Raw genomic sequence first — 58840 nt, forward strand, 5'->3', positions numbered from 1 at the left:
CCAATCACATCGCGTCACTGCAGCGGCCGTTACAAACAGTGTTGCCACGTCGGCAGTTTTCCCACGGAATTGAGCTACTTTCACACTGTTGCAGTGGGTTGTTTTTTCATGTCCGTGGGAAAGGTGACCTCAATAACGTGAGATTTAGCCACTGGAATGCAGATTTTACTGGAGGATCCCTGCCAAAAAACATGTATTTTACACCCCAGAATGCGATTTTTACTGGGGAACCACCCTCAAAGCGCAATTGGGCTAGTTTTGTGTATCAACTGGGTGGGTTTTGTTGCGAAAACCTGGCATTGGTTAAATTTTTCTTTTTTAAAAATTCAAGTTTCTCTTGACTGAAAAATAAGTTTTTAATGTATTTGAGAATAAAAAGCAACATTTATGAGACCGTTGTGGTCAGATGTCATTGGTGATTTCAAATATGAAATTTAATCATAAGGTAGTTTAGTGAAGAGCTGAGGGGAATCTGATGCTTGATTAATGAATTTGATGAATCAGTCTATACTCACTCGATGTTATCAGATTAATGAATGAGTGCACAATATGATTCCTCCCTAAAATTAAGAGATCTTACAATATATATTTGACCTTTTTTTTTGCTATTTATTTAGGCTATATGAACATGATTTGTAACACAGCAGCTTCTAGAGACTTTTCTAGAGTTTCATTAAATCAATTTATTTTTATATTCATTAAACAGGAAAATGGTACACCATATAATATCATCTAGTAATAGATAAATGCAGTAAAGCGGTATTGCTGTTTGCCAGGAAGACACTAATCAGCTACTTATTCATCATTTATATTTGTCTTTCATTTATTTTTATTATTTAATTAGTTAAATACATGAGACTAAGACTACCGAGTCATACATGAATGGTCAAAAATGCATATCAATTATTTTCAATTAAATAAAAAACAATATACCACACGGTTAATACTTTAGATGGCTTCATAGTGGATAAAGTTGGAAGTTTGAGTCCGAATGAGCATGAAGGGATTGTCCAGATCTTTGGACAATCGTTCAGGAGATCCAGTGTGAGTGAAGCAGCAGGTTAAGACATTTTAGTGATCCTTAGTCTTGGTTAACAGTCATACTGAAAACTGATGGAGTGCTGGAATGCTCTGGTTTTGTGTATGTGTGTGTTTGTGCTTGCAGCTCAAATAGCTGCTGGGCTGCAGAAGTTCAAGATTATACACACTTCAACAGCAGTGCAAACAGAGACGATTATATAGTGATGATATCTCATGGACAAAATCACGCATGCAACATTCCCATCGGATGGACTGTGATGATCTGAAACAAATGTACAGAGAGGTAGTTTATGGCATTGAATGAATATGTTTTCGAAGAGTAAGGCTTAAAATAGGATACATAAGCTTACTGCATCTTCCAATGTCCAGTCTTTAGGTAAATGTTGTTCCCTCGGTTTCAGGGGATTTTAAAGGCTTTGGTAAGTTTAGCCTGAATGTTCTAGTTTAAATACTCTATCAGCAACATGCTGTTGATTATTACAGAAAATAACTTCAAGTCAAACTTCAGTCAATAAAAACAACCAAAAATTGCATTTATAGTAATGCAATTACAGATATGAAATAAAGTGATATAATATTCTACATAATATAAGGTAAAATAATAAATAAAATGGTAATATTAGATTAAAAAAAAAAATAAAAAGAAAAAAAATTCTTTGGAAATTCAGCTTTTAATTAATAAACCAAATTTAAATAAAAGTAACAATTTTTTAAAATAATAATAATAATAATAATATATATATATATATATATATATATATATATATATATATATATATATATATATATATATATATATATATATATATATAAAATATTATGCAAAATAATACATATTAATTTTTACTACTCTACAACAATTCCAGTGATTATTCCATTATAATAGTAGTATTATCAGTATTTAAGGTTTTATATTTAAAAAAAAAAATTCTCCCTCCTAATTTCCCTTTGTATTCAACAGTCCACATTCTGTAACATCCATCAGTGATTGTACATCACCGCATTCAACTGACAAAACTGTGAAACATGAACACTTTTAAGTTAGCGTGTAAAAAAGTGTCATAGGCAAAAAGCTGCTGGACAAGGATGCAAATGTACAAGAGACCACATGACCATGATGTCAGAGTATCATGTGATCAGCATTCAGGGCTTGTGTTGTACTTTGGCTTGTGCCTCTCTGCCATCACCGCAGTGTGTCCAGTGAACTCGGCTCACGGTGCGGTAAGGTCGCGGGCGTGAGGCACTCCTGTGGTGTTTAAGCTCCAAGCGGTGCCTTAGATCTAGTCTAGGGGAGGCAGGAATCGAGGAGAAAAGCTTCAGGGTGCTGAGACCTGGGCAGTTAAGAGGGAAAAGTAATCAGAGGACTCCTGATGTTGATGCATCCAAGGCTGCATATATTTAACCAAAAGTACAGTAAAATTGTGAAATATTTTTACAATTAAAAAAAAATAAATTCTACTTGAATATATTTTAAAATGCAATTTATTTCTGTTATGCAAAGCTGAATTTTTAGCATTATTACTCCAGTCTTCAGTGTCACATGATCCTTCAGAAATCATTCTAATGTGCTGATTTGCTGCTCAAGTTATTTTTTTTTTCTCAATCTTTTGATCAAAAAGCAACTCCATACTTGGTTACCTGTAGGTTAACAGGGTCCGGCGTGTTTAGTTCTTGGTAGGCAGGAGGAAGTTGACGACTTTCTAGAAGAGACTGACGGATTAGTTCTCACACAGCTAGACTATCAACAATTTGTGCACACTTTTGCAGTATGGCAGAACTGAGGCATATAATTTTGCCTGGACATGCAAACACTGTTGTTTGCATTTACATGTAAGTATTATCATCTAAATGCATTAATGTCATTTTAAGTTCATGTCAATACACGCAAGCTTGGATGCACACTTAAAAATATATAATATAGACACCTTTGAAATACTATGTTTAATGTACTACGATGTAGTTCTGTTTATGATAAAAAAAAATTATATTTATTACTGTTCTGTTTTTAAATGTTATGAAAATAAGTCTACTTATATAAATAATTATAGTTTCATAATATATTTTAAAATGTCATTTATTCCTGTGGTCAAAGCTGAATTTTCAGCATCATTACTCCAGTCTTCAGTGTCTGCTTGCATCTTGCAGTGTACCAACTTGTATCTTATTTACAGGATTCTTCGCTGAATAGAATGTTTTTATTCTAATATTATGATTCAAAAGATTGGGACACAGCTTCTACTTACCTCACTATTGTGACATTACAGCATCAATGTCAAACCGCTTTCTGAGATAGCTGGTTTATTCCTGATCCAAAATGGTCTACTAGCCCAGCCAGGTCCCAATGAGCTGATTTTCTTCCTTATCAACCATTTAAACTAGTTTGGAACAGCTAGAAACTATAGCTACCTTGTTCACAGCTGCATTTTCCAATAGATTCTTTTAAAACATTCAGATTTCATGTTGCTTGATGCTTTGACAATTTATAAAAACAGTGAGGACGCAAACTCAATCAATGCATTCAAACCTGTTATTTACAGTATATATGAAGAATATACAACATTACAGTCCAGTTCACAACAGACATGTACAGTGTTTTGCTGTAGGCCGTGTACTGTATACACATGCATATGACAGCAGACAGGGACATGAATAACAGTCTGCCCTCAAAAAGTGTTTTGCATTTGCACAAAGTGTCTGTTTACAGTAACACACACAGTAGAAAACACATTCATCTACAACTCCACCAAGTGCAGACGTCGCAGCGCGACATGAATGAGAGAAAATCAAAGAGAAAGTGATGCGGGAAGCAAGAAGCATTTGACAGGTTCCCTAAAACTCGACGACTGACTGAATGAGACAGCGACACACAGGGATTCAGATTTTGATGCAGTGATGTCATGATCATGTGATCATGTGCAAACGTGTTTGTTTGTGTGCATCAGGCCTCAGCTGCGCAGGTGCGACAGAGAGGAGGTCTCACATGGTTTCTGTCCTGATCTGAAAACAACACCCCTAAAACTGCCGTCTGATCACAGATAATTACACGAGGCCCTCTGTACGAACCAAAACAAACGTTCATCAGTCCCAGATTTGACTTCAGTGCAGGAAACTGGCATAAAACAGCAAGAATAGAGAAAAGATTGTATCGTTTTTAAAGTTCGCCACCTAATTATAGATCTAGAAGTCATAAAGACTGAACTAAACTATTCACTCCAATTTCATGCAATACTGAGGCCTGTGTGAGCAATAATGAAGTAAATGCTGACTTGGGATCAGAATTGAGTCTTTCTATAATAGCGGTGACGTTTCCATGAATTTTTTTTTTTTTTACTCTTGATTTACTGAAACTCAAGAAACAATGTATTTTTTTATGTAGGAAAAATCACAGCAATTGCAGAAGGACCAATTTATTCCAAAAAAAGAAAAAAAAAGAAAGTATATTTAAAAAATGTATTCAGCAAAAACCAGCAGTTAACAAATGGCATGCAGGGTAATCACGGCAGGCTTGGGTTGAGGGTTTGATACCTGTCAAATGCTTCAAGCACTGTGTGATGTGGTGTATGTTGGTGTGGGTCTGATATAGCTCTAGAAGGCCAGTGTGCAGCCCGTCAGTGTCACACAAGGTGTTAAATGGGAGGAAACGGGCACCTCTCATGAAATACAGCAATCTTTGGACAGAAAAGACAGATGTTTGGGCCCATGCACGTCCCTTTCTAAGAGATGCTTTCGGCGCTATGAGTTTTGGAGTATGGTGTCTTAAATATAATTGTGTAAGGGGAAAAACAACAACAAAAACATCAATGCAACTGATAAAAGTGCAACAAACAGAAGAACACTGACTAGACAGGACATGAGCACTGCATCTGTTATATTGTAAATCACTGCTGCAGATCATATGTGCTGAAATACAAAAAAAAACGTTGCAATGTTATTGGCCACCGTTAGACAGCTAACAAATAATGTTATTCCCTGAGAATTTAGTCATCTCTAGACAATTGCATCCCTTCACCATTAACATACATTCAATGCAGCATCACTGTTCTTTATAATCACTCACAACATTAATGAGTTCACATCTGACCCAATCTGATCTTAACTGCAAATTCAAATAGTGTCTTATATTTCTATAAACCAGACACAACTATTTTTGCAAACTCACCATTACATGGGATGGGCCACATTTTCACTGTTTATCCACTGGATGGCACTGTGACTTTGGCTATGTTTGGAATAGCATACTGCAGTTTGCATGCAGTACACACTATGTAACACAAAAGAAGTTGACGTCCTACAGCATTTTCCCACTTATTTTATAAGATTTTAAAGGAATAGTTTGACAAAAATAATGAAAACTGGGTATGCTATTATGAACTTGTATTTTGGCTATATGTGACGGTTTATGGTTTGAAATGCCTTATTTATGGATTTTTTTCTTACAAACATGCAGCTTTTTGCTTCATAAGACATTAACTGATGGACTGGAGTGGCGTGGATTACTTGTGGATTATTGTGATGTTTTTATCAACTGTTTGGACTCTTATTCTGACGGCACCCATTCACTGCAGAGCATCCATTGGTGAGCAAGTCATGCAATGCTACATTTCTACAAATCTGATGAAGAAACAAACTCATCTACATCTTGGATGACCTGAGGGTGAGCTGTCACTAAAGTAATTTTTTATCAGTGTATTATTTGAAAACATTAGTATGCAATGTGCGTTGTATAGTACATTAGTATCCTATTCCAAACATAGCCATCTTTCTCAGATACTGCAATCGACATTTCATATAAAATCCTGTTGTTACAAATCAACCACTTAATTGACTCTCAGTGTTCAAATCATGTGACAACAACACATTCACTCTCATACACACACCAACAACCCACGACCGAATCTGATTCTGATAACGTCACATCCTGTTGAATCTGTCTTAAAGTCCCTCATTCGTGTAATTGGACAGTCCACGTGCGCTCAGATCGGGACAGAGAACACAGTGTCCTGAGAACTGATCAACAGTCTCTTTTGAAGAAGGCCGGGCCACTTGTGCTCCATTAAATCCCTGAGTTAAAAAACAAACAAAACGAGAAAACACTCCCCGAAACATTCAAACACAGAAACCAGTGTGTGTCCTCCTCTCTGCGGCACCCGTCAGTAGCGGGGATGCTGGGAGCTGTAGTTTCTGGGATACAAAGGGCTGTAGGTGGACGAAGAAGGCGTGTAGCGGGATGTAGAGCGCTGGAAGTGGCTGGGAAGGGGGCGGGATTGGGACGAGCTCCACACGGAGCGGCGACTGGCCAATAGGGGTGAGCGGTAAGGTGAGGAAGGGGCGGAGCCTGGGGAATAGTGCGACTCATTTGCATAGCGACGGGCCAGGAGGTTGGTGTAAGTGTGTGGTTCAACAACATACGCCCGGACACCCATCGTCCAGTGACGGTATGGTGTGGTGGTTGGGGGCGTCCAGGAGGACGAGGAAGATGATGCGGGAGACGAAGGGGCCTCCAGGGAGGGTGGGCTGTTGGGGGCAGACGGTTGGGTGGGTGTGGTGGGCGAGGTGATGGCGGCTGCTGCCGTAAGGACCTCTGTAATTGTCAAAGGGGTGTCGGGAAGGGGCGGGACTGGCGTTCCACTTACTTTGGGTGTGCTTCTCCTCAGCCGGGACGTTTTTGCCAGGCGGGGCCGGTGCGACTGCTCTTGGTCGAACTCCAGGTCTTCCAGTTTCTGCGTGAGGGCGAGTTTTTGCTGGATGGCCATGCGGAGGAGAGAGTTGAGTGTCTTTTTCTCGTCCTCCGCCGCCGCGAGCTGTCTCTGCATCTCGTCCAGCTGAGACACGTACTCATCACACCTGATCAGAGAGAAGGAGGAGAAATTAGAAATTAGTATTTGTGCTGCACAATTAATTGAAACCAAACTGATTATTTCAATACATAATAATTAAAATCTGGTGTCTTCAGTATCTTAGTTGACAGTAAATGGTGCATATTATGTGCATTTGGGAATGCAATATGTGACAACCATATTTCCAAAGTTGTTATTAGAAGTGTTTATGAACTTAAAAAACTTTAAAGGGCTTTTTGTGGTTTTAGAACAAAAACTAGAAAATATTTTTTTCATAAATACATATTTTTTTATTTTACAGTGAAATGTTACAATAGTATAATTTTTGTGTTTAGTATCTATAATTTATAGAATAAAAAAATATATGTATTTATTTATTTTATTAATCTATTTATTATTTAATTATTTATTTATTAGGTTTAATATTTTTATTAAGTAGTAGTAAAAATTATTAGATATAGGCCTATATTATTAAATAGTCATATTGATAAATAACCAAAAAAAATTTAATTATTTTTAAAAAACTTCTACGCGGCTTGCAACCAAAAGCTGGATGTTGTAACAATTTAGTTTTTTTTTTTTTTTTTTTAATATTACACTAGGAATATTTCTTGTTTTGTTTCTTTTTTATATAGTAGTAGCAGTAAAAATAATAATTACCTACTATGCAAAAACCCCACCACCCCCCACACCAAGAAAATCTAAAATTAGCAATTGCATTTTTCTGCATCACACATCCCTAATTAGTAAACATCCACTCTGATGTGCTGTGAAAGCTCTGGTTGGCTCCTTATTCAGTCATCTGTCCACCTGATTGTGCCCTGAACAGCAAAAATAATCAAAATCACAGATGGGAAAAAATGCTCATCTTGTCAGATATAGCTTCGGCTGCAGTCTCTAAACTCGTATATGATGCTGTCAGCATCCCGCACCAGTGGATGTTGTAAAGCAACTAACTTAAACAGAATCTCAGCAGTATACGACAACTGGAAAATACGAAATTCTTTTCCAGTAGCAAGCTACTTTTTCCAGCGAGTAGTTGTGTAGTGTAACAAAATGCGATTTTTGTCACTTTGGATTATACGCTATTTTACAGTATTTGTTTGTTTGTATGGTTCATTGAAATGATCTCCAAAATGAATTTTGAATGTTGCATATTTCTCACCGTGTGGCGAACATGGCTCTGAGGGAAGAAAAGGTGGCTGCGTCCTCTTTCAAGGCCTTCAGCTCGTTCCTCAGCTTCAACATGGTCTCAGTCACCATTGTCTTCTCGTTCTCGTATTTACTCTTCAGGTTGGCCAGAGCCACCTCAGCCGTCTGTGAGCATTACAACCAAAAAACAACTAGTTCTGCCAACAATAAGTTAATTAAGCACTGCTGATATAATATAGACCACATAAGAAAGCACTGATTCATTACGACCATTGAAGGTGGTAGTAACTAAGAACTCCTCTTGTGTGTCTTTGCACATAATCATGGATGCAGTAATCACTTTGTGGCCCACAGAGCACAGCACTTTCTCTCTGGAGTTGGATCTATAAATCGTAATGTCCATTAATCATCTCTGGCCTGGAAGGGTCATACAACATGCTTTATATCACACCGTGGCCAACAAAGAGAAAGAAATGATGTGTCGGATATAATGGTCCCTTTTCTTCAACGTTTCATTTTAGTGGCTATAGATCAAACGCCTCCGTCGAGGTACACCGCTCCGCCTGAAATGCCATGTTTACATGGTACTGGAGCTTTTCAACTTTTAACTAAATGCTAGATTTGCCAATGTTGCCAAATTAGCGACATCAGATCTTTGGCTTTAACTCTGTTTGGTTTAAGGCACTTGCGTTCACAATGTAAGTGGACTTAAAAAGGGAACATTTCATGAGTGAATCAAACCACAAATAGTGAGGTGGATGAAGGTGGTCGAACATTAAAGAGACATTGGCATAAGTTGAAAACTGAACCAGACTTGATGCTGATAGTTTAAAATCCCGGTACGCTAGACTAATATTAAGCGAGAAATAGTGACCTATATAGAAACATTTTAAAAAACATTAAAAAAATTAAATGTAACATTTTAAAAACATTTGCAACTATTCTAGGCGAAAGATGCCAACTCGTGTTACAAAATTAAACGTTTCACAGAGAAATTAGATGTCAGAGTAAGTGGCAAAGTAGACAAAGACTTAATGCCAATGGTTAATAATCTAGGTACTCAAGACTACTGTAGGCACAAAATGTGGAAACGTAACAGTTCTACCAAGAAATGTAGAAGCTACAGAGTAACATAAATGAGAAGTCAGAGAGTCTCAGTCAATTTAAGGACTCTCATGGTTCAATACTCACAGGCCTCATGGCAATCAATAGGATGCTGGGTAATAAATAGAGCTGATTAGCCTACCTGCTTGTTGGCTTTGAGCAAAAGGCGCAAGGTTGCGATCTGCTCCCTCTTTGTGCTCGTGAGGGACTTGAGTTTGAGAATCTCCTCCATGCAGGCCTCCTTGTCCTTGTCCATCAGCGGGGCGAGTTCGCTAGCGGCCGCCCTCTGGCGGGACAGCTGGAGCGAGCGGTCCACCGCCTTCTGCAAGTGCTTGATCTGGTCGCGGATGATGGCGTTTAGGTGGTGGATGTTGGTGGGTTCCCGGCGGAGGTCGGACCCCGTGGCCGACTCGGGTGCTGGGGATGATGATGAAGATGAGGAAGAGGCACTAACGACGGGTGAACCCTGTGGTGTACGGACTGGGCTCTGCTCAGCAGTGAGAGAATCTTTGGATGGTGAGTCCGACGGGCTACGAGACTCTGCAGATGTTGCAGCGTTAATTGCCGCCAGACGACGTGCGAGACGCGGGGTCAAAAACACACGGTGATCGTCCTGCCCCTTGTGGCCAGGGGTGGAAATGCGCGTTGGTATTCGGCCCTGCCGGTAGTACTCCAGCATAACGCGGTTGGGTGTCTCATTATTGCACAGGCAGACGTGGTGGTAAAGTTGCGCTAACTCCTCACTGAATGTCGCCAGCTCTTCTTGGGCAGTTCCCAGGATTCCCTGCGTCTCCAAGCCTGTGTTAGTGGATGCCCGCAGCTCGCGTTCCAGATTCACCGCCTTCTCCCGGCTTTCCCTGCACCTGTGCTCCAGCTGTGCCACTTGTGTCTCCAATGCTTGCAGCTGCGCCTTGCCCTGCTCCTCCGCCCGCAATCTTGCCTCCACGCTCTCATTATATCTATCTTTCATCTCCTTAAGCTCCGCCTTCAGTCCAACCACCTCTGTCACAGCCACCCTGTATTTACATTGCAGCAATTCCAGACTCAGCCCTTCCTGGCTGCTAGGGACGCATGTTGTCTCCTCTTCTTCGTCCTCCTCTTCCCCCTTGGTTTCCTTGCTGCTGCGCATGCGGCGAAGTTTCCGGAATCGCTCGCCCAAGCGACTGGCCTTCTCCTGCTGCTCCGTCAGCGCCCCCTGTGTGTGACGGAGCAAAGCCTGTGATTCCTGCAAGCTGTTGAGCAAAGACGCTTTTTCACGTTCCACCTGCGGCAAATAAACAAGTCAACTAATGACTTTATTTGATGTATACTGGTTAGTCCTGATGCTGGTCTAGACGATAAACCATCGTAGCCATGAAAAACAACAGTAATATCTATCTAGTGAAGCAGGTCAACCAACAAGGTCTTATTTAACATAGATATCACCATGCTTTCCTCATTGATTAATCACAGTACATTAAGACAACAGTTTTGTATTACAAGTTTTCTGAAATGTTATGTCTACCAATATGTATGCAAATTATGCATTATGCAATTTAATATGCACTAATTTGCATATCTTTTCAGGATAGAAAACATTGGACGAAGCCAGATTCAAAATTCTTGTTTCATTTTGTTGACATATTACACACTCTCTATCTCTCTTTTTATATATATTGCATTTATATAGATTTCTGGCTCAGTGCATTAAAAAAGCTCTACTTACAGAAAATGGATTTTAAAGATATACATTTTAATTGATTTTATCTACAAATGCAAATAGATAAAGTGCAATAAAAGAAACTTAAATATATGTTTTGGATGTTTGCTTGCACCAGTCTGAAAAGGAAGACAAAATAGCCATATGGTTTTGCTTGTACTGTCCTGACTTAATCTAATGCATGCAAAGGAGCACTGTAATGCTCAGGAGACTTAATGGAGATATGCTTAATTTAATAAACTCTGTCTCATATGTTTCTTCTAAATGAGTTTACAAGTGAATCAGACATGATCAGTGCATTTTGCACAGTTAATGCATGATCAATGTAAACCCATAGATGCAAAGTTCATATGAATATATATGACTCAAATAAACTTGCAATGTAGGAACAGTGATCTCTTGTGACAGGAAGGATATAAATAAGCTAGTAGCATGGCCCATTAGTGTGTATGGTGGTCTCATATTTCATCCCACGACACTGCAGCATCCCGTTGTAAACAGAACAACGCCTAAAGCAATGCAGCAGTCGTTTTTCACTATTTAGGATCTTGAGCATGAAAGATGAGATTAAAAAGCTTTAAAAATAGGTTAATTAAGAGAAGAAAACAACAACTAAAGGATATATGAAAGAAATATTAAAGAGGTAAATGTATTATACCTCTGGGCTGGCAACATAAAGCTTTGCTGTACAAAAATCAATGCATGCTAATAGAAATGTATATATATGTTTATGCCGTTTATATATTCATTATATGGGTGTGGCTAACATAGGCCCCACCCTCCACACTGACCTGCTGAAGCTGTTGTCTTTGTTTCAGGATTTCAGGGCCATTTAGCTCACTAAAGAGGTCAGGGGTCAGAATTTCAGTCTTCCTCAAACTCGATGTCCTGAAGTCTCTATTCAGTCGGCTCAAAACTGATCCCGCCGCGCCTTGAAGCATGTGCCCGTTGCACTTGCCACCGTCCTCGCTGCTGGGCGATGTGGCGGCTGTCGGGGTGGCACTGCCACTAGGTGGCGCTGAGGTCAGGGCGATCAGGTGCGCACAGCCTGAGCTGAAACCCCCGTCGCACACGGTTAGATGATGTGCTAATTCCTTGCGCAAAGCGTACTTCTGTTCTCGCTCGCTTTTCAGAGAATCCAAAGCCTCCTCCAACTGGTTCTCAGAGATGTCCTTCAGGCGCAGCGCATCTTCTAATTGGCTTTTAAGCAGAGCTGTTTCCTCCTCCAGAACTTTGATTTCATGCTTCAAGCCCTCGTACTCCACCTGATAAAAACAGAGAATATCCGAGACGGTTTCTACATAGCCTGCCACAAACAAATATGATGCATAAAGCATTTACAGCTAGTTTCGAGAATTAATTTTAACATTTAAAGTAATATAATTTAGTGCACGTATGCCCTCTTTCACTGTGAACGGTCAGAAGTTTTTAAAATATCAATAAAAAAATGTGTAATGTAAAATCTAAATTCTTTATAAATATGTATTAAAAATAAATATTATTTCATAGTATTTGATTGGTCACGAGATATTTGAATATCAACTTAAATGTAAGTATAACTTAAAATATATAGAAAGAGTTATAAGTTCATAAATGTATATAAAAATAAAATCTAAAGTAATCAATTAGTCCGAAGCTATTTAAATATGAATAAAAAATAAGTATAATATAATGTAACATAGACACATATATAAATAATTTTATAAATAGTTCTTAAATGTATGTGATAACTATTTGCATATCAATTTAAATATATGTAAAAACCCGATTCCAAAAAAGTTGGGACACTGTACAAATTGTGAGTAAAAAAGGAATGGAATAATTTACAAATCTCATAAACTTATATTTTATTCACAATAGAATATAGATAAAATATCAGATGTTTAAAGTGAGACATTTTGAAATGTCATGCCAAATATTGGCTCATTTTGGAGTTCAAATACACTTTCCAAAAACGTTGGGACAGGTAGCAATAAGAGGATCAATTTGCAACTATTAGGTCAATTGGCAACATGATTGGTATAAAAAGAGCCTCTCAGAGTGACATTGATTCTCAGAAGTCAAGATGGGCAGAGGATCACCAATTCCCCCAATGCTGCGGCGAAAAATAGTGGAGCAATATCAGAAAGGAGTTTCTCAGGGAAAAAATTGCAAAGAGTTTGAAGTTATCATCCTCTACCGTGCATAATATCATCCAAAGATTCAGAGAATCTGGAACAATCTCTGTGCGTAAGGGTCAAGGCTGGAAGACCATACTGGATGCCTGTGATTTTCGGGCTTTTAGATGGCACTGCATCACATACAGGAATGATATTGTAATGTAAATCACAACATGGGCTCAGGAATACTTCCAGAAAACATTATCGGTGAACACAATCCACCGTGCAATTCGCTGTTGCCGGCTAAGACTCTATAGGTCAAAAAAGAAGCCATATCTAAACATGATCCAGAAGTCCAGGTATTTTCTATGGGCCGAGGCTCATTTAAAATGGACTGTGTCAAAGTGGAAAACTGTTCTTTGGTCAGACAAATCAAAATTTGAAGTTCATTTTCCAAAACTGGGACGCCATTTCATCCGGACTAAAGAGGACAAGGACAACCCAAGTTGTTATCAGCGCTCAGTTCAGAAGTCTGCATCTCTGATGGTATGGGGTTGCATGAGTGTGTGTGGCATGGGCAGCTTACACATCTGGAAAGGCACCATCAATGCTGAAAGGTATATCCAAGTTCTAGAACAAAATATGCTCCCATCCAGACCTTGTCATTTTCAGGGAAGACCTTGCATTTTCCAACATGACAATGCCAGACCACATACTGCATGTCCCTTAAAATGATACATTTTCTCTGTTTAAACATTTGATATGTCATCTATTTTGTATTCTGAATAAAATATTGAAATCATTGCATTCTGTTTTTATTCACAATTTGTACAGTGTCCCAACCTTTTTGGAATCGGGTTTGTATAAGGTACAATATAAGGTATAAGGTATAAGGTATTGTATAAGGTACCTTATATAATATGAAAATATCTAAGTACAGTACTTATAAGTAAAAAATACTAATACTATTTCACACGTAATGTTTAGAATTTTAATAATACTTATAATTACTGGTGGATGGGTTAATATAGTAACATAGTAAAAATAGTAACATTTTGTCTGTCTACTGAATGCATGTTGCATATAATAGAAGTGATCTTATTTTATATCAGATAGTTTTCTGTAGTTTCTGTATTTACGTTATTTTTTTGTTCTGAGTCCAGAAAGGCCAGTGCATTAGAACATTAGAACCGTCTTTTCTTTAGTGGAAATGTGTGTAATGGTTCTACACTGCTCACCAGAGTTGTGTCGTGTGAAGGGGATAACTTGAGTGTGTTTACCTGGTTCTGCCTGAGCGTGGACACCAGTTTCTGCAGCGAGATGTTCTCCTCCTCCAGTTCGGTGTAGTCTTGCAGTAATCTGGCCTCTCGAAACTTAAACTCCCTGATCTCCTCTCTCATCTGGCTTCTCTGTAACTCCAACATCTCGTTACTCTAAGAGACACAGAAGGGGGAAACAGAGAAAGATTTAAACACGGGGATACATTTGCGATGTCGAACCAATGATGGATTTATGCTGTTTATTAAGAGAGTTTGTGACCTCTCTCAGCTCCTGTAGAATGGTGCTGAGTCTCTCGTTCTCAGCCTGCGTGCAGGACGCCTGTGATCTGCTGCTCTTCAGCTCGGCCTGCTGCTCAAGTAGGCGGCCCATGTAGTACGCTTCCTTAGTGGCCGACTCCTGCAGCAGCGTCTCCTCATTGGTCTCCCCGTCTTCAGCCACCTTCCTTTGGGTGGTGTACGCCTGGCTGAAGGCCTGAGGAAGATTTTAAAAAATGCTAAATTAAGGAATACATTCATGCATAAAATGCAATTTGGATGCATCACAATTTGTACCTTAGCATAGTATGCAATATAACGATTAGTCCATCCCAAATAACAGTACATTTAATAAACAGTAGCATGCATTTAAAAAGTATGCATCTGTGCATGATATTTTGGGCTAGAAATCCTTGCGTTCATTTTTCAGTTTTATAATAACAAGGAGGAATCCAATGCCAACAGTTTTTAAATCTATAAGTGATATATATTAATTCATTTTTAGGTATAATGAATAGCTAGATACATGTAAACACAAACCGTACCCGACAAAGCAATCTGGGATTTAGATTTGTGATAGCATTTCAAAAGGGACCTAAAATACTATTGAAGTTGGATTTTTGAAGTATACACAGAGTATGCTTTTAATTCCTTGTGGTAAGAACATTGTAGGTTTATGAAACAGTATTGTGTACTATCACAACCCAAAGCATGTACTACATCAACAGTAAAGCACATACTTTTAACAGTACTTGAAATCCAGGTTTAAATGTGAAATGTCTTGTTTTGCCATTTTTACCAAAAGCATATGCTAAGATGTCCATGCTCTAATATATGATGTGAAAAATCTAAGTTTCCTTACTTAAAAAGTAGATTATACTGTATGTGTGATTTGAGAGTAACATTTTAGTATTACTTATATACTGTCACAATATTAATATTTTAAATTAGCTTTTATTTTTAGATTTTCAGTTTAATTTTAGTTTTTTTTATATATAAATATTAGTATTTAGGTTTAATATATTTTTGTAGTTTTAGCTTTAGCTCAGTTATAGTTATCATTTATTCCCAGTTAATAATTTTATTGCTTCAGTTTAAAATTATTCCAGGTTTATCTGCCAAGGCAACATTTCAAATTCTCATTTAGCTTCTTTCTCTCATATTTTATTTTTATCTTAATGTTTTACTTTTATTGATGCTTTTATTTCAATTAAAAAAAATGTTTGGTTTTAGTAAATGATAATAACCATGGATTAAATATCTGAAAAACTCCAATAAAAAGGGGAAGCTATAAAGTACAGGAGACACTGATGCGGTTCAGGCAAATTCAGGCAAGATTGTCCATAATCTGAAAAACGTGGAAAGGGGAATTAATGACAACAGTGATCTTCCATAAGACACTGAGAAAAGCTCATAGTGTGAAAAATCAATAAGGAGGTGTAGAGGAGCTCAACGCTCCAGGTATGAGGAATGACAGGAGAAATAACAGACTTATGGAGCAGTGCATCATGGGACAGAACTGATAACAGCATGCATGATCGGAGGCAGAATGACCATAGAATTTGCTGAATGTCCGCTTTACTGTGTGAGAGAGCCGAATGAGTCTTATTCTGCTCTCAGAGGAAGCTTGGATGGAGAGCAATGGAGCCTTTCAAGCAGACGCCACTGGGGTTTTCCATCAGCTGGAAATTTAATCAAACTCTCCCTCATGGTCAGTCAGTGAAAGAGAGCTAGGTGTTTTTTCGGGGTTGAACTCTTGAATTATTTAGTGGGGTTTGTTAAATCAAGACTCACTATTATTATTGCTCAAATCATTTGAACAAACACCTAATTCTATTAAACTTTGGGATAGAATTTCCCCTTGAGAGGGTCTATGAACACCAGGCAAATCTCTTATTACTGGACAATATAGTGGGATCAAAACGAAGTCAAAACTAGCTTAACATAATGTAATAATAAAGATAACAGATAACATGAACTAACAATCAGCAATATATTGTATTTATTTATTCATCTTTGTTAATGTTTAATAATAATAATAAAATATTAAAAAAAAAAAATAGTAGTTAACGATGCATTATAATTAATGTCAAAAGATCAGGGATATTATCATAAGTTTAAATGGAAAATAGAACCATAAACAAATTTCATTACTTCAAAAAAAAAAAAGTTATATATATATATATATATATATATATATATATATATAAAACTAGCATAAAATACAATACAATACAATAGAATACAATAAAAATGCATTAAAATAAAATAGAATCAAAAAAACAATTTGAATTATTAAAATAACTAAAACTAAATATATAAAAATTGTACTTAATAAACATGAAAAATGACAAAAACAAAAAAATTGCTAAAACTTTACAATTAAGATTATAAATAGAATCCACATTATGAAATGCTAAAATATAATTCCCAATAATAACAAAATCCATAATAGCATATAAACTGAATTGTTATGGTACATTTTGAAATCTACATTAGGATTAGGAAAATACTGTATTATTTATTGTTAGTTCATGTTAACTAATGTAGTTAAATAATGTTAGCATATGAAACCTTTTTGTAAAGTATTACCAGAAAATCACATTTGAGGAGGTAGAGAACTTTTTGACTTGGGCCAGAAAGTAACCACCTAGCAACCACATTTACCACCCTAGCAACCGTCCACAACACCTTAGTAACCAAATAACAACACCCTGGTAACCATTCACAACATCCTTGCATCTATGCAGCCAGTTTTATACACTATATAGTCAAAAATCTAGTTAGAAGTGACTTTAACTGTACAGCAGCAGTGAATTATGGGAAGACTTGCCATATGTGATTGGGACAAGGACACAAAAGACAAAATATAGACTGTGCTGAGCAAACATTTCTGTGACGTTCCTCAAGACGGACGTCCTGAGACTATAATTGATCAGTTCAGTAATAATATGGTGTGATATAATGAGTGACGCGCTGAGCCTTTATCACAGGACTCTTATCAGGCTTTATTTATCCCACAAATCAGTAACTTGATTGTGTCTTGATTTAGACCTTGTGATGTGGAATAAACACAAATTAAATAGATAATTGTCGTGCAATATTATAAAAAGCATGGCAGGGGGTCAGTAATCTGCAAGGTTAAACGTTTCGGCCGATCCGAGTCCAGTTCTGGCTCTTGCCAAAAGCATTTGTTAGATAATATTAGTTACATGCATGATATCACAACTGGCATGCCTAATAAATCAAGCACAATATCATGTTCTTTTCCGACAACAGTCTGTCAATAATATTTCATAATGATATTCTGAAGCATCAATATCATTACAGTCACAATCTGAGCTCTTTTGACCGGATTTCTTTAAAAAGCTTTTAAATGCATTTTATAAATGTTATTATGATGAACTGAAATTGTTATTCACTGGATGAAATTATTATACACTTTAAAAATGTTAAATTATTAATTAAATTGAAACAGTTCATTGAAATAATGATGAAATTAATATAAGCTAAATAGATTAAAAAAAAACAATGTAAATGGCAAAAGCACATAAAAATACTAAACATATTAATAAGTTATGATATAAACATTACTAAAATAACACTGCACGGTATGCACTTAATTATAGGGAGTATCGGATGTAAGCGGCATGAGGAACAGTACATTCATGTATCACATGACAGGAAGCAGACTGGAGAGATTTAGCCCTGAGTCACTGTGATACACCTCCATACATAGGATAAAATAAACATGGTGAAAAGTGACCAACGTTTACACTTAATTTACCTCAGTGGTTACTAGTTTGAGAAGGATACAGTATGTGGCAATGAAAATAAAATAATATAAATTATCATATTTATTTTCAGATAAAACATTGTTATTTATCACTAAATGAGTTTTTTAATGAGATATTTAAATGAATTTAAATGCATAATATTTATATAAATACACTTGGATGTCTTATTTATATATTAAATTTATTATTATATTATATTTTATTATATTTAAATAAGATTTATATTTGTTTTCACAAGTTGTTTTGAATTGTTTAAAGTGTTTTTATCATACTCCTCCTAATCTCTGTTTGATGTATGTTGTCAACTCTTTGATGACGTTTCCAAACATTCCAAAAGAACAAACTGTTTCAAGTAAAGTGAAACTTCAACAGATCTGTCTGACTGACTGCATGAGATCCAAACACGCACAACACACACACACACACACACACAGAGAGAGAGAGACAGAGAGACTGTTAAAATCACCCAGGAGATTCTCTTTCTTCACAAAGAAAGCTGAAGCACAGCAGCCCTCCGTCTCTCTCTCTCTCTCTCTACACATCTATCTATCTGTCTGTCTCTCTGTCTGTCTCTCTGCCTCTCTGTCTGTCTGTCTGGTTTAAACAGTGAGAGACAGGCGGTAAGCTAAGCATTATCATTTTCTGGAGAGAGCTCCACACAGACACAGGGATCGATATGAAGGCCCGTGGGTGCAGTGAACCTTTATATGTGACCCTCTCTGCAGCAGCAGCAGAGCTCCAAAGCAGCTCAAAGTCAGGTTATTTCTGTACAAGAATCAGATCAGATGGCACTGCAACAGAAACATGATGTCTGTTAGATGCATGTTGTACAGTGTTAGTGAGAGACAGAGCTGGTGAAGAGGACGCCTTCGTGAGTTTCTTGTTGCGTTAAAAAAAATAATAATTAATTACTGACAGCTTTGCCCTTGCCTGAGTTTGTAAAAGTGTGCTTGAGAGATATATACTGTATATATTAACTGGTATGTATATTGAATTTCTGTATATTATCAACAAAGGTTAACATATATATGAATCAGATAGAGCCAATAAAATAAGCAGTTGTGCGTTACAAAAACATGCAAACATCAAAAAAAAAAATATAATATATATATATATATATATAGATGCAAGAAAATGAAGCATATTTTATACAGTATGCTATTCATGAAGCATAAGCATGTTTGACAAATATTAAAAATTAAAAAATAAAATGAGAAAAAATGTATACAAATTATAAATTCCATATATTTAATATATATATATTCATACTAAAGAAGATATATTATTTCAATATATTATTACATTTAGCATTGTATTACTGTACATTGATGACACATCTGAGCATAAAAATAATAAAATAAATGTGCAAAACATAATACAAAAAATACAAAATGGAGATAGTCTCATGAAAATAATGTAATATTTTAATCCTGGGCTTAATTAAATAGGCTTAATTTCTTTATGCTAATTAATTAGGCTTTTTTTTTTCTTATGATATTATGCTTAAATCTGACCTGGATGTTTTATTGAAGTCAAGTGCATGGCATCACTCATCACATGAATTATGCAGCGAATTTTTCTCTGTGTGTATTATACAACCTGACGTTCACATGTCTCCCACTAAGAGCCTGGATCTGTCCCATCCATAATTCATAACTCAGTGTGTCCAAGCTCCGGGCCGAGCAAATCAGGAACTCGGCATGAACTCTGAAGAAATCCGTCACTGAATTATTTCAGAAAGATAAAGCACAAGCCTTTGTTTTAAAGGTCACAAAGTGCCTTTATTCTCAACACTTTATCTACTGTTTCATCACTTCAAACCCACATATCCAGGGTTTTCCCAGGTTATTTTGGATACCTATTCTGAAATCTGCACACATGCAAACACACTTGAGCTGCAATGAGACATGCTTCTCTGCTGACTGACGCTTTTAGCTCCGAGCTGCTGCAACTAATGCACCTCTGCATTTTTCATTTGATGTACATTACAAGCCAAACATGATGCACCGCCAGAAACACCAATCCAGTCAGAAATGAGTGATTTTCTCATCTGGAAACCACTTCAGCATGCTCTTAATGCATATTACCATTCACCAACCAATCAGCAATTAGCAACTGCAGTGCTATGACTCTTAACATATCATTAACAGCGAATAAGTAAGCATTGTACAGTTCATGTGTAAATGGCCACAATAATAAGCTATTGCATAAATCATATTAATTATATAATCCTCCGAAAGCATAGAAATGCACAAGAGGATCACAAGAACCCAGTTTTTCTCAGATCTAGATTTGTCAGAAAAACTCCCACTAGAAAAAGACACAGCCTCAGATATCCCTATCGTTCTGAGACAGATTCAATCCTCAAAGCCTTCAGAAGACTCTCAGTCGGAGTAAAAAATACTCTCATACTGAGGATATCAGAGACGTAAGACGACATCTGAGTGTTTTGCGATATTAAAGGAACAACTGTTGACATTGTGTTTGAATGGCAGCTTACAAGCCACAACAGACACTGTTATATTCTGCCAATATTGCAAATGGAGGTAAACCGGCATCAGCCAATAAATTGTCAGCTCTTCTTGTTCATTATGAAAGACTGTGGGAAAAGTGATTGGGAGACTCGCTCTGAATGATGCATGTGCTTGGTGGAATCCAAGTAAACAACTATAATGAAGCTTTTGAATGAATGGCCGTTTGTGATGGGAATTCTTGGGAAGGTCACACAAGGCTCCTGGAAGCTTCTGAGCTCACAGGGTTGTGGTTTTGCAAAGGAAACATGCTTTTGTAACACAACAACAACACAAAAAGTATATATATTTTTAAGCATATTATTGCTCTTTTCCAGTTTCAGGTTATAGTAGCAGCCGATCTTAGCAGACAAGTGGGGAGTATTGTATGTCAGAAATAGACATTTATGAATAATGTGTCAGCGGTTGCCTTCATCATTTGGTATGTCTCAAGATTACCATTCCTATTGCATTTAATTACCAATGCATATTACAAGAAATTATATGAGCAATATTAATTAATGACAATTAAAAAAATCAAATGTGAGCTGCTTATTTCATTTTAAGGCATCACAGACTGACTTGCACTACTTTCTAAGATACCATATACTTACAACAAAAACAATCCATCTATTACAACGGATAAAGACAGAAATGCTGGCTATACATTTCAAAACATACTTACAATTTACTTATAATTCATTCATCCAAAACGAACCAATAAAATGCAGTTCGACCTAAATAAAAATTGAATATGTTATCCAATAGTTGGGTATTATCTTGATTATGATATGCAGTGATATCCCAGTTCTCTTATTATCTGAAGGTACTGAAGAATATCGATCAATGCCAAATTTGTGAGCAATTTCCAGCACAGAGCCCTGATCTGTAAGTCAACGATCAATAAAGTTCATTGAGGTTTAATGAAGAACCGAAGCAGCCAAATAAAGATATGCATTAGCAAAACCTCCAGTTCTTATTTTAATCTCATATTCTTATTATAACCTTATTCACATCCATTACAATAAAAGTTAAGATTATAATATGATTCTTTAAAACATAGTCATAAATCCAGCCAGACTTATGCCTGTAATTCAATCCACTCTGGAGTTTAGTTTCATTTCGCTTTGGATTTTTAGGGGGTTTTAATGACAGTCTTTGACACTTAAGTGTACTATATGAAGGACTCCTGAAGCAGACGCGTTTCTATGTGACTCTGTCAATCTTATTATCGCTGTGCTAACCTTCAGCGCAGTCCACTGCAGTCAGCAAGAGTACACAGCCTCTACTAATGAAGCTATGAATAAACTCAGGCTGTGGGAATATACATGCATCGGTCAAGAACACCATTTACTCTGCGGCTCTGTAACGGTAACATGCTGAAGAACTATTCCTGTTTACTCAGACCTTTTGAGATAGCTGCTGTCTGAGAATTTAAAACTAGATATCTGGAACTATGTTGCAACTTTGTAAATAAATGCTGCAAACAAACAGGCATGAGCAGATTCACAATCTCTGAGCACAGTGGACACCAAACGACATTATTCAGGTCAGAGCACAGACTCCATTGAACAGTATTTCACAGTCTCTAGTGCGTATGGTTTACAGCACATTAATTACACATGCTTTCTTTTTTAAGTTTCATAGGGCATGGGGGGGGGGGGTCACATTTTTGTGACTAGCATTTATTAATTTTATGTACTATAATCTGTTCTATTCTATTTTATCCTACAATTCCTTCTACAGTTTTCTGTTCTACACACATATTGTATGTCAATCTATCTTTGAAGTTTTTGGCAAAATTATATTATTTTCCTTTTTTTTTTTTTTTTGCAATATTCTATTCTATTGTTCTGTTTCACTCTAATATAAAATTATTTCCTTTTCAACAACATATTATAACTAAATATAGCATATATGTTGCCAATATTATTTTCCAAAACATAACATGACATGAACAGATTTGTATTTTATTTTTATTTTTTTTGTATTTTTAAAATGTATTCATTTATTTGCAATAGTCAAATTTATTCTACTCTTTTCAATTATAACATTACCATATTTCTGACCATATTCTATTCTATTGATTACTATCATTTTAATAAAAAAACACAAAATAACATAATTTACAGTATATTGTCAATATTCTATGCAAACCATAACATGAACAGTTATTTATTTATTTATGTATTTTTTAAAATGTTTGTATTTATTTATTTGCAATCGTCAAATTTATTCCACTCTTTTAAATAATAACATTACCAGATTTCTGACAACGTTCTATTCTATTGAACGCTGTCTACGTCAAGCTCGCAGCATTCTCAAGGACTCCTCTCACCCTGACCACGGACTATTTAACCTCCTCCCCTCCGGGAGGCGTTTCAGGAGCCTCCGAACAAGGACCACAAGATTCAGGAACAGCTTTTTCCCTAAAGCTGTCTCCTTGCTGAACTCTTCCCTCTGACACCCCTCAACACCCCCCACACCACACATAGACTCCTCCCCCTCTTCAATACTCTGATTTATTTATTTATTCACAACAAGCAAAAAACAGTAACTTGTTATTACTTGCACTACTGTCTGTTCATCCAGGAACACTGTATAATCCATTTGCACATTGTAATATTTTCTATGCACTTTACTGTCCATTGCAATACTGTAAATTATGTTCATAGTTCTGCCTATAGTGTACATACACTTTTACATAGCCCATCTGTATAGTATGTTCATAGTACACCTATCTGTATATCGTGCTTATAGTATTTAATATCTGTAAATTATGTCCATAATACTCACCTGTATAGTTATTGTACATATTATAGACCTTTATTCTGTACTTACTGCTTATTGCACTTCTGGTTAGATGCTAACTGCATTTCGTTGCCTTGTACCTACATGTGCAGTGACAATAAAGTTGAATCTAATCTAATCTAATCTATTGATCTCTATTCTTTTAATAACATAATGAAAAACAACATAACATAAATATTGTCCTGTCCAAAACATAACATGACATGAACAGACATTTGCAAGTCTATTTTATTCTATACTCTATTCAATAATAACTTGACAATATTCTATACTTTTTTTTTAAATGCTCATTCTTTTCTGTAGCATAACACGAATTGACCAGTATTCTATTCCAAACATAACATGACATCATCAGATTTTTGCAGTAGTATGTTCTTTGCAATAATAACGCAAGCAGCTGATTTTTTGTCAAAATTCCATTCTATTGTTCTCTATTCTTTTCCTATTCTATTCAGATTTCCTATTTCCTATTCTTTTCATAACATGACATGAACCGATTTTGCCCAATATTCTGTTCTGTTTCATAACATAGCATAACCTATTTCTTAGCAATATTCAATTCAATGTAATTGTTGTTTTCTGTTCTATAACATTAGCGCACAATAGGCCTGTTGTCTGAAAAGCATCTTCAGTGACTGTTATTAGAGAAGAATGAGCTGTACCTCCTGCAGCTGCTCCAGCTCCTGTCTGAGGGTCTCCTGCTCTGCCTCGAGCTCCGCATACTGCTGTTTGAGGCTCTGGTTCTCCTCCAGCACCGCGAGCCCGCACTCCGCCGCCCGGACCTTCTCCCGGTTCGCCTCCGCGAGCTCTCGGGTCAGCCGCTCCACCTCCGCCCGGTAATGATCCACCGACTCCCCGCATCCTCCTCCACCTCCCCCAGCAGCCATCGGGCCGGCCCGGCCCCTCCACTGCGCTGGATGGACGGATAGATGAACGGATGGATGGAGGCACCTGCGCCTTACCCCAACCTCCAACACAAAGTCAATGATCCGGACATATCAGCAACAAAAGACGAACGAACTGAAGTCCGAAGCAAAAATTAATCATCGCGATCCTGAAAGGGGCCTCGCTTTCTTTCTTTCTTCCTTTCTTTCTTTCTCGTCTTTTTCTGCTTGCTCATGGGTGTGGGGACGCCATCATCGCTAGGATGGAGAAGAGTGGCCCGGCTCACTTCTGCTCTCCTCCTGCTGTGACGTCAGCGCATCTTGCTGCAGCTCATGCATATGAATCGAGTCGCGCCGACGTTGCTTGACTTAATTAATATTCATAAGCTGCTCCTTTTTTTTTTTTTTTTTTTTTTTTGTATATGCTGAATAATTAACTTTCATTCCATAATTAAATATAACAAACAGGACAATCACATTTTAGGAAAGAAAAAGGAAGATAAAATAATAATAAAAACAAGGAGGGTAGGCCTATTAATAATATTAACAATAGTGAGTCGGAGTGTAGTTCTTTAAGCATTTTCATAATTCTGGTTGCTTTCCGACTTGAAAATCCTTGAAGAGTATTAACATAAATCCCTAAGTCAGTTTTGGGAGATACTGGCCTTCCTTTCCAACCATTTAGCCTACATTTGTGTATATAAAACGTATCTATTAATATTAGATTTAATATAAAATGTGACTCTTCTCCATATCTTTATTTATCAAAATACGTCCTATCCTCTGTCCTTAACTCCTGAAACATTGGTGTCTCATATTTTAGAGCAGTCACTGCAATTTGTGAAAAAACAATTAAATCTCGATGTCGTTGTGTGTGAAAAAAAAAAACATTTTTATAAGTAATTGTAATTTAATTACAGATTTTTTTTCTCAGTAACTGTAACTAATTACAATTAAATTTATATTGTAATTACGTAATTTAGTCATGCATATCCTCAAATTAGTTTTATATAAACAATGCATAGGTCTATTTCAGTCTGTGAGTTTTTTATTTTTATTTTTATTTTTGCTAAAAATGCCACAAGAGGGCAGAAGTCTACCGAATATTGATGATAATGCAAACAAGACTGCGCATTAATTATTATATCATTGAAAGGTAGTTTGATTAGGCCTTTCACGTAACCTATATACTTGTCGTAGTGTATTGTAAGTCTGCTTCACTGTTCACAATGTTAACGTGTTTTACTCCACAGAAATCCCTGATCCAACATTTATTTTATCACTCAGCAAATATTGAATAATCCTCATGTTAATCAATTAAATAACGTAGTCAGAAGGGTGCACTGATAACACCGAGATAGTGGGATTTCGCTTCATTGCATAGAGGTTGTAAACACAGATAAACACGAAGGTGAAAAGTTGAACATTTGGAAGAGTAGCCCACGTTTATGATGTAAAGGTGAGGCCACGGCAGTAAAAATAAACACAAGTGTGTGAAGGTGCAGAAAAAAACCTGAACCCGCCACAACACAATATATGAATCAGTAGATAAACTATTTCTTCTGTATTTTCCCGTTTTTAACGTGAGTATTTTATTATTTTATTTATTATATATATAGATTTTTTTTTTTTTTCAGATCACAGCAAATTGTTAAAAAAAAGTTTTTTTTTATATATATAAAAAAATTTTCATATATATTTAATGCATTTATTTTTCAGGCCTTTTCCAAAGACTATAGATGTTGTTAATTATTCCTTAATTAGAACACCTAAGGAACTTTGCCTTTTCCATTAGTTTTTACATATATAGGCTAATAGCAAGCAAATGATAATTAAATCACATATACATTCTACTAGTGGGGAAATCACAAAATAAATTACTAATATATATCAGTGATCTTCTGTTAATTGTTTGATCCGGTTCACAGAAGGATTTGTTCACTAATCGGACCGAATCATTTGGGGGAACAACCGACTCGACTCATTGAAGCACAAACGATTCGTAATGAGCCAAGCCATGAGTCATTTAAGTATTTAAATGAGCTGAATCATTGTTAAAACAAAATGCACTGCCACATATAAAATGAAAATAAATAACTTTATTTAAAAAAAAAAGATTTTAAAACTCGTCTATGCTATCCAAGACCACGTGATAAAAGAATCAATGAATCATTTTTATAACCGAACTTTTTTTGTTGAAAAAAAGTCTCTGTACTCTTACTACTTTTACCTAATCTTTCTGTGGCATAAAGAGTAAGAGTATTAGTTATGACATAGCTTTGTTGATTTACTGTGATAAGTGTCATCTTTACCACCAGACTCCAACAAATTTCCCATAATGTAGCCCATAAAAATACATACATTTTACATAAAGAAAATATTCCTTCTCAGACAGATTTTCGTGTTCACCGTTTAGTGCAAAGTCACTTTGAATCAGCTTGTCATCATTTATGACACACAAACTGAATCCATCTCAAAGTCCAATAAAAAGTTTTGTTTATTTACCGTTTTATGAGGTATGTCTAAGTGTGTGCCCAAGTGCACTGTTCTGACATCATTGTGTGTAAAAAAATGAGTTGATATACATAATCCAAATTAACTTTACAAGAAACCAAATGATTCTTCAGAACAGTTTTTAAAATAATGTCAAATAATAGTTGTCTCTGTAAGAATTTGAGTCAAAAGTCCAATGACACAAAAGCATGCTTTCACTAGGAGTGATTTTCTGTGTTGGTTTCAAGAAAAACATTTAGTGTTTTCTGTCCTCCAGCCTAAAAACATGTGGATTTACTTCATGAATCCGCTCCATTACCCTCAGATAACTCAAGACTAGGTTTGATTTTTGCTGTTATCTGTTGTCTGTTTTCCTTCAGTATTCAACTTTCAGTCACCCTTGCGTTTGCCCTCTCTACCCGTTGTGACCCGCCTGTGAACTCAGTCAAATTAAGATAAAACTGTACTTTATGGCTTACGAGCCAATAAACCAATTCAGTGATAATTAGAAATTTCGACAATGAAATTCATTTATGGCACCATATCCATTCAAGTTTACAAGTTCATCTCTTGGAGGGCGGCGATAACGTAGAACACTTGTTCTAAACAATTAGTTAAGTACATATTTGATGTAGTTTAATTAACCACCGACACATGCACACATCCACAATTTCATGCACTGGGTGTGAAATTGAATTATAGATGTTGGACTACACTGATTTACTTGCATGAGCCTGAATGGTCTCTTTTTCTCTTTTTAAAGATGAAATTTAAGCATCTTCGAAGGACTGGAAATGGCGTTTCATCATTTGTCTTCTTGAATGATTCTGGGAATCCATCGGTTTAGTCAGTGAGTGCTGTGTCACAAATGATTGCATTCACTTACTGTTTTATCAGGGTTTTATTGTGATGAGATAAGGAAATTGAATTACAGCTTGCAACATGGTCATCACTTCACGTACGAGTTCTGTTTTAGAATAAAAAAGAAGGAAGTTCTTAAATACAAAGCACATGAGGGAAAAGCTGTTAACAGTCGATATAAAACAAGACACGATATGTCCTTTTATTCACAGAAAGGATCCTTGATCTTGTGAAAATGTCTGTTTGGCAGTGGCCCATGAAGGTGATGAGGTCAGAAGTATGAACCGTGTTGAAGTGTGACGAGTTCAGGAGAACCAATGCGAGGACAGATTGACTCCGGCAGCCAGAGCTTCTGGTGAAAACTCAGGTACTGCAATTGAAAACAGCCAATCAGAAACAGGGTATTTAAATTTAGACACTTTTAAATGATGAAAAAAAAAGTGATAAAATAGAAATAGCTTTTATTCCGTACTGTGATATACATTTGATTGGCAGAAAACAAGAAATTGAGGGCGGGACTTGGTTCTATGCTGTGGTAGCTGATTGGGCGTTGAGATGTAGGCGTGGCTTGTGAGGGCGGAGTTTAAGCACACTAAATGATTGGAGAATTTTTAACTGCACACAACTTAACTATTTCAAATTAAATGACATTAAACTGGCTTGAACCATGTGCATGCAAATAAAGTTGAAAATTGCTTATTGCTTATAACTTATTTTGATGAGATAATGTAAAAACACGTCGTCATTTATTGGTCATATAATTGTTTACAGTATATACATCTGATGTTTTCACCAGAAGATCCAGTTATCTGATTAAACATTTTGAGGTCAAAACATGTGATGGAGGTGAATGGAAGTATTTACGTGAACACAGAGGGCAGGAGTCTGGAGGTGAGTGTGTTCTGCATCTCTCAGCACTGTCAGAGGTGTGTGTGCTGCTTTAGCTTCACTGCGTCTCCACTTCGCCCGCCGGTTCTGGAACCAGATCTAAACACATGATACACAACTGGACTTGTAGGCAAACTCATAATGCAAACATTTCTTAAACTTTCATTAAACATTTATTATATATTCAATAGACAGACAGACAGATAGATAGATGGATAGATTTATTTTATTTTATTTTATGCTTAAATAGCCCAAATATTGAGGCAATCTTTGTAAAGCAAACATTTCATAAAGTTTCTTAAATCTAAAAAAAAAAAAAAATTACACACACACACACACACACACACACACACACACATATTTATATATAAGATATTATTTTAAGTTTATTATATATAAGTATTATTATTATTTTACTTGCAAATACAGAAAAAAAAGAAAAAAAAAATTACACACACATATTTATATATAAGATATTATATTAAGGTTATTATATATAAGTATTATTATTATTATTTTACTTGCAAATACAGAAAAAAAAGAAAAAAAATTACACACACACACACACATATTTATATATAAGATAATATATTAAGGTTATTATATATAAGTATTATTATTATTTTACTTGCAAATACAGAAAAAAAAAATATATATATATATATATATATATATATATATATATATATATACACACACAAATATTTGCATATTATATTTTGTAAAAATGTTTACCTTCATGTAAATTCATTAATTACTAAAATTACTAAAAGAATCTGTGTTTAGTTAAAAGTTATTACAAATTATACACTTTTTACTTACATGCCTGCATAATAACATTTAAACTACCCATATTTTATTAAATGATCCCTATGGAGTTAGAAATGTGTCTTTATTACATGCGAGAAAATAAAAGATCTGAGAGAAAAAAAAAAAGTTTGAGAGAAAAAGTTATCACACTGATAGCAAAAAAACATTTCATGAGAGAAAAAAGAATATTTGAGAGAAAAAGTTTTCATGCCAATAGCAAAAAATAATAATATTTGAGACTAAAAAAAGTTTTGAGAGAAAGTATTTTCTCATAGAACATAAAAAAATATACATTTGAAATTTTTAAAATTACTTCTGAGAAAAAAATCTCTCTCAAAATACTTTGAAAAAAAAACTCTCAAATATATATTTTTTGCTATCAGTGTGAAAATATTTTCTCAAAAAAAAAAAAAAGTGTTTCTCTCGAAACGCTTTTCTTTGCTCTTGATGCAATTTCTTGCTCTCGTGTCAGGATTTTGCTTTCACTGTGAGAATTGTGTCATGGGCGGGGCCACGTTCCTATTGGCCAGTCAGGTGAGCATCGTCTTGTCTTGGGAGTCGAACTGAATCATTACACCATTGTTCGGTTCACCTGCATAGAGGCCGCCTCTGCCTTATGGATAGTTAAGTTGAGCACAGACACTCCAATGTTTGGGTAAGATGATGACACAAAGCTGGCTGAGCAAGTTCAGTATCACTGAAGATTAAACATTAAAAAATAGCACTCATATTCATGAATGAATATTATATTATTTGCTTGCTAATTGCTAGTAAAGCTAACCAGCCATCATGCTAGGTAAACTTGCAAACTCACCTGGTTTATACTATGTTTAAATCAAATGCCAAATTAATGTTTTGATTTAGATAGTTTCATGCCTTATTTAGTGAGTAGTGAGCAGTGATTGATATACCGTTTGAAAGTGTCCCACCTAGTTTTGTTTAAAATAGTCTTTGTATGGTTGTTGCACATGTTTAGCTACACTGCATGTATAGCTCGCAAACTAAGCTACACGGGGCTTATTCTAAATATTTTTTACCATCTAGCTGAGGTCTAGAGCTGACAAGTAGAGGTGTGCGATACCGCTAGATTTGGTATCGATCCGATACCAAGTAAATACAGGGCCAGTATCGCCGATACCGATACCAATACCGATACTTTTTAATAATTAAGGTGAACGCGTCTTCAACCTAAATCTAAATGAATTTTCATGACTTTTAATTTGTTTTTGTGATTTGCATTTTTGGTTATTAATCAGTACTATAAAAGCTTTTGTTCAGAAACAACTTTTGGTTACTTCTGTTTTATTTAAATAAACAAAGTTACAAAATGATTACTTCACAAATATAAAACATTTAAAAACAAATTCTCTTTTCAAGTAGCATGTTAACAAAAAAATGTTTCTCCTCTTTAGTGCACTTCTTTTCAGGATTTTTTTCTTAAATAAAGTCACAAAGTTTTACTTCACAATAAATATAAAAAATGTAAAACAAATTCTCCTCAAAATTCCTGAAGCCGACATCTTCCACTATGGAAAGAGGCTGCAGGTCCTTCACAATCATTTCTGATAGGCGCCTTGTAATATCCACTGCTCTTGGAGAATCAGCTATTGATAAAATAATAAATAATAAAAATAATTAAGTCTGGTGCACATCTACGTGTAGTTTAAATATAGAAACTAGTATCCTTTTCACAGCTAACACAAAAAGGGTAATTATATTCAAATATCAAATATGACCTACATTATATTCAGTATATTTGTTTCAGTTCCAGTAAATGTATTCATTTAAATAACACGCTTCAATGGAATTAATGTATTACTTCTAGGTCTTAGCATAATTCTTAAGTTGACTAAAGTAACAAATGACCAGTTATTATTTATTATTAACTAATGCTGAAGATGACTAAAATATGTCTTTCATCTCTCTTATCTACCTGGATATTCTCTGCCAAACTGAAATGCCTCTGGCAGTGACTTCTGCCTTTGAGTCGCGGGTCTGTCGGGGCCAGGGGGTGGGGTGGTGTAGGGGGATTTTTCTCCTATTCTCTCCGTTTCTGCAGCTCTGCATTTTCTGGTCCGTGATTTTTCATATGTTTGTACAAATTAGTTGTATTGCCACTGTATTTTAAAGACTTTCTACAAATGGTACAAGTCGCTGTTGTCTCATTTTCGGCCTGAAAATACAGCCATACAACGCTCCTCTTTCTCTCTGCTGCCATTCTCCGCCTCTGACTGACTGCTGTTAGAAATGCGCGGCTGAGCGGCGCGCGCTCCTGACTGCTGGTGGTAGCGCTAGTGGTGAGTCACGTGACGGTACAACACAGGAGAGGGGGAGGAGAGCAGTGTCGTGCACGAGCAGCACTCTTGAGAGCTTGCTCTGCTCTGTGACAGCAGCAGCATTTTGACAAACACGGCCAGGTCGCAAAACGAGAGAAACTGAAACTTAAGTATCGATATTTTCACGTCGGTATCGATCAATACCGATACCAATGTTGGTATCGATATTATCGATATTAGTATCGATCTGCCCACCTCTACTGACAAGGTCAATTGCAGGTCTAGGACTAACTCTTACATTAGCAACCCACAAATATGTTTGTGCCTGTACTGTCATGGTAATTATTTTTTCTTTTAAATCTTTCAAACGGTATGTCAATCACTGTCTAACGTTAGCTAGTTGTAGGGTTGCCACCTTCCATGCATACTAACGTTAGTTGAAAGTTGTGCGGGAGGTTGTAAGAACAAGCAGTTACTCTTCAGGTGCTTTGAGGCTAGCAAGTGCAAAGGTAGAAACTAGCTCACTACTCACTAAATAAGGCGTGAAACTATCTAAATCAAAACATTAATTTGGCATTTGATTTAAACATAGTATAAACCAGGTGAGTTTGCAAGTTTACCTAGCATGATGGCTGGTTAGCTTTACTAGCGATTAGCAAGCAAATAATATAATACACGTTCATTCATGAATATGAGTGCTATTTTTTAATGTTTAATCTTCAGTGATACTGAACTTGCTCAGCCAGCTGTGTGTCATCATCTTACCCAAACATTGGAGTGTCCGTGCTCACTGCTCAACTTAACTATCCATAAGGCAGAGGCGGCATCTATGCAGGTGAACCGAACAATGGTGTAATGATTCAGTTCGACTCCCAAGACAAGACGATGCTCACCCGACTGGCCAATAGGAACGTGGCCCCGCCCATGACACAATTCTCACAGTGAAAGCAAAATCCTGACACGAGAGCAAGAAATTGCATCAAGAGCAAAGAAAAGCGTTTCGAGAGAAACACTTTTTTTTTTTAGAGAAAATATTTTCACACTGATAGCAAAACATATATATTTGAGAGTTTTTTTCAAAGTATTTTGAGAGAGATTTTTTTTTCTCAGAAATAATTTTAAAAATTTCAAATGTATATTTTTTTTATGTTCTATGACAAAATACTTTATCTCAAAACTTTTTTTAGTCTCAAATATTATTATTTTTTGCTATTGGCATGAAAACTTTTTCTCTCAAATATTCTTTTTTCTCTCATGAAATGTTTTTTTGCTATCAGTGTGATAACTTTTTCTCTCAAACTTTTTTTTTTCTCTCAGATCTTTTATTTTCTCGCATGTAATAAAGAACCAAAACTCACTCCATAGATCCCTTGGTCGTGGAAAACAAGATTATTGCAGAAGCAGTGTGTTTTCAGGAGACAGTGTATTGTACCTGAACTCTTCCCTCAGACAGCTGCGTTCGACAGGCGAGCTGGTCTCTGGTGTGAACGTCAGGATAGTGTGTTTCCTGAAAAACTCTCTCCAGCTCCTCCAGCTGGATCACGGTGAACGTGGTCCTCACCCGTCTGCGACCGGACCCTCGAGCTACCATCAGAATATGATACAGTAGATCTCATAACTTCAGGAAATACATTCAAGTCGGTCCAAAAGATAAGAAAGAGTGTCTTTTTCTTAACTCGATCAATACACAAGCTGCAAAACCTATTCAAAAATACAAAAAAGAACACACCTGTGTATGGAGTGATTTTAGGAGCATCCGTCTTTATCTTGGTCTGTGTGCATCCAGATGTTTTAAGTGTCTTGTTGACAGGTTTCTTCAGTATTTCTTCAATAGAGTGTGACAGAAGTTTTGGGGTGTCTGTGGCCGTCCTGCTCTCACGGGATGACGTCTCCACATATTTTTCTAACTCCACATCATCTAATTGCATTGTCTTTGAATCTTCACCGGTGTCTCAGAAGTTCAGGATACTATCGACTTGTGTAATAGTCAGTCTGTGTGTGTTGATATGACTGAAGCATTTATAGGAGGAGCGACAGGTTTACTGTGTAACAAACCTCCTCAGTCATAAATCCTTGACATCATCATGAACTGGTGCACATTTTTCATCTCTATCCAAAACACTAAAGATCTGAGATTTCTGTTTATATATTGTGTAACGCAGTTGTAGCAAGGTTTGTTCTATCAGCACTATTGGGATTGGTTACTAAACACATCGTAGCAATCATCACAACTTATTCTTGAGTTTATTAAAAAAGCATTTAATGTAAATTATGACAACCCTTCATTAACTGTTTGTAGTGCACAGATGTGTGTGAGAGAACAGCAGCTGTTCATGCAGCACCTAGTGACTCTTCTTTAGACGACAGCGACATCAAGCGGTCAGCTCTAGAATTACACGTTTATTAAAGTTGCTGCATATGCAATGATGAAAATCACAATTGCATGTCTTTTAGTCCATGCATGTTAGCTTTCAGGTCATCTATATTGCTAGTGTACAGAATATATATTTACGTATATAACAGACATATCGTTAAATTGAATTTAAGGGTCTTATTGGACAAATAAATAAAAAATGTATATATATATATATATATATATATATATATATATGCATTAAATAAGAAATTACATATTGGATAATTTTGTATTGGATATCTACATCAGGATTACTATAGTTAACTAAAACCATAAAAAATTAAATTTTCATGCATAGGAAACATAAAAAAACATTTTTTTACTGAAATAAAAAAAAAAACATAAAAAATCTTTTTTTATTATTATTTCTGCTAGTTGCTAAGCATTTCTCATTTTAACTAACACTGAAATACATACAAAAATGTATAAATATATATATATATATATATATATATATATATATATATATATATATATATACTGTATATATATATATATAAGCTGCTAAAGTAACAAAAACAGAAACTAGTGATTTTTTAAAAACTAAGTACAATTGAAATGGAGATGGGAAAAAAATTATAATATATAATAAAAACTATAATAGCATATTTTCTGTAATATGACCTTTTTAACTCTTCATGTAGTTCCATTTGACAATGCATAAATGATTATAAACATGCATATATATCATACTGAAAATTGATGAGGATAGTTAAATATAAATGAGTATAGTTAGTTCACAGAAGCACGTGTGTGTGTGTGTGTGTGTGTGTGTGTGGTCTGTATACACCACCCTCTCTAGCAGACGTTGTGGGAGAAGAGTACATACAGTAGGGTGAAAGTCATTTCTAATCCTCGTAGAGCCTGAGCTGAATAATTCACTAACACAAATCTATTTATCCACACACTTCTAAAAGTCCTTCTGTGGAGACACAGGAGCAAGGCCATGTATGCAGTGCAGAAGTCCTTCATGGACGACTCCAGGGAGAAACATTCATCTATATTTTATCACTATATTTAACGCTTTCGTCCGTGACGGACGTGTCACTGGCTCAATCTGTGTGGCTCTGTTTATCTCTGCTGGGTTTCTGGACGCACTTGAAAGTCTTTTACTCCCAGAGACACTAGATGGCATCCCAAGACATCAAAAGCAGTGTGTATTTTATTTAAATCACTCTCAGGAACCATTTAAATATGTCTGAATATATCAGATCCTGTTCTGATGCTGCATGTGAGAAGCTCTAAATCAAGAAAAAAATTGAAATCAGTATATTCATAATCAAAAATTAAAGACTGAGGAGGCTGAAATCCATATCACACCACAATCAGAGCAAAATCAAATTTTGTATGTGTGTGTGTGTGTGTGTGTGTACTTGTTTATTCTGTATTGAAGGTACCAAATGTCCACTCAAGGATAGTAAAACCTGAAATTTTGTGGGGGAAAAAAATTCATAATAGTAAATGATGTTGATCTGAAAACAGTGCACACAGGTTTCTGAAGTCTATGGAAAGTCCCCACAATTCACAGAAACAAGTGTGTGTGTGTGTGTGTGTGTGTGTGTGTGTGTGTGTGTGTGTGTGTGTGTGTGTGTGTGTGTGTGTGTGTGTGTGTGTGTGTGAAATTTAGATAATTCATTTGAATATTTATAATATTGGAATTGTAGCATCAGATTTGTGTTCATTTTAAGTGATTATTTAATCAGTCTTCCAAAAGTCAAGACATCTGACGCTAAATAAAATGCAACTTAAAGTTATAGATTAAAAGTACACATTTTTATATAGAAATTGACAGGATGTTGGAACTTAATTTTGCATTTAAAAATATTTAAATCTTTTAATTACAATTAATGAAACAATACAATTATTGGTGATTATTTATCCAATTTATGCAAAATTAAATGAATTTAAAATTAAGTTTTTGCTAATGCCATATTTATTTTTAAGATGTTACTGTTTGAATTAAATATGGCTTATAGAACTTCTTTTGTATTTTTAGTACCAGTCAATCATCATGCTGAGTCAGAACTGATTTATATTAAGCTGCAACAGGAGCATTGTGTATATAATGCACCGTGCCATTCCAAGCATCCTTAGCATGCTATTGATTAATATAAGAATATGTGAACAGTTTTCTTTTTCGGCTTCACTTTCTCTCTCTCTCTCTCTCTCTCTCTCTCTCTCTCTCTCTCTCTCTCCGGCATCTGCTGCTCCTCTGACAGTCGACCTTTTCTCCCTGAGTCTCTGGTGTAATCTGTCTCTCTGAGAGGAAGGAGTTGTGCCAGATAGCTTTATTTCTGCAGTCTGAAGCAGCAAATGCATTACACATTCAATTAACACACAATCCCTCCTGCACTCTCAGCCTCACGCTCAATTTACATCAGACAATACTGCACACTTTAACTATAAAATGTATATTATTTTAATGTTATTTTTGCATTTTTAATTACAATAATGTTTAATGATATTTAAAAAAATATTTATAATGAATTTAACACATTAAATAATGTTTTAGGTCATTAGTTTTTAGCAGTCCACGGTTTCCCTGCAGTACTTTCATGGGCCCCTGGGGGTCTGTGGACCTTCTTTTGAAACCTGTCTTTACAGGATGCAGCTGAGTTTGTGACTAGTAACTCTGAACTGCAAAAGTGTGACAAAATCACGTCTGTTAACTCCGAGCCTGCAGCTAAAGAGCACAGGTCTGTAAAAAGTTCTCACAAGTGACAGAGAATTTGGAACACAGCTGTGTTTGGAATGAAACAGCAGCGTAGTGCACACTACATAGTATGTACTGTGTACTGTTTGCAGCTTTAGTGAGTGAACTGTATGTGAAACTATACAATATGCGACGTCAAACGTTTTGTATTGTCGTCACATGAAACAATACTGACTGTTTAAATCAGACACACATTCAAAATGCCATTGCACAAAAAAAGTTAATGTTTAATCTTTAATATCTAATGTAAAGTTGCATGTAATTTAGAATAAATTGTCTTTAGCTGATCAAATAGTTACTCATAAAATAATACATTTACTTTTAATAAAAATGATGAATATTATAATTACAGCACTCTAAATATTCTAAATAAACATAATTCATATTTTAATTTTAAGTTGATTTATGTATTTATATAAAATATATTTTGGCAGTCTGATCAAATAATCAGATCATACAAATAAGAATTTTACATTTTCTTTAAAAGTTTAAAAATGTAATTCAAATATTTAAATTCCAACATTCTAAAGATTCGAACAATTTCCTCTAACTTTTTTTTTATTTACTGTTGAAAGTCATTTGTCACAAAGTAATTTGTGAAGTTGAAAGCATTGCATTGTGGGATCTGTTATATCCATGCATACAGAACATCTGCACACTATACATACTGTATATTTCAAAAATGTGCTAATATTCTTGTTTCTATGTCATTGCTGTTGGGTGATTTATAGAGAGCTGTCACAGCCCGTTGGCTCGTCTACTAACAGTCGACATGTCAATGCCAGTCAATTCACCGAAGGTCGATCTCAAACACTTCTCCGGAGCGAAGGCTTTGGCACAGTCTGATGGCAGCGCATCTTCCAGGTGGAAGGCATCTGAGCGAGCGCATTTCATGCAACATTAAAGAGACTGCAATCAGTCCAAAGTGCACAAAGTTCCTTCCGGATCTAACAGAGCTTTTTGAAGCAGAATCAATATTCTGTCATCATCCTCTCCCAGTCTGACTATATTCTCAGATTATAGCTTTATGTGATGCACAGAATTATACTTAAGTCATTTATTTACTGATACCATCACATATTCAATGGTGCTTTTTAGAGTAAATGAGGACGATATTTTTTTTATGAACTGTCCCTTTAAGTGGGTGTTTCATTATCAGAAGGGCAGTTAGTTGCTGCTTCTACTGTATATGGAGGACACACATCAGACTGTTCAGTATGCATCATACTCTACATGCCTGTATCTATTTTTGATCATTCTTCACTCGCCATAAGGTTAAATGACTCACAGAATAGCACCGAACAGGCTGGAGTTTCTGTGTGCCATAATACCCTCTTCATTATTCCCTCGCTAATTGTCCTGTGTCCTGTTGTGTCTCGGTTCTTTGCGTTTTTTCCTCTTCAAATCTTGACGGAAAGTTCTTAATCTTGTTAAAGGCACTGCAGTGTCATTGTGCATTCTGTTCACAGTTCACACAGGGGAGCTCGTTTTGGTGCAGACTGGTGGATAGTCTCACATAAAAATTAAATAAATAAATAAAAAGTGAGACTATCATTTTTTTGTGTGTCACGACGTACATTATCACACATATTTGCATGCATATTTGCATGGCAACCACATAGAACATCCTAGCAACCATATTGAAATGCCTTGGCAGCAACTCACAGCCACATAACAACACTGAACCAACATCTTGCTAACGAACACTGTAGAAACCCGCTTAAACTATTAAAAGGATTTTCTTACATAGCATGACCCTAGCAACCATCCAACTCACCTTAGCAACTAAATAACAACACCCCGACAACCATCCACAATACATTAGCAATCACAAGAAATGGCAAGGGCAACAATCTGGAACAACCACCCACAGCTGCATACTGTAGTAACATTCTGGAAACTAGTAGCATCTGCATAGCAACAGGCCAAAAACACCAACAACACCATGTTTTAAACGCCCTGACAACCAGACACAACACATTAGCAACCGCATACCAGTACCCTGACAACCTCTAACAACCGAATCATTTCCGTGTTTCTCAGACGATCTTGTTCATTTAGGGCCCCATGAAATTTACGTTGAATTTTATTTTTAATTTTATTAAATATATATATATATATATATATATAATTTTTTTTTTTTTTTTTTCAAAAAAAGATCATGTTTTTTCTTAAGGATGAGAAATATGCAATGGAAAATATTAATGTGAAAAAAGTATACATCATTTTGCTACAGTAAACACACTAAACAAGCATATTTAAAAAAAAAAATTAATTCCTCAAAAGTTGATGCTATATGACAAGTATGTGTGAGTGTGAGATTTATAATTGCATTTGATATTCAGTACAGTTTATCAGTTCATGCTGGGAACTGAGCCTATGGCCCTGGCTTTGCTAGTATAATACAGTTTGAGTTACAGGAAAGAGCATCAGTTAATCTACAACTGGAAGCAAATAATAATGATGTGAGGCATCCAGGTGAAGTTTGATGGTGTAATCTCATGGATGTAGGTGGGCCCGACTGCTTCACCCAGCGGACTCCTTTGTCTTGAAGGCAGAAGCAGACGCGGTTAGCCGCTCAGACGTGAATGACAGTACAGAGGAGAACGCTGTCAGGTCAGATTTAGTCTGGCTGCTTTACACTCTCTGATCTGAGACAGACACGCTTTTTGGGCCCATTAACCCTGAAATGAAATCAGCTTCAAGTCAAACGCCGCTCCTCCTCTACCTTCTGTCTTTCGGTGTATGGAGACGGCTGAAAGTTGAGCTTTCAAGCCAGAGGAAGAAGAAATGACTAACTCTAAACCCAACGACTGGCAGCACATACACATACCTTCAGTCAGTAAAATCAATGCTCTGTACACCACATTCACCGATACTTCTGCTGTAAGCTGCTTGTTTGTCTTTATTACCATATACCATATTTCACAAGGATCATGTGACATTGAAGACCGGATGTAATGATGCTGAAAAATTATCAGGAATAAATTGCATTTAAAATATTTAAATAGAAAACAGTTATTTTAAATGATATAATATTTCATAGTTTTACTGTTTTTGTTTTGGATCAAATAAATACAGGCTTGGTGAGCAGAAGAGACTTCTTTAGGAATAATACTGTTCAAAAACTTTTGACTGGCTGTGTGTGTATGTGTGCATTTTTTATTTTTTTATCTATAATTGAACATCTTAAATGTATTATATTATTTAATGCATGCATTAATTAATTAATTAATTTATTCAAATGTTTAATCATTTATTTTCATGTAGTCAACTAAAAAAAATCCTATAAAACGAAGAGTGTTTTTCTGCACAGAACCATTGAAGAACCATAAGAATTGGATTGAATTTGTCAGCTAAAATATAGTTTTATTGATGTTTTCCTAGTATTTTGTTTTCTATATTTTCACAAACAAAAAGAAAAACATCATTTACTCTGCTTTCATTTGCTGTAATAAAATCATACTTATGAAAATGGTGGTTAGATTTTTGCACATTTAATAATGCTCTTAAAATGAATTGGGCCAAACACTTTCTCAAAAATCCAACCTCAGTTCGGACCTTTATTCCACAAAATATTTTCTCCAAATTTGGTGGATTAAATTTGTTATTGCTTTGTATTTATAATGTTGAAATTCCAGCTAAATGATCTAAATTCCATAAGCAGGTCCTCCTCGCCTGGTCTCTTCTATACAAGCACAACTTTTCTCCTCATTAATATTTTATATGGAATAACAGAGATACTCTATATAAAAACTGATATCTCTTTTCTTCCAGCAATGGTTTGAGGCAGATATTTGGCCTGTAATGCAATTATTTAATGCAAATGGCCCTTTATTAATTTATGATGAATTTCTTAATTGTTTAAACATTCTTATTACCCCTAAAGATTTTGCTATTGTATTCTCAGCCATACCATCTGGAGTTATTAAGACTATTTTAGCATATCCCCTCAATTTGAGCTTTTTTAGATGCTACTGTGGGAAAATATTGCTTTTCATCTACTTCTTCTAATAGATCAATACGTTCATTATTTCTAAAGGAAAATGTTTCCATTCCTAATGTGACAGTTTATTTATTTATTTTGTGATTTGTGATATTGCCTGGAGGAAAATGTGGCTGATTCCAAATAGATACTTAATTACTAATAAGATAAGATAAGTTTCCTTTGCTATTATCCACCGTGCGTATCCTGTAAATAGCTTCTTACAGAAATTCAAAAAAAGAAATTGATACAAATTATTCTTTTTGTAAACAGCACCCATTGTGCATTAGTCTGAATAATTGAGGAAAGATTTGTCCGTATTTGTGACTGAGAACATTGATAAGGATTTTTTTACTTTAGAAAAATGTTTTGTTTGGAATTGTTAATTGTAAAAAATAACATTTACTTCAAAACAAAATATACTTAATCTTATATTATTAACAACATTTTATATACATAAATGTGCATTTTCAGGTCAGAAACCACTTTTTATGTTTTGCTTGCTTTACTTTTTAACTTGTGTAACAAGAAGGCTTTAAAAACAATTGAAATTTGTCTCTGTCTTTTAATCTTTTTCTTTGACGTGATCTTTTGGGATTATAGTTATATACCCTTGTCTTGTACTCTGTAGTGTTTTTTTTCTTGTATTTTTGTTTATGTGTTGTTCTACAGTGTGAATGATTTTTTTCTTTGTCTATATAATGTTCTTAATAAACAAAATAAGATCAGATCTCCTGCTCTTCTGTCCTGAGGATTGATTTGGGAACACGAGGCTTGTCATCTCTGACAAACATCAGAGGAGGATCATCATGACGGTGGTTGTTCCTCGTCAGGCTGCGGCGGTGTGCGTCCTGGTTCCTGTAGTCCTGACCTGTATGACAGCATCACCTGAACCACAGAAAACAGCATAGAAAAGACCTGTGCTTTCAGACAGAATGCCCTGCATTCATCCGAAAGAAATGTGTGTGTTTTATGATCAAACATGGAAGAGACATGAGGATTGATGGACTGTCACATGCACAGATGGATGTTTAGGAATGGCATACTACTTTTGCAGTATCCCACAATGCAATGAGCTCAACTTGATCTTCCATATCTTTGTGTTGCATGATATAAACAGTTGCATTTTTTAAATTGCAGAATGCACTTCTCATTGCAGATTTACTTCCAATGATATGCAGTTGTCAAAATAATTATGGTTATTTTTATTTATTTATTAAACATTTCTTTTAAATCCAATTTAGCTTTATCAGATTAGGTTTCAAAAACCTGATGGGTGTGTGTTGTACTGTCTCCCATTCTGAGTATTGTACTCATTATTTACTGTACTTTTTGATTACTAAAGTTAATACAATTAAATTTAGTAAAAAAAACTGCATAAAAGCAAAAAAAATAATTAAAAATATACTATACTGACATACTAAAAGAAGGGGGAAAAAATATGTTTTGAAAGAAAAATGATAAAACACTAAACACTAACTACTAAAACGAAACTTTAGAAATGCAAAAAATAAAACCTAATTCAAGATAAAAAGAATTAGTAGAAGTATCACTATTATAGTGTGTTAACGATAATAAAATAATAGGATTTAGTAGTGCACACTGCGTAGAAACAATTTTTACTTAGAAATTTTTTTCTAAATATACAGTAGTAATTGCTTAAAACATAAAAAAATTGTAATATTAAATAAAAAAAAGATAATATTACATTTTGAAGAAAAACAGAAATAGTATTTTCTTGTTAATCTCCAATAATGTTTCATTTAAAGTATGACTTAAAAAACACATTTTGACACAGTATGTAAAATATATAATATTCACATGCTATAAAATCCACAATTGTACTTGCTATACATTCAGTCAGTATGTTCACTGCTGTGTGTGTGTGTGTGTGTGTGAACTTTGGATGGGTTAAATGCAGAGCACTAATTCTGAGAATGGGTCACCATATTTGGCTGTATGTCACGTCACTTTCACTCTCTTTTTTTTTTGAATTAGCAAGAGCAGTGTGGCAGTGTGCTTTTACGAACACAACCAGAGAAATAAATGTGCAAGAGCAGAGACATGAAGTGTGCAAAACAATAGTTAAAGTGTCATTGCAGGAAAGTTCTGTGTTTCTGTCAGGCGTCTAATGTTCTCGACACAAGTTTGTCTTTAAGAACAGCCTGCTGAGGAAACATGAACATGTGTGCGGTCCATTAGGATTCACCTCGGCGTGACGAGACGAGGCCCATCCAGAGCCACTCACAGATTGACTGACAGCTAATATGCTTTAGTTTCGTCCATTCCAGCTGGATCCGAATCTCTCCGGACTGTTTCTAAATAACCAGCAACCAGGCGACATCGTGGTGCATTTGGCTTGGGATTCGAACACCGATGCTTTAGCACCTCTATTGTGTTCCTCTATCCCTCGACAGCACTTGACAATAGCAATACAGGAGGTTATGACAGAGCGCCTTATGATAAAGAACACCGTTCAGCCTTCGTGTCCTTATCACGCTGAATATAAAGTGTGATCTTCCTTCAGAACGGTTTCAGTCTTTCATGAAATCCTGTCGGAGGGGTTGTGAAATATCCAGTTCTTATAGATGTGCATAACAATTACTGCATTATAGACTCGAGTAGGATTTGTTTTTGAAGTAAATGATTTCTTTCATTCAGTTAGGATTCTTAAATTGATCAAAAGTGACAGTAAAGACGATTACGTTAATTTTAAAAAAGTGCTGTTCTTTTTAACTTTCAAAACATCAGTGAATTCTGAAAAAAAAAAAAAATGTATGGTGTCACGATTAGTCCAAGGATGAAGACAATGTTGAAAATAAAACGAGGTTTATTAAATAAATCCACAGATAGCACGACTGCGAGACAGCTGTGTATAGCACGGAAAAGTCACACAGCACAAATTAAAACCTATGCCACTAGTAAAGGCTTTTTATATTACGGACGTTCCTTCTCAGAATGACAAATTTACATCTAGCAATTATCAGCCTATATTTTGAAATTCTGAGTTTGTATCTCACAATTGTGAGGAAAAAATACAAACATCTGAATTATGAGAAAAAAGTCAGAACTGTGGGATAAAGTCAAAAATGTAAACCACTTCAGATGTAGGAAATAAAAAGCAATATGTCTCAGATGACCATGTTATGCTTTTTTGTGCGTCGTCTGTGGACAACGAGTGAAAACACCTCTGCCATAAATCCCAGCTTAATAAAGCTTACGGTGTACATTTTCCATCTCTGTTGAGTTCAGCCTCAGTGCAGCTGATGTAAGTTACTCTTGTAGCAATGCATTTACATTTTTTTTACATTGCCATTGCCTTTTACAAGAAATTGGCATGATTTCTCATAGACGTGTACACATAATTAACCGTTTTGTGGTTGTGAGACCAGTGCACCTGCGGTGTCTCAATCTGTCCTCGTTGTGACTGTTATTTGTCTAATGTTTGCTTTGTAAATGCACATATCACTGCGCTAATTGTCAAGATATCCTTTCTAGTTGACAGGTTCTGCTAATTGGCAATCAACCTCATGTGACTGTTCATCTGCAGCTGCGTTTGTAATTTCGAATTTAATTACACTGAAGTCAGGAGTGTCCTTTTGTAGCATCTCTGTTGTTTTATTCACAGTCTGTGTTAACACTACTTGCACTCATACAATGCAACATGCAAATGCATCTGAAATATGCTGCTAAAAATGAAATGGCCAGCACACTGTTGCAGGACATACGGAAATGGCTGGGTTTTTCCAGCACATCTCTGCCAGGTCAGGCTCTATATCCGTGTAAAATGTGCTCAGATGCAGCTCTAAGAGTGAGAGCAGATAAATACTTTAGGTGCCATTTACAGTGATGAAACTCAATGGACTGTTCGCCTCAGTCTGAGGACTGAAGGATGAATATAGAGAAAGAAGGAAAGAAATAGGTCATTTGGCTAAGAGAGACTGTCCATAGAGAGAGAGAGAGAGAGAGATAGAGAGAAAATAAATAAATGAATGCTTAAAAAACCTGTCCAAGTCACATTTCAACCTGAAATCAAAAGAAGAAACTTTGCAAATGCATCCTATTTTATGAATATCTTGTTCTCAAGGTATAAATAAGCACGATTTAATACTATTTAAGTATTAATCACGTTAAAGTAATAAAATTGAGCTTAATCATCATCATATTTTTTTTTATGCAATAAATTCTTAATGATCATAGGCTTGTTTTTATGCTAAATATAATTTCTTATTTTTCTGTATTATTTCTTTGCAGAATGAGCTAGGTTAGGGATGGGTGTGAGAGATAAAAATAAAATGCAATGAAAATCAATGCAGATGGCAAGGGTACAGCAAAAGGCTAAGAAAGGGTTGAGTTGGCAAAGGATGAAGTTACTGACATTTCGATTAGACCTGGAAAGGTCGTGAGTGTCCCAAGATACCAGTTTTGTTCAACTTTGACATCTAGTATAAAATCATTGTCCATGTTGCACTACTATGGCTAAATGGTAGGACCATTTTCTGTTGCTTTCATCTTTATTTTAAAACACTTTTTGATGCAATTTAAATCAATAAGTTCATTGACATTACACCAATCTTACAGTATGTATGCTTACTGCAAGATTCAGTCTTTGCTCATTGGTAGTTGCTTGTTGAGATGATTTTGTGATTTGCATTTTTTTATTTTGGATTACTGCCACAAAAACTTCCAAACAAAGTCACAGCAGAATAATTGTCACACCAGGAAACACACAGCTTTTCTATGCTGAATGATTCAGTGGTCTTTAACAAATCAGTTGAGTGATCAATTGAGCAGCTCAGAAAGATGATCACTTTTTCATAAAGAGTGATTTTTGAGTGAATGATTCAATCACACACCCATAAAGTACAGACCAAAAGTTTGGAAACATTTTTAATGTTTTTGAAAGAAGTTTCTTCTGCTCATCAAGCCTGCATTTATTTGACCAAAAATACAGAAAAAAAACAGTAATATTGTGAAATATTATTACAACTTAAAATAATAGTTGATTGCATGATCATTTAGAAATCATTCTAATATTCAGATTTATTATGAGTGTTGGAAACAGTTCTGCTGTCTAATATATTTGATGAATAAAAGGTTAAAAAGAACTGCATTTATAAAAAAAAATTCTAATAATATATTTTCTTTACTATCGCTTTTTATCAATTTAACACATCCTTGCTGAATAAAAGTATTGATTTTATAAAAAAAAAGAAAGAAAAAAAATTACTGACCCCAAATTACTGACCAGTGGTGTATATTGTTATTACAAAATATTTATATTTTAAAAACATAGCTTCTTTTTTTTTTACCTTTTATTCATCAAAGTATCCTAAAAAAGTATCAGATGTTCTGAAAAAATATTAAGCAGCAGAACTGTTTCCAACTTTGATAATGAATCATCATATTAGAATGATTTCTAAAGGATCATGTGATAATGATCCTAAAAATTCAGCTTTGCATCACAGAAATAAATGATAATTTAAAGTATAATACATTTAAAAACAATTATTTTAAATTGTAATAATATTTCACAATATTAAAAAAATTCTGTATTTTTGATCAAATAAATGCAGGCTTGATGAGCAGAAGAAACTTCTTTCAAAAACATTAAAAATAGTAACGTTTCCAAACTTTTGGTCTGTACTGTATGTATAATAATATAATTTAAATATTTAAAATGAAATAAGACAGTAATTATATATTTCAATATATGTTTGAAAAGTCTATTTATTTCATTTGTGTATGACAGCAACTTTCATGAACATGAAGTTCATTTGGATTTTGGCTCCAATATTTCAGTCTTTACATGAAGTGTCTGTGTCATGCATTTCATTCATATTTTTGGGTCTTTGCTTTCCTGAGAGTCGAGGCATGAATATATAGTCAAGCTCTGGTGTAGTCCATAGATATTTGCCTTTAAGTGTGACAAAAAGAAGAAGAAGAAGAAAACAGGCACTCTTTAGTCCCTTTTTTTATTTCAGCCAAACAGTATTAAAATAATAGATGCTCGAATACTATATACAAGGGACCTGAGACAAGGGCATATTTAGCTACAACCTCCTACATGCTCAAAGAGCTTTTGATTTGTTCTGCAAACTGGAGCAGAACAACCTGGACTAAAAAAAAAAAACTATAGTGTTGAGAGTCAGCACACTTACAGCAGGAGACAGGGATGGAAAACAAACAGGTCTTCTCATATCACTGCTGTAACATAGAAGCGAGATGCAGAGACGTCAGCGTAGCCAAGTGGAAGAGTATGATTAGTGTTTTCCTGAGGTGTGCTACAGCAAAATCTCTACATTTCCACTGTCACACAGTATATACTAGCACAGAGTGGAAAAATCATTTTCATTCAAGGTGTATAAATGAAAACCTGCAGTGGAATCTCTTCAGAAGCTGCTAATGACAGCCATGGGCAGGTTTCGCATCTCCAGATGCCGACAAAGGAAAGACGTTGCCAGTGTGTTTCCTTGGAAACTTCTTGAATAACAATTGCTGCTAGCTGTTTATTGAAGTTGCCAACTCTTCCAGTCTGATGCATGCCAGCATGAGCCTGTTTTTCAAGTGTGAGGCGCTGGTGTTGAACATATGCTTGGCATCACTGAAGCCGAACACATGCAGCCCTGCACTCAGATGTTTGCAGTTGACCTGGAGTCACTAAGACCTGCCCTGAAAACATTTCTGACCAATCAAACCTCAGCAACTGTTTTCTCTTTTTAATAGAGTCCATCAGTCGGGTTCTGTAAGTAAAAATCCCGTTCATTTTCTCCATAGGGGAATTGATACTTGATGATAAAACCATTAATCAGATCTACTGAGAGTACATGGTTGTTAATGAATGGTATGTGCTTCACTTCAAGCCACCAGGCCTCATTATTTCAACCTTTTTAAATAGTTGCGTTTAACATTGGGAATCTAGTGAAAAACTACATTACCCATGATTCTGCAAAATAATCTTCACCAATCAGAGAGCTGATGGAAACAAATTGCACCAAAAAAAAAAAAAAACACCCACTCTCATTAAGCATAATGAATCAACTGAGTCTCTTTATGCTCTCTCTCTCTCTCTCTCTCTCTCTATATATATATATATACATATTTTGCAATAAATGTAAAATTATATATTGATTTTATATACATAATCAACCTATATAAATTAAGTTTTCTATTTATCTATCATCATTTGCAGTGCTTCATGGGATTGTAGTTCTTTCCCTCATTAAATCCATTAATTACACATCCTTGTAACTTTTTTCTTGTACTTTTTTTCTTCAAATCAAAGTTTGTAATGTTGTGATTCACCTCAAAGTTGGTTAGTTTGGTTTTAACAAGACTTGGAAAAATCATACACTCTCATTCAGTGGATTTAAAGTGCTTTATTTAACTTTTTTTTTATCATTCAGTGCTTGATTTAGCCATTTCTTGTTAGAAAAACGAACCAAATCTCATGAGAAAATGTAACTAGTTCACGATGTGGCAAAGTCATATGTATTAATTCAATGTGATTTGTAAGGAAATTTGCGAATTTGGAAAATAATTGCCAAACCAAGCAACACAAAGTGTTTGTTTGCTAATTGATTTAGTTGTTTTTTTCGCTTTAATTACATTACGAAAAAGGCTAATTACCACCATATTAATTCTGATACCACATAAAGTCAACTTCATAAATAGGCCTGTATGTATCCATTGCAAACATATTTTATTATTAGTCTTAAAATGTCCATAACATAAAATTGTTGTCATACCATAGTTTGACTTGTACTTCGCTTCGCTGATTTCAAAGACTGCTGTACAGTAGTGTCTTGAGCTCAGATAACGCTAAGAGAGAGCTTACGAATGGTCCAGACCAACCTTACGAAAGTATGACTTACAGAAGATATACTTAGTGTACGAACGTGTCGGGAATCGTGCCATAAGGTTAAGAGAGAGGTTAAGGAATAGGTTAAGAACTACTTAGCGATAAGAACGTTTTGGGGAACCGGGCCTTGTTCTGTTGCTGATTGAATTGTTGCTTTTGAATGAATCAGTTGAATGAATGATCCAATAAACATATACTAGAAGGTCCATCTCTAAACCTAACAGTAAGTGGGAAATAAGCAGATGATATGAAACCGTACAAATGAGATTGTATTGAATTAGCTGCCAGTTTACCAAATGTAAAATAGTCACAAATTGTAGTGATAAAATGGCGTAAGTGTACTAAGTTTATCATATACTTGTTAATTTATTGAAAGATAGTTGGTGAAGCCAACTATTTTGAACAAAGTTGTGTGAATAAATCCCATAGTGCATTGCTCTCAGCCAGTATGGAACTTTACATGCTTACAGAAAAAGGATGACAGCCAGGAACAAATTAGCCATAAGTACAGTGCTAAAGCTAACGGCAAAACTGTTGCTAGTGCCAACTCAGCCTCAAAGAAGCCTTGTGACGTTCCCCATCCAGTGTATTTTACCTCGGAGAGCAAAGGCTGTGGTATGAATGTTGACTCTAGACACTTTTCCAATTGGCTTTTATGACGCTTGCCGCTGCGAGCTAATGTGAAGAGATGCTATGAAGCTCTACGGAGACACTCAGCTGATAACATGTTGGGAGTCATCATTTTGAGTGCCTAGCACAGGCTGTCAGACGTAGACAAAACATTAATACCAATGTTTCCAAAAGCTATTGATGGCATCAGATGCTACACTGCAATTAAGTGCTGCTAGCGTGTAATTCACATGGCACCATCTTAAGAACAAAAGACAGGTTGTGGTTAGCTTTGTTTGCTTAGCCAAGCATCACTATTACGTGGGCTCTTAGTTGGGGTAGTGATTTGAACAAACCCCTAATGATAAGTCTGGTTTGTAACCTGGTAGCTTGTTTAACTTTTCTATGCATTATTTGTGTATGTTAAAACAGGTGGATAAAATGTCACATACACTAGCAACCACTTAAAACACGCTAAATCTCAACCAGAACAACTAAGCAACTGCATAGCAATTGACTAAAATGTAGTCTCTCCACACAGAGGGTTAATTGAATACGCTGAGTAGATGAAGCGTTGCAATGTCTTTAAATAACCCCCATAAGAATATAAGTGTTTCTGTGTAAGAGTAAAGTCAGTCCGCTTCACTTTCTCTCACACTCGGCTGCCTGGCGATGTTGCCTTGGCAACTGCACTGCATCCGTGAAGTCTGTCGAAAAAAACACACACAAAGTCAAGGAGAAACACTGTGATGACTTAATTTTCTTCCTTAGATGAGAGTCTATCGCCTGCTTTTAAACTGATGAGCATTTAAAGAATTTCCCCTGACACTCGCCTCTCTGATAGATACATGCCCCGCCCACTGAGACAGAGAGGAACCAATCAGCATCTAGCGTTTTGTTTGTGGAGATCAAGCGAGAAAGCCATTTAAGCTGCTTATATCGGCCACCTGAGCTTTAGCAATCCAGGATCAGGCCATCTGATGAGGAGAAACACTGAAAATGTTTTAAATTGGCTCAAGAGCTCAGAATCTTAAAGGGATAGTTCAGGCAAAAAATGAAAATTGACTTTTAATGTACTCACCCTCAGGTCATCCAAGATTTACTGTAGGTCAATGGCTGCCGTCACTTTGAGAGTAAAAAACGACATATACAGACAACACAAAATTAATTCCCATGTTCTGAATTAAGGTCTTAGGAAGCAAAACGATTAGTCTGTGCAAGAAACTGAACATTACTTACGACATTATTACTTGTAATCCAGAGCCTCAAGCAAATGGGGAAATCCAATTATTTTCCGTGAACTGGTTCTTTCAGACAGTTTGATTTTAAGAACTGGTTCAATTCACTAGACGCCAGATACATGCAATTATATTATTAAAACACACAATAGTTATTTTGTTTTACATGTCTAAAGCATATAAAGTGAATAAATATAAACATCACCATAAAAACTTTCATTTCAGCCAAAAAGAACCGTTCAAAAGAATGATTCCTTCGCAAACAAAACATCACACCAAACCATTTAAAAAGCTAAAAAAATCTTCTTTACTGTTGGGTGAGGCCCGAGGGTGAGTAAATTAACAGCAAATGTACATTTTTGGATGAACTATTCCTTTAAAGCAGTGTCTGATTGTCTAGTTGAAATGACATGATTCATATTAAACCACAAACGTTGGTTGGGTTGTGAATACTGGGTCAGTCTCTATTGGGACTTGTGTTGGAGATGTTAAATCTTGATTGAAGTCGGTGTCTGCATTATTTCACTCCTGTGCTCACCACGGGAAAGCTCACACATGTAATGCATGTAGAAATGAAACACTGCTTCTATTTTTAGCCCAGAGCTGCATTCTCACCGTGCGCTTCACCACCAGCTGTGCTTCAGGTCGACACGCTGACACGCATCAAAACACTGCCGGCTGTGTGTACTTCCTCTAGAATCACTGTTTGATTTTACTTCACATCACTCCAGGTAAGAGGCTGAAGACCAGCTATGTTTGAGATGCTGAAGAGTGGATCCTATAGCAGCGTGACGGATGGGTTTTAAAACTGGGATTGTATGGCGTTTAGAACTGAATTAAATTCAATTTCTTTCCACAGCTCCAATTCAACGACTCAGAAAGTGAACAGGATGCTGAATCTCGACTTTGAAAAGAAAATATATAGCAATGGAAAAAAAATATAAAATTATAAAATTGTGATAGATTATGCCAGAATTCAGTTCTCAAAATGCTCTTATTTACTCTTTTAAAATTAAAAAAAAATATATATATACTGTATAATTTATATATATATATATATATATATATATATATATATATATATATATATATATATATATATATATATATATATATATATATATAAATTATTATAAATATTATGCATAGGAGTGCTGCATAATCACACACACACACACACACACACACACACATATATATATATATATATATATATATATATATATATAATTTTTGTATATTAATAATAATAATCATTTTTTTATTTTTTACTTATTTTTATGTTATTAATATTGTATTATAATTATTATTTATTTATTTATTTGCAATTATTTTATGAACGTGCTGTGTGCTTATTTTTTATATCTGTGTTAATTCCTTTGACCATATTGAACTTTCAGGGAATAAATAGGCATAATTAGTGGTGTAATTTTTTTGCAGAACTTTTGTTGTCCAATTCAGCATCCTGTAACCCAATTATTTTCCGATTCACGCTTCCAGTTTAAAGGAAGCCAGTTCAAACCGTGTCTCGTCGCTGTTGCTCAATATGAGAGCCGAGAGCCACAGCTATGCTAATCTCGTACACAAGAACGCCAGCGCTCCCCGCCGACTGAGACCGGCCAGGAGCCCTGAAGAATCCTCTCGATGGTCATGCCATGCCTGTCGCAGAAAGATGAAAACAGATGATTATGCGTGGCAGCCATGCAGGGCCGGAGGCGATGATCTAAGTCAACTTTAATCACAGAGATTAGAGACACCAGGGGCGCGGCCGAACAACACCTAGCAAAGTCTGTCTGCAGGGCTCTGGAGACGACAAACTCATGTAATATACATGAGTGCATTCTCATTTAGATACGCCACGCCGACGCGATGGCAGCCCACGGCTAGGAGTTTTAGGATGCTAGACTGGTGCTTAAGAATTAAATGATTCTTGTTCCAATTCCACTTAACAATTCCAGTGCTAAGACAACAGTAATGCTCAGAAAGACTCACAAATATCAGATAAAAGATTGATTCATTCATAATCTTTTCGACCAGTTAATTTAAAGATTTGTGATTCATTCTGAATGATTCATTAAAAGATTTTGCCTGATTTATTAATAGTCTGTGAGTCTTTTCGATAAATTGATTATGTGAGTCTTTTTGATCAGTTTGTCTTCGTGGCCGATTTATTACACTTTTAGCATGTTTTTGATCAGTTCATTATAAGATTTATGAATGTTTTTGACCAATTCAGCAGAACATTTCTAGAGCTTTTTGACCAATTCATTAAAAGTATGATCCTTTTCGTTGAATTCATTAGAGGATTTGTGAATTTTCTAGACCATTTCTAGATCTATGATTCTTTTTGGCTGATTCAAGAGAAGGGTTGTGAAACATTTTAGTTTTTTCTGATCGATTTTAATAGAAGATTAGTGAAGTTTCATTAGTGATTCATTGTTTCGAGAAATTAGAAGAATGAATTAGAAGAAGTGTGAGTGTTTTTGGTCAATTTATTGTAGGATTTGTGAGTCTTTTTGTTTCATTTAATGTATTAATTTTTTTTCAATTGATCATTAAAATATCTATGAGGATTTTTTTCTGACCGATTCATTAAAGGATTTGAAAGAGTCATTTTTTGGGGTGTATCAGGTCGTGCTTTATGTTTGTTATATTTGTGCTAGTTATTTGTCAACTGAAACGAGTTATCAGTTTACAGTTTTGGCATAATTTCACTTTATTTATTTCCTATTACATTCAGTTCAGACAGCAAGTTCATAATTAAGCCAAAGCAGTTTCTAATAATGTTGACTTACTCTATTTAGATTTAATAGTGATTTTGAGTATTTCACTATGTCCTTTTTTCACGTTGTAATATTTAGACTAATCTTCCTCTATAATTTTTGTTCATTATAAATATCATCAAGTTAATTTCGAGCTCTAACACCAGAGGCCATTTTTATTATGAAGGTTAAAAGGTTACAGCCAATATAGTCACATGTATAATCCCCCGCTTCCGTCCAATCTCTGCTATGTATTATTATGAAGACAGGTCACTTCCTGTCCTGTCATAACACAAATCAACACTGACTGTTAACTCTTGTTGGAAAAACTAACATTGCACACTAATGACTGCAGGAGAAATGATAAGATAGGCTTCCTCAGGCGGCATGCTGTTAAATTCATGACCACGCAGCACCGATCTCGGTGTTTGGTGATGCCGAGCCTTCATCCCGCTCTTAACGCAGACTCCAAGAGCAAATACCTTGCCCCTCAAGGTGAGAGACCCTCTGCATACCAAATCAGTCCTGCCCCGTCCTGTCAGGACCCATTCGGCAGAGCATCCATCTCCCTCCGCTCACCCCTCTCTCACAGGAGGGTTAGAAAAGGCATTGTGGGAAATGATATGCCATCATCTCTTTGCTTATGGTGCATGGCATCTAATGGCCCCAGAAAAACATGCTCATGTGTGCATCTGTGCACGTGGATGTTCACCAGCCTCAGGTCATTGAGGGAGAGATTTTACTGCTAATGATTTGAACATGACCAAACGTTGGATTCATTCTGGATGATTTTGCAGTAACCAGGCTATTGTATTTCGGGGAAATTAAAGAAATGCTTTGCAGTGTTTTTACTTTTTTAACTTTATCTCGTATCTTTTTTTTTTTTTTTGTCTAATCAAAAATGCACTAGAATGGGAATTTTTACTCATTTAATATATTTTTTTATGATTCAGTTCAAAGCGCTCGATTCAACAAATCAGTTAAAAAAATCATTCTGAGCAATTCATTACTCAAAAATGTTGTATTATGTATTATTGTAGGAAGAAAATAAATAAATAACATAAAAATTCAATTAATAACAAGGGGGAAATATTTCTATCTATCTATCTGTCACGAATACGAACCCCGTGAGTTCCTCCAGAGGCCAGCAGAGGGTACCATCACCCGAATACTGACACCTACAGGCATCCAAACACTCACTTACACTGATACTCACTACATTACTCAACAGCCCCGTACCTTGGACTGATCACCGGCCAGGTGTTCCATATCAGAGACTGCCATATAAGCCAGACCTTTGCGTCACCTCATTGCGAAGTCTTGTTTCTGCCACAGCTAACATTTCTGAGCGTTCTACCCTGTCTTGCTATCCCAGTTGCCAAACCCTTGTTGTTTATCGACCCTAGAACCTTTGCTGCCTACCTTTGAACCCAGATTGTTATACGGACTGTGATACTTGCTTGTTACCCCGACCCACTGCTTGGTATTGACTACGATTCTGATATCTCTATTATACTGTGTTTGCTGATCCTGACCCTTCGCCTGTACGACTACGAGTGTTCTAAATAAAGCTTGCAAATGGATCCCATGTCGAGTCAGTCATCGTTACAGAAGACTTCGCCAGGACAAGATCCAGCAGCCTATGAACATCTCTGCACCAACCTGGCAGCTCAGGCAAGTCAGATCGCTGCTAATCAGCAACAGTTAAATCGTCTTACCGCCGTCACGGAGGAATTGGTGAAGGCTATTCAGAATCTCCATAGTCCTGTTGTCACGACACCCGCGCCACCAGCGGCCGCCATTGCACATGCGGTTCCCACGCCCTCTCAGATTAACCCACGACTGGCTTTTCCTGAGAAATTCGACGGTGACCCTAACAAATGTAAAGGCTTCTTACTACAATGTTCGCTGTTTGTGGAACAACAACCCATGCTCTATTCCACTGACAACAGTAAGGTTGCCTTTGTTTGCTCGTTGTTAACCGGAAGGGCTCTTGACTGGATTACCGCTGTATGGCGCACGGATGGATCATCCTTCTCCTCCTTCAATGATTTCCTCACACGCTTCCGTGAGGTTTTCGATCATCCCAAGGAGGGAAAGAGTGCTGGCGAACGCTTGCTAGAGCTCTCTCAGGGGAGATCTTCAGCTGCTGAGTATGCTATGAACTTCCGCACATTGGCAGCACAAACGACCTGGGTGAGTGACACCTTAAAAGTTCTGTTTCGAAAGGGTTTAAGTCATGAATTACAAGCTGAACTAGCATGTCGAGATGAGGGGAGAAGTTTGCACGATTTCATCGAGTTGACGATAGCAATTGACAATCTGCAACGTTCACGTAAACCCCGCTCTCATGTCAGTACTGTCATTAGAGCAGCTCAGTCTGTCGAGGACTCTGAACCCATGCAAGTTAATACCTATCATCTCTCATCTGAGGAGAAGAATCGTCGCTTGGCAAATCGTCTATGTCTGTATTGCGGATCCCCAGGTCATCAACGAGCCAACTGTCCTTCACGTCCCTCATCTGTCTCGTCCAAATTGGTGAGTGAATCCTTACACTCTCTCCATCCAGTAAACTGTGTGATTGTACCCCTGAAGCTAACCATTAACAACGTTCAAGTGACCACATTTGCTTTACTGGATTCTGGAGCGGCTGGGAATTTCATGTCAGCTGAGTTTGCAAGAACAAACAAAGTATCGTTAATACCCTGTGCCAACTCTCTGTCTGTAGCTACCATAGATGGTCGTCCCCTGGGAACTGGTATCATCACTCACCTTACACAAAGTCTATCCGTCACAGCCGGTTTACTGCACCAGGAGGTCATTCAGTTCTACGTTCTGCCCACGTCTAATACACCCATAATTCTGGGACTACCATGGCTGAGACTGCACGATCCGCTAGTATCATGGAGGGAAGGTCAGATATTAAAGTGGAGCACTAAATGTCAAACAAAATGTCTATCTACCATTTCTCCTCTTCCAGTGCGCTCGTTGGCGATTAACAAGGAGTCATTCGAGGTTCCCAACCTACCAGCGGAATATCACGACCTCAAGGCAGCATTCAGCAAAACCCAAGCAAACACCTTACCACCTCATCGACCCCATGACTGTGCTGTTGATCTTCTACCAGGTCACAATCCACCCAAGGGTCGTGTGTTCCCACTGTCACTCCCAGAATCCGAAGCCATGACTAAATAAATCAAGGAGGAGTTGGAGAAAGGCTTCATACGTCCTTCCACTTCCCCTGCATCCGCTGGTTTCTTCTTCGTCAAAAAGAAGGACGGCAGTTTGAGACCCTGCATTGATTACCGTGGTCTCAACGAGATCACGGTGAAGTACCGTTATCCCCTTCCCCTGGTTCCAGCTGCATTAGAACAACTTCGTACAGCTCAATACTACACCAAGCTTGACTTACGCTGTGCTTACAACCTGATTCGCATCAGAGAGGGTGACGAGTGGAAGACGGCCTTTTCTACAACCAACGGGCACTATGAATACCGGGTTATGCCGTTTGGACTGGTCAATAGTCCGTCCATCTTCCAGGCGTTCATTAATGATGTCTTCAGGGACATGCTGAACAAGTTTGTTGTGGTCTACATTGACGATATTCTCATCTACTCCAATACCCTACAGGATCATATTCAACACGTCAGAACTGTGCTACAGCGCCTCATCGAACATCAACTGTACGCCAAAGCCGAGAAGTGTGAGTTTCACACCACATCCACTACCTTCCTGGGTTATGTCATCAGTCCGGGGGGAGTTGCCATGGACGACAATAAGGTCTCTGCTGTACTCAAGTGGCCAGAGCCTCAGACTCTCAAGGAGCTACAACGGTTCCTGGGATTCGCCAATTTCTACAGACGCTTTATCAGAAATTTCAGTACAGTCGTCAGTCCTCTCACTTCCATGATCAAAAGAGGTACACATCGTCTCACCTGGGCCGAGGCCTCCCGTCAAGCCTTTAAGGAATTAAAGGAACGCTTTGTCACCGCTCCTATCCTGCATCACCCTGACCCCTCTCTTCCCTTCTTAGTCGAAGTTGACGCTTCCAATACTGGCATTGGGGCCGTTCTCTCACAGCGACCAGGCCCTCAGGAGAGACTTCATCCCTGTGCTTTCTACTCCCGCAAGCTCAACCCAGCGGAGAGGAATTATGATGTGGGAGATAGAGAACTGTTAGCCATGAAGGCAGCGTTTGAAGAGTGGAGACATTGGCTCGAAGGGGCTATTCATCCTTTCACCGTCTTTACGGATCATAAAAATCTGGAATACCTACGCTCCGCCAAGAGACTCAACCCACGCCAAGCCAGATGGTCCTTGTTCTTCTCCCGGTTCCAGTTCAATGTCACGTATCCATGATGACGACCCCTCCATCTCAGTCCCCGAACGCATATTGCCCTTCCATGTGGTGGTTGCTCCCATCCAGTGGGATATCATGACTCTTATAGAACAACACAATTCACAAGAAGCACCACCAGCCGCCTGTCCACCGGATAAAACCTACTTACCTGCCCCGCACCGTGATCAGGTCCTGAGTCATATTCACTGTCTTCCTGCCTCTGGTCACCCCGGCATCACAGCCACACTCCATCTCCTCAAGAACCGTTTCTGGTGGGAGACCATTAACCCCGACACTATTAAATTCATTCAGAACTGTCAGACGTGTAACATGCACAAAACCCCTCATCAACTGCCAGCTGGACTCCTTCAACCTCTTCCTATCCCTCAACGACCCTGGTCACACCTTGCCATAGACTTCATCACAGACTTACCCCTATCCCAGGGTAACACGGTCATACTCACGATCATCGATCGATTCTCCAAGGCTTGTCGCCTCATACCTCTACCCAAACTCCCTACTGCTCTTCAGACCGCCGAACTCCTGTGTAATTGGGTGTTCAGGTTTTACGGCATACCTGACGACATCGTTTCGGATAGAGGCCCTCAGTTCACCTCTCGTTTATGGAAGGATTTCTTTCAAGCCCTAGGGGTCAACGTAAGTCTCACGTCTGGCTATCACCCCGAGGCCAATGGTCAAGTGGAACGCCTCAACCAGGAGCTCACTCGGTTCCTCCGCTCCTACTGCAGCTCCCATCAAGAGGACTGGTCTCGTTTTCTCCTATGGGCCGAATATGCACAGAACTCCCTGATCAAGCCTTCCACTGGAATCACCCCCTTCAAATGCGTTCTAGGGTACCAACCACCCATGTTTCCCTGGTCAGGTGAACCCACCAATGTTCCCGCTGTTACTGATTGGCTTCAACGAAGCGAGGACACATGGAATCAGGCCCACGTACACCTTCAACAAGCTGTACGGCGCCTGAAGGAACAGGCCGACCGTCGTCGACGCCCTGGACACACTTACCAACCTGGTCAATGGGTCTGGCTGTCCACCAGAGACCTTCGGATGAGATTGCCATGCCGAAAGTTAAGTCCTAGGTACGTGGGTCCATTCAAAA

General features: G+C 36.5%; 2 protein-coding genes across 4 annotated transcripts; both read right to left on the reverse strand.

Annotated features, from left to right (window-relative positions):
• Window positions 1–1871: 1871 nt before the first annotated feature.
• On the reverse strand, window positions 1872–24782 carry LOC127956872 (protein bicaudal D homolog 1). 3 transcript variants are annotated; one of them, XM_052555127.1, is made up of 9 exons: window positions 24248–24781; window positions 14472–14684; window positions 14213–14365; window positions 11625–12098; window positions 9277–10398; window positions 8044–8195; window positions 6675–6885; window positions 2680–2741; window positions 1872–2372 (listed from the first exon to the last, which is right to left on the reverse strand). In XM_052555127.1, the coding sequence occupies exons 1-8, from the start codon at window positions 24470–24472 to the stop codon at window positions 2706–2708; spliced, it is 2586 nt and encodes an 861-aa protein (XP_052411087.1). In that variant the 5' UTR covers window positions 24473–24781; the 3' UTR covers window positions 1872–2372; window positions 2680–2705. The 3 variants fall into 3 exon arrangements, with proteins under 3 accessions (XP_052411087.1, XP_052411085.1, XP_052411084.1); XM_052555125.1 differs by lacking the exons at window positions 1872–2372; window positions 2680–2741 and having other exon boundaries at window positions 3551–6885; window positions 9277–10329; window positions 24248–24782; XM_052555124.1 differs by lacking the exons at window positions 1872–2372; window positions 2680–2741 and having other exon boundaries at window positions 3551–6885; window positions 24248–24782.
• Window positions 24783–27800: 3018 nt separating this feature from the next.
• Window positions 27801–34266, reverse strand: LOC127956338 (paired mesoderm homeobox protein 2B-like). The gene is made up of 3 exons (XM_052554174.1): window positions 33230–34266; window positions 28688–28810; window positions 27801–28193 (listed from the first exon to the last, which is right to left on the reverse strand). Exons 1-3 carry the CDS (start codon window positions 33386–33388, stop codon window positions 28095–28097), a joined length of 381 nt encoding a protein of 126 aa, XP_052410134.1. The 5' UTR covers window positions 33389–34266; the 3' UTR covers window positions 27801–28094.
• Window positions 34267–58840: the final 24574 nt, after the last annotated feature.

The sequence above is a fragment of the Carassius gibelio genome, chromosome B4 (assembly GCF_023724105.1).
Source record: "Carassius gibelio isolate Cgi1373 ecotype wild population from Czech Republic chromosome B4, carGib1.2-hapl.c, whole genome shotgun sequence".
NCBI lineage: Eukaryota > Metazoa > Chordata > Actinopteri > Cypriniformes > Cyprinidae > Carassius > Carassius gibelio.

Excerpts from the sequence above, each read along its gene's own strand:
- LOC127956872 (XM_052555124.1), bottom strand. The coding sequence starts at position 24,472 with ATGGCTGCTGGGGGAGGTGGAGGAGGATGCGGGGAGTCGGTGGATCAT. Across the intron at positions 8,196-9,276 it reads TGCTCAAAGCCAACAAGCAG|ACGGCTGAGGTGGCTCTGGC; the intron begins GTAGGCTAATCA and ends TAATGCTCACAG. Across the intron at positions 6,886-8,043 it reads AGAGCCATGTTCGCCACACG|GTGTGATGAGTACGTGTCTC; the intron begins GTGAGAAATATG and ends CTCTCTGATCAG.
- LOC127956338 (XM_052554174.1), bottom strand. The coding sequence starts at position 33,388 with ATGGTAGCTCGAGGGTCCGGTCGCAGACGGGTGAGGACCACGTTCACC. Across the intron at positions 28,811-33,229 it reads TGTCTGAGGGAAGAGTTCAG|ATCTGGTTCCAGAACCGGCG; the intron begins GTACAATACACT and ends TCATGTGTTTAG. Across the intron at positions 28,194-28,687 it reads CTCCTGCCCTCTGTGTTCAC|TACCTGAGTTTTCACCAGAA; the intron begins GTAAATACTTCC and ends TTTCAATTGCAG.